We start from the raw sequence: 60,948 nt of genomic DNA, 5'->3' as shown, positions 1-60,948 counted from the left end.
ATAAGTACATACACATTTTAGTTTATCAAAAAATTATGTGTTTAGTTTCTGCATGATAACATGTAGATTGTACTATTCAAAAAGTCATCTGTATATACATTGCTCTCTTCAGTGTAGATCACAGGTGGCATTTATGAACTTCCCACCCCCCTCCTCCACCACTTGTTATTGATTTTAAGAAAATAATCCCACTGGTCTTTGGTCTTAGATTCTGAATTGTCAAAATCACTGGATTCATGCTTGCTTAAGTTTGTCCACGTACCATAACACTTATTTTAATATCTGAGAAATTTACCCACTGCTCTATCTTGTATTAGAAAGGGCCCTGTTTATAAATGTATAGGGAATTAAATTGCATTTTGTGTGCTTGAATAAGTGTACATCTAATCCTCAATCTACTACAACTACAAGAAAAAATAAATGCAGATCAACTCTGAGGAACTTCTCTTAACTATTATTTCCAGCAGAGGAGGAGGGGGGATGTCTATATCCCTAGATAAGGCTCAATGAATTACATGTCTAGCTTAGGTCTTTAGCCGGTGTTGTCAAAAGTGACTGTAACACATTGTCTTTAAAAGATACATGTGACTTACGACACCCAGCTTCATCACTTCCATCTGTGCAGTCATTTTCTCCATTGCACTGCAGTCTTTCAGCAACACACGATACACTAGAAGGGAAAAATATATAAAACATTAAAAAAAGTTGAACGTTGTTTTTTCAGAAACAATTGTAATTTCTGATGCTGTAGTACATGTAACTGATGTAAGGTACAAACAAGTTTACTTGATTTTTGAAAACGGTGTATGACATTACTATGAAATACACTAGCCTATCTCAAATTCTTATATTTTTGTCCTTTGGAGCTACATGTATTCTGGAAAGGGAAAAAAACAATTATTTTTTTCGGGGGCTCCATTTTCAATTTTTTGTAAAATTTCGGGGGCTCTATTTCTACCTTTCAGGGGCTACTTTTTGCATTTCGAGGGCTCTTTTAAAATGCAACATTTTTTTATTTTGAGGAATACCTGTTCACTTATTAATGAATTATTATTTATTGTTGAATATCATTGGCGGAGAAGCTAAAAATTCTAAGGGGGGTCCACACAATTTTTTGACAAGTAAAAAATAAAAGGTAATCAACCACAAATTTTAGGGGGACGCATGAATAAAAAATTGACAAGCAAAAAAAAAAGGGTCAACAACAAACATTCTTCATGCTTAGAATCTTGGATGGTTTGGGTGCGACTATGAGTTGAACTTGGCTACATGTATAAATGAATTCATCAATATCTAATTTCTACTCTATCTATTCCAGTACAATAACCTGAACTCCGCCATGTAATAAAGGCCCACATACCCTAACTTTTCCTTTAGTTCTTGAAAACGCAGATCTCCACGAAAATTGCATTTCTCTATGGGGGAGTGTAAATTTAGTGAGAATGAACTCATTAATAACTGAAATATACATGACAATGAAGAAATCATCAAACTTTATTGGCAGTTTTGAATAATATACCCGAAATGTAAACTCTGTCTGAAACAGGAAATCACCATCATTGAGGCCTTTACTGAGCGAATTGTCCACCAGAGCTCTGGCAGAAAGACAGAGCTCAGACTGGCTAGCTATGTGCGTGAGCCCCCGCCGGCCTTGTAAAATACATGGAGCTTTGTTTAATGATTTGTTGTCTGATATTTACCTCAACCCCTAAAAAATAAAACAAATGATTTTTAAGTTATAATTAGCCAATAAGATAAGTTAATTTGGATGTTACTAGGCCGTTTTGAAAAGCAAAGCCGAATGACAACTCACCAATGCGAGGTTACAAGACTCTGGGATTTATTCGAATTATTTATCACAGAATTGTAATATCTGTGAGGGAAAATGTGCATTAGAAATTGCACATGGTTGTAGTCATAATGGTTTCCCGACCGTGGCATTGATTTTTTTTTCATACCATGTGTCTGGAAAAACATGGTACAGAAAAAAAATGCAACTTCGGAATTTGAAACTTTGCTCCTCGCTATTTCCAAGGCTTGTTCATGATTTTGAGTGCGGATTTTTGATTATTTTTAAATTGTAAGCGGAGCTCAAGCATATGCGTGGGCCGTTGAGTTATCAACGCTCGGCAATAATTTCGGAGGCAACATTAACATTTTATGTCACCCCCGAAAATACGATTTTGGGTGATTTCAATGGCAACTTTAGGCATTTCCGGAGCGAATTCGCCCGCCGCCCCCGTGTATTTTTTTTCGCTGATTCTGCCATCAAATTGGTCTCATAGGATGCATGAGACCTGAAGGGATATGTCATGAAATATTGCAGTGAAAGCTTCATCAAAGATTCATCTCATAAAAATGTCAAGGAGAGCCATTTCAATGTAGACCAGCAGCCTCAGTCAAATCTAGTTTTGGTTGATATGGTGGAAGTTACCTAGCATACACGTATATCAAACTCTTATTTTAGTCTTAAATCAGAGCTGGTTTAGATTGATATGGGTGTGGTGCTGGGTTTACTGATGCATATGAGGCACTGACTAGAAACCTTTAAAAGTCCAAAGGTTGATGATTCTCAAGCAATGCATTTCATAGGCCCCAGAGCCTTTTATCTATGTTGCCTTTTTGTGTCTTTTGGATGGTGACAATAGGTAAATCCCAAACATCAATTATCATATCTCACATGTATGCTTTTCAAAAACATGAACATACATGTACCGTTACATGTATGTGGTTCTTGCCAAGCCATTGTAAACCACAAGAATAAAAACCTTACAAACACAATACAATGAGATTCATACCCCTTGTTCACCACAATAGAACTTTATAATTATGGAAGCATAACTTGAGTAAACATTTGTCATGCTAAACACCTGATACATGACATAACATATCTCATAGAGTAAAAGACATATATGAACATTTACAATCAACCTCCTTCCCAAACAAAAGGCATTTCCATACTTCCTCTTTGAGAAATAATCAACCATTCCTTTTCTATCAAAAAAATTATCTGTGTTATTATACCTCTTATGCTTTTTTATTGAAATTCTAATTGAAATTCTAATAAATAACAAAGACACAAATTTCTTTAAAGTATCATTCTAGCATTCAATTATGATCTGATGTAAAGATCAGATTTATAGAACACCCAAAATATAATCCTTAAAAAATGCTCTTTAAACTGTTACACATATTCCTGCAATTGTCCCGTTCCATGGTTGAGGAGCAGTTTCACTGAACAAATATAAAAAAGATCAAACTTTTTTCGTTTCAAAATGCTGAATGACTCAATCATGCATACACATACTGTATCTACAGGTTCCTGACAGAAGTTAATTTGATGTGTGGAAATCATTTGTCAGGCACAGGTCTGTATTGATTTTGGCAGAATTATAATCATATCTTATCAACACAATCATTTTTTCATGCTGGGAGGGTAATTGTTATGGTTGGAGATGTAATGACATTGGACTTTATTCACTAGCCATAATAGATGGTATTGTTATGGCACGCGAGTAGCCACTGCCTGGAGAGCGAGACACAATGCATGTCCTCCTGAGCCCATTAAAACATACTGATTTGTTCAACGGGAAGTCCAACCCCCCCCAAAAAAGTTGACGTGAATGAAAATCAGACAAGATTTACACTGACAATTTTATCAAATTGGAAGTAAAATAAGTGTTACGACATTTAAGATCTTAACCTGTTTACTAAAAACAAAGCAGTTATATACACTACAGAGTGGCATAACCATGAGAAAGTTGATGATGTCCCTCAATCACTATTTCTTTTGTATGTTATTGTATGAAATATACTATGTTTCAATTAGTGCACATTTGGCAAAATGAAACACTTCACAAAAATACAAGTGGCAAATTCACATGTTCAGTGAGAAATCATGAGAGTCTCCTATTAACTATAACAGATTATGCAGTTCCCCACCCACTCAACAAAAATTATACTTTCAACTGTTCAGGCATACGTCTATGTACACTGAAAACCCATCTAAGATAATCATTTGTTCCCAATGCAATTCATCACTTTAACGCTCAAGTTCAAAGGTCTCGAAATTAATAAGTATCCTTCTCTTATTACTTGATCTGTAGTCACAATAGATGATTTTGACTATACTTACATAGGTTCTCTTTTGGAAACAGACACACTTCTTATGCACATGCCTACCTTTAACACATGCATACCAGTGTTTGATCCACTACTATCCTTTGTAGATAACTTTAACCATATATATCATTTTAAATTATGAATAATTCTTAAACTAGACTTCTAACTTGGACTTGTAATTTCAAATACTTGTGTATTGCAAATTTTACGTGAATCTTGTACATCTGAGTCAAAACAACTGTTGTCATGTTATCACCATCTTTTTGTTTTGTTCTGTGTATGTACATTGTACATCGTATCTACATGTGTGTAAACCAGTGAAAAAGACTTTCCTTTATGGACAATAAATTTATTCAATTCAATTCATGTTTCATAATATGAGAAATTTAAGATATTTTACTATACTTTATTACATATACCAAAAGAAAATCAAATTAATGAATGAGTGACATCGCCATTTCGGTCACCTGCACAATATGGTGACCACATGTGCTTAGAACATTTTGGGAAATAAAGCAAAATTTTCTTTACTTAATATCCAATTATGATGAAACTTTCAGCATTGAGCTTGTTTGATGTTCCACTTTGTATTGAAATTTTGTTGGAGTGAATTTCCCCTTTACATTTCAGACACGTTTATTCAAATTCAATTAAACTCTGGATCTTATTCAAATTATATTTTACCTGCTTATGTTAAATAATTTGCAAAACAATATAAAAAGATAAATACCCATATTAAAACATTAAACTTTGACAGGTGACTGACTCAAATGAACCATTTCACACGTTAGAAAACCCTAATATACAAGCAAAAGTACATGGTGTTGTATGTATTGTACTACACTAGGTCCGCCATTATCAGTTTCGTCATGCATGAATGAATTTTCACACAGTGTGAAAATTCATTCATGCATGACTTTACACAGGGATGAGGGCAAACAAACTGCTTGTTTGTACACCAGTGGTATTCACACAATACAATAGCAGGCATATCGCTACTTACCCACAATGTGATTGTGGGTGTGAATTGGTTTTCTTTTGTTACCTTTAAAAGATAAATACCTCTAAATAATCTGTAAAAAATTAAATGGGACAATAGGACATGTGGCAAACAACCATTGTGAATCTTTGGCTTCTATTCGAAAGGGAGTAAACCAAAATTGGTTCAATAGAGGGTTTTGCCTTATGAAGCTTTGCACTGTATTATCCATGATCTTGATATGAATGGTGCACAAAAACCTAGTCTAGCTCTCCTATACATTTTAAGCAGCAATGCATAAAAACTGAAGTACACCTTAATCAATCTTAATATTTTCATGAGACTTTGTTGTCAGAGCCTCCATTCACTAAATGTATCTGGGAGATAATTCTTGTGGGAATTATTCTTTGATAGAGAGATCATTGGTAGTCAATGACTCAAAGATAGTCTTGTTATTCAGACCCACCTTCCTGATGTACACTCAAATTCAGATGCGGTACAAGTGACTGCAGGTTCAGGAGCTATTTGGAAAAAAAGAGAGGGGAAAAAAAAGATGTAACTTTTTACAATCAGTACGATATCTTTAAAAACAATTAAACTGAAAAGAAGCACTAGCCTTCAAAAAATTGTGCCTCAACACATACATGTCGTTTTACATAGCAAAACATTCTGCTGTCGACCATACAACCACATCTACATGTATGTTTTTCCAGAATGATATAAGATATGGTCATATCTATCAGAGGCAAAGCAAGCAAAATGTGGTAAGGACTAAACCATATTAATAGAGAAGAGGGTAGATCTACAAAAGGGGTCACAGCATACTGGTCGCCATCAGTACCCCTAAAAATACAAAAATGAATAAAAAGAATAAATGATTAATCAAATAAAGTATTACATAAAAACTGATAATACAATAAATTAACCCTATCTAGGCCGGGGTATTTTGGGAGTTCATATGGCCGAGGGGGCCTCCCAGGCCCCCCCTAAGATCTCGGCCGTCGACCGCGCAATCGCGCCGAAAATTGGCACGCGGGTTGCCTGGGACATAATCTACAAGATTGTATAGTAATTTATTTCATGCGAATCGCTATTAAGTGATTATGCTAATTTATGCGAAATTAGTATGTGAAATCATACTTTTTCCTCTAACTCCCTAAATAAAGCTCCAAATGTACTATTTTTTGGTATAGAAACTCATTGTGGTGTTCTTAGCAAGTGTACATGAAAAAAATTGCGATACCAAATCATTTTCTTATGTATTTTATTGTTTTTTGCAATTTCTTATGTATTTCTTTGCTTTTTGACCTTTTGTTTTTCATTGTTTTTTCAATGAAATTTGTTGGGAACTATTCTGTGATCATAAAAAGCATAAAATAAATACATTTAGACCAGCAAAACTAAAAATAATCATACATTTATGATTTTTGGTTGAAAACACAATTTACATTGACTTTGTACACAAAATCATGTTTTTGAGCAATTTTTGGTCTGACATGCACTTACATAATGTTGCGTAGTTTCGGAACCACGTACCCGGGTGATTCAAAGTTGGTCTCAAAAGTTGCGAAAGACTTGAAAGTAAAAAGTCAGCGATCGGCGCGGTCAAAAAATTTTGCGCAGCGAAAATATTGCGCGATTCGTTAAGGGGGGGGCCTCCGAGGCCCCCCCCCCCGGCCTAGATAGGGTTAATTCATTTATACAAATAAATAACTCAATGAATGAATAAATGAATCAATAAGTGGATATGTAACAATAAAATAAACAGGATAATTTGATTGGAAAACAAGATAAAGGAAATGGCATCATTTCAGAGATGAAGTGCATAAAAGAGAGAAGATTCAATGTCCCTGTAACACTCCCTGCCTCATCAGGTACATGTATAATGGATTATTCGGCAATGAAGATTTTTGTTTTAATTTGCACTAGTGGAAAAAATTGTCAAAATAATACCTTCCCTACACACCAGTACACGTACATAACTCTGCCTATTATCACTTTTTGTTTAACCCAAGGCCATCTCGTAGTGATAATCAAATATGTAGTACTATGTGTTTTACCCTACAGAATCACTATTAAAAAGTAAATAACTGTAGTATTCCAATGAAAGAATCTACAACAAATCTGCTACATTTCGCTGACTAAAAGATAAAGGTATATCATATTGTAGGGTAGCTCAGCAAACCAAGGGGGATTGAAACACAGCTTCTAAACTGACAGGAATGAAATGTATGCACCCCTTACACACTGGTGATACTTTTTTTTTAAGTTTTAATCTATACGTTTCCCTTATTTTGCAATAATATAAGGATGCACTTAAAGATATAAAATAATTACACTCTGCTTGTCCTTACGAAATACAGAAAATATTCATGTTCTGGTTCCATATTACGTGAACAAGCAGGGTGTCACTCACAGTATCCATTTACCGCCCTTTATGATACACATGAGTAGTCAAAGATTACAAAAGGAGAAACAGCAGGAATATGTAACCATTCAGTGCATTATTTAGCTTACATGTACATCAGATTCTGGCTTGAGTGCATTTGGTCTTTAACTTTTGCATACAACTGCTCTATTAGTAAAGGAAGTGTTCATTTTCACAATAGAATCTGGGTTGTAAATGTAAGTGAACTCAAATCTCAAACACACATTGAATCTCTAACCATTGACATATGTGCCTTTAACAGAATATTAACTATTATCAATGGTTCCATAAAGCAAGTGATAATATACTGTGAATTTTAGTAAAATAAAAAAAAAATCAGGAATGCTTGATTTCATCATTTAAACATTTTGCATCTTGGCAAATAATGAGGACCAGGTAAAGAGTAGCAGACAAATATTTAAAGAGAATGTTCCATCCTGAGTAAGAATCCAGGAGTGATATTAGTAGATAAGGTCTTATCCTGGTGCACTTCAGAACTGTTACATTCATGCAATTTTTTGTTGGTCATTATAGAAATATGTTTTGAAATGTTGTAAAAAATGTGGTTAAAGGTCAAATCCACCCAAGAAAAATGTTGATTTGAATCAAAAGAGAAAATCAAAAAGCATAACACTGAAAATTTCATGAAAATTTGATGTAAAATGAGTTAGTTATCACAGTTTTGAGTTTTGCTTATTTTTCACAAAACAAGAATGTGCACAAACAATAATGTCAGTGACATGCAAATGAGACAGTCAATGATATCCGTCACTCACCATTTCCTTGTTTTTTATTGTTTGAATTATAAAATATTTCAATATTTACAGCCCTGACAACTTGACTGAACCATCAAATGTTAATATAATGGTAATACTGTACTGCATCCGCATGTTCAGGGAGGAATAAAGCTTTTTCACATGACAATGAGGAGAAAATCAGAATATCATCTTTCATATGATAAACTACGAAAGAAATAGTGAGTGGATGATATCATCAGTCCCCTCATTTGCATACCGACCAGGATGTGCATATAACTACATGTATTGTGTAAAATTAAGCAAAACTTTAAAATGTCATAACTTTCTTATTTTACACCCTATTTTAAAGAAATTTTCAATGTTAAGCTTTTTGGATTTTTCTTTTTTATTGAAATCAACTTTTTATCGAGGTTGGACTTGTCCTTTTATAAATGTCCTGAACCATTTCCCCCCAAAAAATGGCTTAAAAGCAAAAAAAGATCTCAATCATGAGCTAGGATGAAATCGTGTTTTTGTTCCAGATTTGGATTTCTTAAACTTCAAGCTTAGCCATTCTCCCTGGGTTAAACTTCTCGGAAAGTTATCAGTGGCATGACTTAAAATTGGAGAAACAGTGTTGAAGAAATTAGCTCATTATGCTCTCATATTGCATGAATACACGTAAGTGACCCTCCACCACAAATTCACCAATAATAAGTAACCAAAAATGAATTTTGAGATTTTTAAAGTTAAAAAAATTAGATCCTAAGCTTTCAAATGACATAAAACTTCTTGACTGATCAACAATACACCTCACTAGAATAAATTCAGCATGGGTGTCAAAGCATAAAGAGACAACAAGGTTGAAATTCGGGTCCTCTCAAGCCAGAAATGTGCATTTCGTGCAATCTTGTTGCATGTCCCAGTAGAAGTTCTGAAAAAAATAGTGTCAAAGAAACTCTTGAATCTTGTCTTTCATCTAAACTCACAAAAAAAGACAATAGGAGAAAGAATTAGTCTTTCAGATAAGCCAAAGCGCTAAATTTACTAGTTGATAATCAAATTACTTCTTAGTAAATTAAGAGGCTTTTATAGGAGGAAATTATAATTTGTTTAACAAAGTTCATAGTGGCTTAGCCGTGAACCAGAATAGCCTGGTGGTTGAGTCACTGCCCGGAGAGCAGTAGATGGCAGGTTCGAATCCCACTGGTTCCAATTTTTCTGACTTATGATTTATGATTTTCATACAGATCGAGCATACTGATCTTATGATTTTCATTACAAATCGAACATACTGATCTTAAACAAATAGGAGTAATGCCGAAAATTTGTTAAACAAATTATAATTTCCTCCTATAAAAGCCTCTTAATTTTATTGTCCATGGCGGACGGCATTTGAATAGTAATGAGTCAAGAAAGAAGAGGATCGAGGGTATTTGAATTCCAGTTCATCGTGGCTTAGCCGTGAACCAGAATAGCCTGGTGGTTGAGTCGCTGCCCAGAAAGCAGTAGATGGCAGGTTCGAATCCCACTGGTTCCAATTTTTTTCTTTTCATACAGATCGAGCATACTGATCTTAAACAAATAGGAGTAATGCCGAAAATTTGTTAAACAAATTACTTCTTTGGCTATTTACAGTGAACCTCACATGGCAACTTGTTGGTTTGGAGTAAGAGGGTCCGTTATAGAATACAATGGAGTATTGTGGCCCAGTGGATTAGTCTCCAGACTTTGAAACAAAGGGTCTTGGATTCGAACCCCAGCCATTGTGTAGTTTCTTTCAGCAAGAAGTTTATCCACATTGTGCTGCATTCAACCCAAGTGAGGTGGATAGGTACCAGTTAGAAATCATTTGTTTTATCAATAGATAAGAATATGCATGTACAGTTGTTGTTAACATGTTCACTTCATGATTTTTCTGTAAATTGAATTGCTTTCGTGTTTGATTTTGAATAAAATCTTTCTATGAAAGAAAAAGAGAAAGAAAAAAAAATAATTTCCTTGAAATGTGTGTGCACTGCAAGTAATTACGATTGCCAAGCTACAGCTGAGGTAATAATATCCAGGTCCTTGGAAGCGCATAGAGGTGTTGTAATCATAATGTGATATGCATTATACAAGAACTGTTTAGTAAATTACAGGAGATAGTCACCTGGTGTAGGAGATGAAGGTGTTCCATAGACCTCTACCTCACAGAATGAAAGATAATCCTTACGAGGTGAACCAATATGAACATAGCGCCCCCTGATGGAGTTAGGACAATCAATCCTGATGCGCTTGTGAGGGTAGCTGTTAGCTTCGGCCGTCATGCCTCGTGTGATACGACCACACTGGGTGCGGCTTGATGGATCGGTAGCAGACGAACCAATGGAGACCATTGATCCACGTAGCCTCTCTCCTGTAAAGGGATGGTGGGAGTTGGAGCTCATCAAATCTTTCTTTTCAATTTTCTTTTATCACAAAACGAAACAGAATATTATACACTTGAATTCTTTATCTCGAAATAATAGTCATCATAATCGTTGCTGTCATTATCCTTCCCCTCCTCCTTTTCATGTTTTCTATCACATCATCATCATCATCACCACCACCACCACTATCAGTATCACCACTATTATTACCACCTTACCCACAACCATACAGTTGATGGTGATGATTCCAACCAATGGCTCTAAAAAGATAAAGCAGATCCAGTGTGATCTGAATCATGACATTATAAAACAAACTGGTCATGTTTTCAATAAATGATTTGCTTTCCTCACCTTGAGTATCTTTGTTGACTATGACCACAGTATTAACATCATAGGTTCCTTGTAGATCAACGTACCACCATGAATTCGCTCTGTGCTCTACAAAAGAACATTAAAGGCATCTAGTAACTTTGTATTCAAAATAATAATCATAACGTGACATATAGGGCACCAAATCCACTCTACACAATATTCAATGTGCATAAAGATCCAGGGATCAAGTAGAAATGTTTTGAGAAGATTTGAAAATCAAAATTCCTTTCCAGATACTGTGCTATACAGACTTTGCAATCATTCATATATCAAGGTATTTACAATAGAATGTACATGCCTCACTATCACACCACCATACCATGAAGAATTCTTCTTGAAGGTATAGCTCTCTCTGTGTGTCACAGGCTACTACAGATGTGCTCTGCATGCAAAGCACCCTCAGGAAAGCTGTAAGATGAACCTTCATTATTTGTCACAAGTAAATTACTATCATTTTGTCTAAAACTTGTATTACATAAATTTAGAAAATAAGCAACTATTATCAATATGGTTTTGTTACAATATCTTTGAAGATAGCACGACTGCACCGAGCAACAAAATATTAGGGGGCATCATAAACTGAGCTAGGTGGTCACTATACATCCAGGGAACATTTCCTTGAATTTGCTAGGCTGAGAAGTAATGTTACTACCATAACTGTTGGAAAAACCATACTTGTCGAGTCTGACAAGTCTACTCATTCTTCAATACTCACGAGTTCTGGAGCAGGATCCTTGATCAAAGGTTGGGTTTGCGTTGCCATCGACAGCTAGGCTCGCGTGGTACATTACACCACCTGAGGTAAAGGTTGAACTCTGGAAGGCAGGTTTCCCTCTTGATACAGGTACAGGACCTAGGTCAAAGGGTCAAAGGATCAAAGGTTGCGGGACTGGTTTGTTGTTATAATTGAATTTCAACATGAATATCTTTTGATACAGAAAAGATAAATTTCAATGGAGAAATCCCAGCTTCTAAAATCATTAAGTAATTGTCAAACATACATGTACATGTATACAGAGTAGCTGCCAAAAGTTTTCAGAAGTTTCCCTGACAGAATAGTCTCTTTACATCTAATTTCCATATACATGTATTATCACAATATAAAAGATAATGACAAAAAAAAATGATTTTCAATATCATTCTCTCACCCGATGGAGCTTGGGTTGGTACCGGCGGTTGAGGTGCTGGTCTTTCCGTTGGTGGCGCTGTGGTAGTTGAACAAACGGTTATGTTACAATACATCCATCCGGTTACAGTTGACGAGCCAGGGTCCTTGTAATAACACCATGGTCGACGGTCACTGTCCGGGTTGCGGCAGAAATTATGATTCCCAATTCCTGGACGGAAAAGATCAGTAATTCAATTTTTGCAGAGAACAAAAATAATTCAAATCAAAATAACAATACCAAGAAATATCACTGAAGGTAACTAAACCCCATCCTGATATGACTGCCTTGTGTGAGGAACTTTTATACAATCAGCAAAAAAAGTTCTTAGACACTTATAAAAGTTAAAATATTCCATATAGATATTTGATTAGAGGAATATTGTCTGGTCATGTTGACAAACAATAATTTGCCTTTAATCAAATATCTATATGGAATATTTTAACTTTTTTAAGCGTCCAAGAACTTTTTTTGCTGAGTGTATAAAGCAAAAAATAAATCTTTCCTGATGTATTGCCATCATATGTAGTTTTGATTCTTCCATTATTAAAAAAAATTACAGACTAAAAAACTATCTACAAAGATTAGAGATGTGATATCCCTTATTCCAGATGTACAAAAAATGGTGAATTTAAGGAAGACCTCAGGCATACCTCCATCAGGAAAGAGGGCAGGTGTTACTCCTACACGATCAAGAGCTGCTGCTTGCCAGTTAGTACATTGTCTTCCTTGCACTGTAGTGAAGCTAAATCCACGATAATTCTCTCCATTGCCTGAATAACAGTTCGGAGTGGCTGAGGAGAAAAGAATTATTAGAATAGTTTGTATGAATACATTAGATGAGAAATTCAAAGGAAGAGTTCAAAATATTTAATTTCAAACAAAACTAAATATAATTTCAATCCCTGAATGGAATGTGTTTGTTTTGGTATTCCTGTCTGATAAATCAAGAAAGTTTTTCGTTCCAATTAGCTATGCCTTTCTTTATTATTCATTCGCTCTCTTATGGAATCACATCATCTCATCACTCGGCTATTACCTAGTCATAAAATGAATGTACGTATATGTTTTCATGATGCACATTGTATCAAGGGAAGTATATTCATTTATTTCTAGGGACAGGGCGTAGAATCAACCCCCCCCCTTGAGATCTCAACCGCCGATCACGCAAACACCTTGAAAATGGCATGATAATAGTGTGGGATGTAATCTACAAGGCTGTTTGGTTTACTTTTCCGAAATCATCAGATTTTTTTATATGAATTTATTATGCTAATTCATGTGTAAATCAAACACTTTATGCTTGAATTCACTATTAAAAAGCTCTTAGAATGCTAATTAATTGTTTATGTAAATCTGCTTTGTACCATTGCTAACAGTTACAAATGAAAAAAATCCTGGCTTGAAAATTAATTTCTCATGCATTTTATTGTTTCGTCAATTTCTTATGTATTTCTTCAATTTTCGACCTTTTGTTTTTCTTTGTTTTTTTAAGCAAATTTATTGCATAGCCTTTTTGAAGCATAATTATGCTAAAATCAACGAATTTCAGCAAATGAAAGTAAAAATAATCATATCTTAAATGATGAATAAGATGAGAAAACCAAATTTACATTGACTTTGTACACAAAATCACGTTTTAGAGCAATTATGGGTCTGATATGCAATTACGTAATGTTGCGTAATTTTTTAACCGTACCCGGGCATCGTAAATTTGGTCTCAAAAGATGCGCAAGACTTCAAAGTAAAAAGTCAGAGAGCCAGCTGATCAAAAAATATCATACAGCAGAATGATCGCGGAAAATGTCGAAAATTATCACCATCATTATCATCATCATCACCACCAGCAAATTAGTCATCACCATCCTTACCATCAACATCACAATCACCACCAACACCACTACCATCATTATCACGATTGTCATTATAATAATCATCAACACCACCACCACCATCATCATCATAATTATCATCATCACCATCATCAACACCGTCATCATCATCATCAATATCATAATCATCATCATCACCATCATCATCACCATCATCATCATAATCATCCTCAAAGAATCTCACCTGGACCTCTCCTAGCAAAGAAGTCATAAGGATTCTCAGGGAAATCACTCCTAATGGCCACCTGACTTGGAGACTTATTACTCAGCCAACACCTATTGGCACGTCTGGCAAAGTCAAAGGAAGCACAAGGCCAAGAAGCAGTAAGACACTTCTCAGCACATTCCTCCAGAGATACTGCTGACAAAGATTCTATGTTGTTACCAGGCATTGCAGAATTAGGTGTCATGTCAAATAGGGAGATTGGACCTAAATAGGGAATTTAAAATTGGTGTTCATCATTATTTTCAGAATTAGTGAGCCGTTATTGATGATACATGTATATTAGCACGTTTGGTATAATTAATAAGTTAACTAATTAGGAAACTATCATCTTTCAAAGCATTCAAATTATTATTGTTTTCAACATTGTCATAACAATTATGCTTATGTACGTTCATTATAATCATCACAACCTTAATCATCATCACCACCATCATCATCACCACCACCACCAACATCATCATCAACATCAACATCATCATCATCATCAACATCATCATCAACATCATCATCATCAACATCATCAACATCATTATCATCATTATCACCACCAACATCATCATCAACATCAAAATCATCATCATCATGACATCATCATAACAACATCATCAATATCATCATCAACATCATCACCATCACCATCATCCAGCCAGTTTCTTACCAATATCCAACCTCTCAAAGAAGTTAATCTGAGATGTGGTTAGAAGTGTAAGATCTGCATCTCTTGAGTTACTGGAGCTAGTAAAGCACTCATTAGACTGCTCATTGTACTCAAACGACCTACATACAAAGGTCCTCTCCTGAATACATTTCTGGGCACAGAGTTCAGACGTAGCCACGGAAAAGGTCCCATCATTGTGACCAGCAAGAAATGCAGCAGGAATACGAGCAAACAGAGAGAGATGATCAGTTATTTCAGCATTGCCTGCATGGTTAAAACCCCAAATGAAATGAAATACAGAAAAAAAGTTAAAGGAAAGGAAAATAAGCTTGTCCAAGCATGAAATTTAGTTTGTTATCATAGAATTTATAATAATATTAAAATAAAAACACACAAAAAATAAATGAGAATAAATTTTTGAGTCTTATAAGACACGTTTCTAATTTCTTGTTTCTTATTTCATAATTTATGTTGATACAGAACTCCTTTCCTATAATGAATTGGAAAAATAACAACAATAGTGTATCAGTATATTAGGAGTGGGGTAGGGAAAAGGGTAATGTTTCTAAACACACATACCAGTAAAGGTTGTATGATTAAGGGGGTATCATTGCAAGCATAGCAGACACAAACAGGATGAATATCTGGATAGAAACAACCAATAAACCTGTACAATTGTCAAGATAATATAATGGGAGGGATGCATAAAGGGGGCAAAAACATGTCCAAACATGCTAGGATAAGTACAAAAGTGTGAGGTATATGGGTAACATTACAAGCTCTGCAAACACAAATAAGATGTACAGTACATCATATCACAATGCAGGGTTGGGCTGAGGTTTCAAGGAGTAGTACGTCCAATCATGCAAAGGATCTTGAGAAGAGGAAATCATTCAAAGCTTTGCAGGAAACAAAAAGATTATACATAAGGAGAGTGCTCATCTATACTTAGTTTGACAAGGTGTCAATTCTGATAACTTTCCTTGATTTTATTGGTTGAAAAGCACAGGTGTCCAACAGTTACTATCAGATAAAAAAACTGACAAGACCTTCATGAAACACTACCAATACCCATGTAGGATTGAGCCAACATTTTAGGAATGATATGGGGTAAGGGGTGATACTTCTAATCATGCAAAGGTTCTTGTGATTAAAGGAATAGCATTCCAAGCTTTGCAGACAGAGACAGATTTGGTAGCAGGATGATGTATCCAAGCAATGAAGGGATAACATTCCAAGATTTTGCAGACACGAACAGGTTAGGTAGCAGAGTTGTGTATCCAAGCAATGAAGGGATAACATTCCAAGAGGATAAAATCCCAAGATTTGCAGACACGAACAGGTTAGGTAGCAGGGTTGTTTATCCAAGCAATCAACAACCTTGGTCAGCCTGGGCTGCTGCGGTGCACGATGTCCTGGGGTTACCCACATCACAGTACTCCCTGATGATACGAGGATCGGTAGTATAGCACCAAGGCTGTGAGAATGTTCCTGGATTCCTACAATGGTTATGATTCCCTAGGATCCCTGTGTACTGGGCAGGGGTGTAGCTATGGATGTGGGGTGTCTGAACATTCCATTGTTGACAGGTGTACCCTGAGATGGTCTGGGAGACCACGCCCCTGTAATCCTGACCATTCGACATAGTGTAACACTCGGGGTCTCTTGCTCTGACGACTGAAAGCAGAGATAGAAAAACAAGAGGATTAATCAGATTATCAGTCATAGCAAGGCAGATGTGTCATACAGTATTTGCACTTACCATTATATTCTTTGTAAACATTTAACTCATAATTGGTGTAGGCCTATTCTAAGACACAACATAAAAATGTTTCTTCTGATATAACTTTCTGTTTAAGACATTATTTCTATTGCTACTGAATTGACTCACTTTGTTTTTTGTTTCATTTTTTCCAAAATATGAATAAGATATAATTATAGGCCATGACGATTATTTTTTTGTTGTTGAATAATCACATGTTTTTCAATCTAATCAAAAGCAGTTTAAATAAAGTACAGTTTCATTTACCTCACTTGTAATCATTAACAACAACAAAACATTTTAGCTTTGCATTATCTGATTACATACTTCAGTAATGCTACATATATTGGGGTTATACACTCCTTCAAAATCAGATATTTTTTAATGCACTTATCTCTTGTAACATAGGATACTGAAAATGGCAAGTACTTTAAAATTCCAAATGGTTCTAGATAAAATGAAGTTCTCAGAGTTATAGCTGAATATTTTCACTTAAATTTATACACTTAATTTCACTTCAATCCTAAATCCAAAACCCAGACCATAAAACTAGTTAACCTAAGGGCAATACCATAAAATATGTACGTCCGACCCCCTAAATACGGGACCTTCATGAAATTTTCTGTCTCTGATTTCTGGTTCTTATGAAGGTCTGTATTGTTTCAAAAGGACTATGACTTGGTAAATTTTATGTGAATTAAAGAGAAATGCCAGTAGTTGCAGTAAATGCTGATTTCATGACAAAGTCTGTAAACCAGGCTTAATTGTCAGTATATCATCGAGGATCTAGATCTGGTACAGTTACATAAACTGAATTTTGTGAAATCTTGAAATCTATGCTGAAAAATGTTCACACTGAAGATAACCAACACAGAGAGGCACACGTGGGACAGTGTATTATTATTGCTGGAATAAAGACCCGACGGAAGTGACCGAATCCGTGCTTATTTTGCTTATTTCTCAGCAATTACACAATTTCTTCCAAAATCCTTTGGCACTTATTTTTTATTCATACAAACAGACACTTGGGTGGTCATTATATAAGATTCTGTAAAAAGTCATTTTGAGATCGTTACCAATACTGGAATTTATCTTTAAAACTTGAGAAAAGTTGGGGTCGGACATAAAAAAAAGGTTGATCATCTTATGAAACTGCCACTCATACTAAATTACAAGTTTTTCATTCAAACTGTACATTTTAAAAAAGGTTATCATCAAACAAATAGTTATGAATATGAATCCATGTGACTGTTTCATGAAAGTTATCAGTATTGACCTTTGGCTGAATACAGTTTTACCATAAAACAGTCAGATGCCAGTGTTTCCAAGACAATCAAAACCAAGGATTTCACTGAGAATTCAGTCAGTGCTGACAACTGTCATAAATGCCCCCCAAATCTAAATCTAATACCACCCACCTTGAGTGCCTCCATCTGATCCAGTTGTCCCACTTGTCCCTGTTTCACCTGCCCCTCCACCTGTCCCAGAGCTTGGGGCATCTCCTTGGTTTGATGCTTCAGGTTTGGACCCAAGGATGCTTTGAAGCCAGGGTGGAATCTCATTTATATTGAACCGCAAAACAATCCCAGAAGAATCTGGACTGGCTGGTGCACCTTGAACCGACCTAATGGCTATTGAGAGGTCAATACTTCATGAAATTGGGACAGTCTCACAAGAAATTTCATCTCTGAATAACTAACAATGTATACATGTCATAAGACAGAAAAATTGATTTCATTACTAAGTATCCTATTATGGGCTGTGAAAACCTTTTATCTGACTGATCTTTTCAACTTGCAATCAGAAAAGAAATAACTCTAAAGAGTTATGCTTTCTGACAATATGAGGTTTCTACCAATGTTTTGATTATTAGAACTCTTTCTGAGCTGTTTGAGGTATATGGATTGGAACAGCTGACAATACTAAGATAACATATTTTCATTTATTTTAAAAGGTACAATAAAATACAATTATGATGACAGAAGCCAATCACAGACTATGCTAAATACACTCTAAAGGACCTGTCAAACATTATTATTATACACTTACTTTATTGACTTAACCTGTTGAAATATTGATATATGGCAAACTGTACTGTGTGATCAACAAACATGCTATGCATACATGCATATCAATGCAATCACAGTAAAGTAAACCTATTTCAGTTAATGGGATCCGTCTGACAATTTACAATAGATTCAAATCAAAGTCAAAGTACCATTGATAAAAAAAAATTCCTGTCTCTTTTAAACTATAATTAAAATAGAAAAAGATTCAGGGTTGTGTTTTAATCATTCATAACACATTAACAGGCCCAGAAATGAAAGATCAGCAAATATTTAACCTTGGTCTGTAACACAAATGTTATTGATTTATCGTACGCTTGATTTTTACAATTAATTGTGTAATGTAGTCAATGCAATCAGAAGTTCTAAAATGATTGCTAAGCTTTGTGTGTACAGGCCTCTGGATAAGATGATGATTCTACATCAGCCCCTCCAGTGAGCCATAAGGGCAAGACAATTTTCTTTTGAAAATAACCATGTGAGTGTCATGGTAGGATTCAAACAAAGCTGCCAACCTGAACATGTACATTTCAGTAATTTAAAAGCTGAAAATCAGTATTTTGGCAAGGAAATCACTATTTTCAAAGATATGCCATAGGACAAAACATAAAAATGAACTTTAGAAATCAGTATTTTGTATGAAACCATCAGTATTCTTCTCATTTTTCAGTACTAAATACTGAAAATCAGTACTACTTGGCAGCTTTGTTCAAACCCCGGACCCTTGTAGATCCATATCCGGACATTTATCCAGCATGGCACACCAAACAGCATTTACAAAAGAAAGATTTGTCTCTTGTGCCGTTAGACATGTGAATCCACAGATACCCTTTCTTTATTACCCATAATTGCACTGAGGTGGTTACCACTCTATAGTTCATTTGATGAAGGCCTTGAATAACGGTTCCTTCAGCTGAATGCAACAATTGATATTCATGTATCCATGCAGATAATGGTAGATTTATACGATCAAAAGCCTAAAGTTCCCAGTTCAAGTGAACCTTTCAGCAAAATCATCCCCTGTTACCTCTTTTCACTATGCCCTAATTCACAACGTGCAATATTTTTGTATCATGGTTAATAAATGGAGCTTCAATTACACCTGTCAATCAAATCCATGCCAGTGAGGTATAACTGTGAATAAAAAAAGTAGCTCCTCGCTACATGTACATCCATGAGCCTTACAGAAATCATATTTCTGAAAGACAATGAGGTGTATCTCTTGGATATCACCTAAAAGAGTGATCTAACATGATTTATGAGTTTGTGAATATCAAGTGAATATCGCATTAAATGATTTACAGGTGCTCTCGCTTCTGCAGCTGATTTCTTTTCAGGTGACATTCAATTAAACCATATACCAAACTTACACTTTACATATACTACACTATCACCAGAAGGACATCAGACAGACACCACACTGACACTTGACTGCCAGAAGACTACTAAGAGACTACAATTATTGCTATTGATATGATTAGAAAGAGAAAATATTATGAAAATGTTGATATCATATCCAGTAAACTAGTGGTCAGGATGAAATCTATTCAACTGAAGCTAATGATCCCACTCTCTAAGTTGGAAAATCAAGGAATGAACAAAGTTGATAAGGCAAATTGGAAACTATTTATTGGAGTCTGATTGTGCAACAGAGCTTTTCACTACTCTGTTTAGATATAGCATCTCCTTTGGGGAAACAATTTTACACTTTTTCCCTATAATGATTGCTAGCAACTATGATATGATTAGAAAGAGAAAATATTATGAAAATGTTGATATCATATCCAGTAAACTAGTGGTCAGGATGAAATCTATTCAACTGAAGCTAATGATCCCACTCTCTAAGTTGGAAAATCAAGGAATGAACAAAGTTGATAAGGCAAATTGGAAACTATTTATTGGAGTTTGGCAATTAACATTTTTAGTTCTTCATTGTTGCCAATTTGAGGATCAAATCTTGAATGCTACAGCTGGCTTTAATACAACCTGACATAAGACTACTCAAGACAAACACCATGCTGACAAGACACAAATCTAACTATGGTAAACCTAGGAACCGATAGGTTTGAAGTTTGATGGGGTGCCTTGATCATCTATTGCCCTGTTACATTACCTCTGTTGGGTGTCGCTCTCTCCACACATCTGACTCCTGCAGCTTCTACACTTTCACAGTTGTGTGATCCCCATCCTCGGTAAGAACATTTGATGAGTTCTGACTCCGTTCCAGAGCATACTACATCGTCCATAGCAAAACCATTACTATTACTCCCAAAGTCAATTGCTGCCAATTGAACTGCTGACTGGGCTCCACTGTCATGAAGAAAGAGAGAGAGGGAGAGAGGAAGGGTGAGAGAGAAAAAAGAGTGAAAGGGGGATTAAAGAGCGTAAATTTTCTTTTAGGATTACCTATACAGTACAGGTAAAATATAATTTACTCTTTTATTTAAGTTATATTAAAATGAGCTCCATATCTATCCTTCTATGTTAACGGCTTGTCTTTTATTATATACCATTGGTAGCCACTGATCTAATGAGTTTTCATTACTTCTTTCTCAATTAAAGCTCAGTGTTAACCCCCCCCCCTTCCTCCCCCTCTCTCTGTTCCTCATATTTCATTAATCTTTTTAATTGATTCCTGCTCTCCGTCTATTTTCTTCCTGCTCTATATCCTTGCTGCTGTTTCATCTTCAGGGGATATTTCATTAAAATTGTCAGCACTGAAAATTTCAGAGAATCATTATTAGTTAATTAGATGAGAAGCTTTTTTTTATGATTTGTGGGCAATTTTCTTGTCATCTTTAAGAGTGGCAGCGGTGGGATTGCTGAAATGGAAAAAATAACTGACGGCACAACAAATTCTTAATAACAATGAAGGGCATCTAGTCAATAGGTACACCGAAAGCTTCAGTCTCTGTTCGTTGCTTGTTCCATTGGACTACGTCTTGTGTAGGAGAAAATTTAAAAAGACAAAAATGAATTTAAAAGTCATCTAAAGTGATAGATTTGAGCTGTCTGGTCAAAAGGGTATTCATTCATTTTTTTTTTCATCCACTCCAATTGCCTCTGATTGCTCTGAATTAATTCAGGTTTTGATTATATCACACATTAAGGAAATGATTTATTTTCTTTGTTTGTGTATAGAACAGATAAATGAATAAAAAACCTACATGTATGAATGCATTTGTATTGGCAAATGAGGGCATGAGCAAAGAAATAAAGTACCGATATTGCAAAAAATTAGTCTTTTACACTTACTCATAACCCAGCTGGTTGCAGACGACGTTAGCTTCCTCGATACCCCAGCCATCATCACATACCATGTACCACTGGTTTTGGTATCTGATCTCCACCCTACCTTCATATTCTGATGATCCTCCCTGAAGCCTCACTTGATATTCTGTTGCAGAAAGATGATTAAATAAGGACCAAAGTCAGAGATACAAATTTCAACAGCACTTTGTTAGGAAGGCATAAAAATTATACAAACATTTCATCAATGAAATAATATACTTCATTTAAAACTTGTGTTCAGAGAATCTCATTGATGTCAGACCCAGTTTGAAATAAATTGCCTCGTATCTAATCTTCAGACATGAGGTACATATACCATTTCTATTATCATTTTTTTGTTATCACTCTCGGACTCTGATAAAAAAAAGAAAGACCACATATTTTTTTCATAAGTGAATGAAAGTCTTATAATTAAATTAGATCTAACACTAGATCTGTTATTCTGTTGCTCTTGAATAGATCTATGTCAATGACCATGGCATGATGACTGAGATTTTCATTTTGTTGTCGTCTTACATTTTTGGCCCATTTCATGCATTAACATTAATATTCTCCTCAGTAAAAGTACACTTGACTGCACTTGGGTGTTAACCAGAGGCACTGGATCACACAAAACAAACACATCCCCACACACACCCTCACACATAGGCCTATATACATGTATATGTTGTATGAGGAGACACACATCTCACCAACAAATTAAAGCAAGCACGAAGCGCAAGGTGTGAATCCAGTTGGAAAACACTGTCCATCGGAAAGGACACAAATGTTGGTCCTGTGGCGTGTATAGGAGTCACAACCACTCCTAGTACCAATGAGGTCCAAACATTAACATGTATGGACCTCATAGGCGACATTACCCAAAATTATGGGTTAGACAATTCAGTTCTGATTTCAAACCCAAGACTTTGGTAAATGTACGCCTTAATACAAATTGGAGTTATGCGATATGACTTTCATTTGGTGGGAAGCCTTTAAATACTTCCAAAAATGAGTTGAAATTAAAATGAATTACAATAAACTTACATTTCAGGCCCTTTTTGTTGATTTTCGGTGAGCGTTCCACACAGCTGCGACGAGTGATCAACTCCGAAGTGATACGCGAACTGGTCAGCTGATCGGTCAGGTGATCGGTAGATTATCTTTTTGTCAGACGTTCATAATTTATGTAAAGCGTATCAATCTTCAGTATCTTGATTCCAAAGTATCAGTATTGCAGATAAATGTCATTATTGATTGGAATCAGTGGCGGATCGGGGGGGGGGTGGGTGTGAGCATTTCTGCCCGATCCCCCTATTGAGATTTGTAGTAAATATTTTGGATTTAAATACGTTGTTCATGCTAGTTATGCGACCCCTAATTATGATGATCACAGCATTATTTGTAATGGGGATATTTAATTCGTTCATATTCTTGTCTCTTCTTTCTCTTTTTAGCCTTTTTTTTGCTTGTTAAAACCTTTTTTCCTTTTTTTTTGGGGGGGGGGCTCGCCAAATTTTACGTGGGTCAAAATTACCTTCATTTTTTTAGTGACAATCTTTTTTTCATTTGTCCAGTTCTACGCGAGACAAAATTACCTTCGATCATTATTATAGTTAAAAACTTTTTTTTTTTTTTTATTTATTTATTTTTTTGGGGGGGGGGGAGGTTGCCAAATATCACGCGAACGTTTTTCAGCTTTTACTGTTTTATTCGACTTATAATCAAATATTAAATGGGGCTTACCACAGTTTTTTTTTAAGTCAATTCATAAGAATATTCCTCCTCGGGATTTGAGCTTTCTTTCATGAAATATCAATTTTTTTCATGATTACCAAAAATACTTAAATTTTTTTATCGGTGTATGCCTATAAAGCTTTAGCTCATGGGTTGCGCCTGCCATATTTTAATGCTGATCAACTTTATGCTTTTAATGAATTCCTAAAAACAATAAATTCTCAGATCATCAATTTTGTCGCAATCGAATAATTCGATTGCGTCTCTCTATCAGTTTTGAATATTCATACAAAATATCAGCTCGTGCTTTTTGCTCATAATATTTTGATTAGTAAATTCTTCTCTTATATAATCGAGTCGGATAGATAGATAGATAGATAACTAGAGAGAGAGAGTTGGGGGGGGTCCCTCAGCTACTTGTCCTCGCTTATTTGTTATTATTTGTTATTATGCTCATGTTGTGAGAGCTTTGTGTTTTCACATTTTTTTCTTTTTCAACCTTTTTATTGTCTCGGAGCTTCCCTCTATTTCTTTACACTATATAATGTAGTCCTTTTTACCTCATTGTTTCAATCATTGGCGGCGGAAGCCCCAAATTTTAGGAGGGGACAACCTAAAAAATTTTGACAAGCAAAAAAATAAAAGGCTCTCAACCCAAACATTTTAGGGGGGGACGTAGGAAAATAAATTGACAAGCAAAAAAAAAAAAAAAAAGGTCAACAACAAATTTAGGGGGGAACGTCCCCGCTTCCGCCGCCTATGGTTTCAATTCTTTTTTTGTTCTCATTTCAATGAAAACATCATTATTAAACTGACGTAGAAGACTTTATTACGAAATTTTGACATTGTTTTGTTTCATTTGTTTGGCTTTCTTTTTGTCTTCTTCTCATCTTCTTTTTCTTCTTACTTTTTCCCTTTCCTTATTTTCTCTTCAGTATTTCATTTTATGAGGTATCCGCCAATTTATACAACACCAAGCATATAGAGGCGGATAATCAGTGAGGGAGCATGACGGTGTGCCGCTCTAAAAAAAAGGAGGAATATTGGAAGAAAAAAAAAGAAGGGATGGGGGAAAAATAAAGAAAAAAAAAGATGATGATGGCAATGATGATGATGAAAATTATCTTGGTGATGATGATGGTTGTGGTGACGGTTGTGGTGATGATGATGGTGATGCTAATGATAGTGGTGATGATGATGATGACGAGATGTAATTTTGTTATTTTGTCTTTGAAAAAATTAAGTAGTGCAAAGTTGAATTCATTTAAAGTTTATTATGAAAATAGCAGAAAAAAAATTGGTATGCGTTCGAGGAAAATCCATCCCCCACCAATCTTTTTCAAAGGTAAGATTTTTTTTTGCCCGGGGGGGGGGCCACTTCCATTCACGAGTGGATACCATGCGCGACCATGGGGTCTCGAAAAGCACCCTAAACACGTAATTTCCATATTCTGAAAATGCACCCCTTAACAAGTATTGGCGTGTGAAACCCTACCCTTAACAAGTATTGGAAACAAAACGATACTCTTGGCAAATATTCCCTGAAATGAACCCCTAAACAAGTACAAGAATGTTTTATTGTTACGGGTCCTTCGGTCGTCGGCTTTACCTTATTTGGTTTAGTACGACCCCACCTTCTACACCTCGCGCAAATCGGACTCTAAACACGAAGTGTTGGAGCAAAAAGGACATCCTTTATAAAACATTTTGATTTTGTTTTATCATCCCCGCAAATTAGACCCTAAACACGACGGTTTTCCTAGCGAATTAATAGATACCCTTTTTTCGTTATTTTTGTGTTTTTGACACCCTTATCACGTTACGTAGGTAACGTGCCCTATCGTGAAAAGGACATCCTTTTTCCTTTTTTTTTGGTCGCGCATGGTATCCACTCGTCAATGTAAGTGGCCCCCCCCGGGTTTTTTGTGACGGCGTAGGCCTTTGCAAGCAGCTATTATTATGGTAAAAAAGTAAATGAAATGTCAAGAAATACATGATAATGATTTTTATGGTACATTTAGTACATCAATTCATACTTGTTATCAAAAAGAAAAAAGTGGGTCGTTACAGACCATTAAAAATGGGAAATTTGGGCATTTTATATTTAGGATAGAGCAACTGCTCGTTATAGACGTCACAATAAATCAAGCATTCTAAATTCTATCAACTCCATTTTTTGTCAAATAACACCTTCATCGATATTTTGAAATGATTTTTCTCATATTTTCATCATCTTTTTATCAGGGTGAAATTCCCCTTTAATTTACAAAACAGATTCGCAAACAATATCAAGAGTAGTGGGAGGCAAGGGTGGAAATCTAAGGTAGGGGACCAGGGGCTGGAAAACAGGCAAAAAAAAAACAAAAACAAACAAAAAAAAACAAAAAGGAAGGTTTATCACCCCCAAAAGAAGGTCGTCTCGTCCAAAATACATGTTTTACTTCGATTTAAATGATGTAGGCCTATTTCTTTCCATCATATATAAAAGAACAAAAATAGTAGGGGGACATTTGATAATGTGCCCCTACTATTTTGGGTTAGGGGGAAGTGTCCCCCTGGGATTTGCGCCCATGTGGGTGGGGGGTGTTGCACCTCCTTTCGGAATCATTATGGAACAGTGTGAATAGTCGCTGTGATTTCGATCTCATACCTATAAAAAAAATAGAACAGAAGAACGCCTTGACCACAGGCCAAAATGCCTAACAATTTTTCCGCGGCATTAGCGACTCTCGTAAGGGGCGCTCCATTTATAAATAAAGTTGCACGTGTAGCTGTCTATGGCGACAGAATCTATCGCAGAATTGAAGCCAGAAGCGTGGGAATTTTCAAGAAAATTCAAGAAAAGAACCGGTGAGTACCGATTTAACAGTACATGTACTAATCTAATTAGTTACATGTATTGAATTATAAGAATATTCAATTTTTCGTGAAACAAAGCTTAGTTCTAAGCTAGGGCGGCCCAAATGCGCGTGAGTGGAGTCCCAGTTTCTTAACACGGGTAAGTATTGCGTTGTCGCCTAGAGTGGTCACAACCTATCCACGTTAAAACCAATAAATTTACACTATTTGTCAAAGAGTAGGGTGTTCACCTGGTGTATTGTACCTGCCGGGCCCTGGTACTACAATACTGCGAGAATCTTTGGGATTGAAGGAGGCAGTCAATGCAGCTTGAAGAAAACACTAATCACACTCACAGTCATAGTAATTTCCTAGGCCTAAATAGCCTAACTATAAATCTATGGCTTGCCTAGATTAACTCTTGAGTTGATAAATCATAAAGAGCAAGCAATGTCAACTGGAACTGGTGTAGGGGAATTCGCAAGAAACATGGGGCCCCCTTTATGCCGGCGAATAGATTTCATTCCAATTCCAGGGACAGGAAAGAGAGAACACGTCAACATTTCGCGGCCGAGGCCGCACCGGTGGGGGAAAAAATCCCTTCTACCGGTAACTCAACGAGCTCCGTCACCCCAGCTTCGGCGGCGGAGCTCCCTTCATTTACGGTCTGATTTGATTTTATATATCAGCAAAAAAAAAAAAACTACAATTACAAAAAAGGCGAACTTCACGAAGCTTTCGGCTTACCTTCATGAATCTAATAAAGTCTTAGTTCGAACAAATCTTCAAAAAACTTTTATTTTCTCTGGTTTTTGGCTTGTCAAACCGCCTTGCCCTCGCTTGCCCTTGATATTTCTCCGGTCCGCAAGCTTATTGTTTTGCCATTGACTAGTAGTACTAGCTACCGGTACACCATGAGGGGCCTGTTGAATGGTCTTTCGGAGAAATGCTATTTTTAAGAACTTCATGACCCCGGGAACTGACAATGCTGTTAAACTTAAAATTGCGAACAAAAAGAAATAGCACTATTAATAGATTCTCCATTTTAACGATACAATTATTAACTCTCTTGCAAAATTTGATGACTTTTTCATGTATTTTGACTGAGTAATATAGGCCTAAACCCATAATTGTAGTAATCTTGGGCGGTCTAAATGGCAAATTATTTTGAATGCACAATTCTTAAGAACATCAACAATTGGGTGAACTTTGAAGCTCTATATCAAAAATCAAACACATGGACCAATTTAATTTTTGCATATTTCGAATATTAAGATTCTAAAGTATCTATGTCCAAAGTTTGGTGAAAATGACATGGATTTCACTTTAACTGTGGAACGTCCTTATACTGTGTGTTTCACAAAGTTCAACGTTTATTGTACATGTACGTACAGCAGAAAATATTTAATCAATCATTAGATTTATGACATGTCTCTTATTTCCGTGTAAGCCAGGTGAAATACACTTATCCCATTAACAAAATCCCTTTAAGCAGTTTTACCAACCCTATCGACATCCTTTTTCATTTCCAACTTATTCCGGCACAGTTATATTTCATCTTCAATTCTTTAAAGAATTGACCATTTGTTTATAATTTCTGTTTCTTATTTTCTTATTTCATTCACGCAAGCGCATGAATAACTGACCCGTATTACTGACTATATCTCAATAGAATCATACTGCCCATGGTTACAACCGTTATCGCATGTATACAATTATTCTACTTTACTCCTTTTTTAAATTTCAACATATAACATTTATTTTATTCCTTTTACATGTCATTTTGTTATGGTCATTGATATTGAATAGATTTTGTATTTTACCTTGTACAAAATTTCGCAACTGATCAGCCTTTGGCTGCGATGAATTTCAATTATGTTTCATTTATGCTTCGGGTTTTTTTAAGGACATTTGTGAGTAATTTGAATTAACGCATAAACATAACCATTAATTGGCAGCGGAAGCCAACAAAATTTGGAGGGGTCCACCTGAAATTTTGTGATGGACACAGGTAAAAAAAAATGACAAGCCAAAAAAAAAAAGGTCATCAACCTAAATTTTATGGGGGACCAAACCCTTTTTAGGGGGGCATATGAACTTAGGGGGACGCAGGAAAACTAAACTAACTAAAATTTTAGGGGGGGTCGTCCCCCCCCCACCTCAAATTTATTTAGGGGGATCTGTCCCCCCCCCCCCCCATCCCCCCGATTCCGCCGCCTATGAACATAACTCATTTTGCATATCGACCGAGTAAATTCATCTTTCCAAAAGGAAACACAATGTACAGTGAAAGTGAATCACCTTGACTACCAGTATTTTTGCACAACTTCCTTAAAAAAACACAAGCATACAATCGCCGGCACAATCGATTTCATTGAACATCACATCTAATTTGGGTCTCATTGGAACGCTAATTAGTCATATAGAAATGCATGTTTTTATGACTATCATTTGGATAATCTATAAACAATCCTGAAATTCGAATTCCATTTTATTAACAGGCCTACCCACCGTACCGGCATTCATTACCATTAGGTTTTATTGTTATATTATTTGCATTTCTGATTTCTGTTGCCTGATAAAAAAATTTATTGATATAAAGAAATAAAATACACCAAATTAAAGATATTGGATCATATTTCTTGAAATTTTGTGTATTACTTTACGCAAACCTATACCCGCGCTGGACCCCACCTCCTCCCGCTCTCATTATCTATATCAACTTAACTTTTTTTTTCGATCATATCCATATCTCGATCTCTTCTCGATAAATGAAAATGTCAAACAAAACCAAAATTTCCGCTTTGAAAATTAAATAGGTAATTCCCTTAAAGTGCCGCCCCCCCCCCTGAAAATGTGTATATGTCTACTGTACTGAAGTCACTTACGGTTACTACTTGCTCTCGTATGCCCTGCCATGTATTGGGCGCTCTCATGTGTGGCTCGTATTTCGGCAAGGATTCTGTCCAACTCAGCAATCGCCGGATCGATGTCCTCCTCGTCGTCGTCATCATCATCATCGGTGTCACGTCGCCACCGGTGGTGTCCTTCGTCTACCTTTTGTACCAAATCGATCTTGCTCGCTAAAGCATCATTGGCATAGGAATCAGTAAATTCAGTAAAGTAAATCAGTAAAGTTATTCAAATTTGATTAATGCAGGTCAAAATAACAGGTGTCAGTGGCGACACTCACACGATTTCCTAAAGGAGTTAACAAAAAAAAAGGAAGAAAAAAGAGGAAAATATAAAACAGGATCTAAAAAAAAGTAGAAAGTTGATTGAACTATAAGAGAGAGAAAAAGAAGAGATCTCGGTCGCAGCAAAACTCAATTTAATTGAGAACAAATGAGGTGACCCCCCCCCCCCTTCTTAAAATATCCTGGCACCGCCCCTGCAATAATACTGATTGAGTTTCGTGCAATGGTGTGACTTATGGTTAAAGAAAATAAAGAATGGGGACTTTCAGGGACTTAAAATTTGTTACAAAATTATCATCAAGATTGAGTACTATGCACCCAGCTGTGTCAAAGCGAAATTATCATTAGCTCTATACCAATAAAGCTAGGATAGTTGAGTTGAGTTGAGTTTATTTATTTACTTAACAACAATATCAATAACGATAACAATGTGTTAACATCACAGCACAAACATAACTATTCTAGTATACAGATGTAATTGCTAACATTATAAAGGATAAAATGAGAATACAAACGATAAATCTGAATACATAAAATGTGACATGCATTTACAAACCTAAAACAAATGTTTTAACAATTTTTAAGATCCTAGTCACAGTTTCCAATATTGATGATTGAACAAAAAGATACGAATATGATATGATATGGGATACATTTTCTCAAACTAAAAAATGAAAATAAGAAGGCTTGGAAGTTGGAAATTATACAAGTACTGATTATTATCACCTTCTAAAAATTCACTTACCATAGCTTGGGGCGTGAATCTTTTTAGCCTTTTCTTTGGCATCGATGCATGACACCTAATGGAATTTAGAATGAGATAGGAAGAGGAATGATATGCAATTCACGATTTTTACTGTCATTACTTCAACAACAACAAAAAAAATCGTCAATAAGGACATTTCACTCGAGAAAAATAATAAATTCTAAAGTTATCGATACATAGATGAAAAGTCATGTATCGGATGAACACAATCCTAATCTATTTTATAGGCAGAAGAAGAGGGAATATATAAAAGAAGAAGATGAAGAAGGGAGATTATTTTACATTAAATATAAGGGGTGTTCCAGGCTGAATATGAAGAAAACAACAGACACACAATTGATGAAAATTTGATCAAAATTAGACAATTAATGAATAACAAAGTTATTCCATTTTAAACACATTATTTTGGTAAAACAGTGCATACGTTCATAAATATTCAATGAGCAAAATTATGATGTCAAATTTCCAGACACTGAAATAATCTTCATTCATATTTTGACCTCAAAGAATTATAAAATTGGACTGAAAAATGTTTAATGCATCAGATATCCATTGCTGCAACCTAATTAATCATAAAGGACACACAAAATAATAATGTATGAAAATATGAAATAATCATGATTTCATGTAATAACGTAAGTTAAAAAAAAGTGTTGACATGACATCTTGATGAATATTAATGACGATATGCATATACAGCAATTTTCACCAAAAAAATATTGCTAAACTTTGAAATTTAAGAACTTTATTATTTGTTATTGGAATTTGATGAAATTTTCTGAATTTTGCTCGGTGAATTTTCCGTAACACATCCAGTGTTTCCCATAACACCTCTCATAATGGAGGAAAATGACAAAGTAGTCCATTGTGCAGGGGGAGGGGGCTACGGAACTGCACCAGCCCTCCCTTGTTTTGCTGTAAATATGTACAAAACCGTGTAATTTAGCATATTATCTTCTCGCAGTCACTGTTGTGTACAATCGGTCAGGTGAATTAATGCACATAGAATGTTGTGGTTGTTCCGGAGTTTTCCGGAAATATATACTTATTTTCCTATAATGTTATCCCTTGATTATATAGGAAGTTCTGAAACTTCCGATAAAGAGTTTAGATCCATGTATGGGGGGATTCCAGAACAAATGAACAAGGTGATATGAAAAGAAAAACCTAAACACAAAATCAGATGAAAAAGATAAAGAGTTTATTAGTATTATTTCGAATAAACAGTCTGATGCATACCAGTGGATGCTCCAAAAATTATTTTCACTTCTTTCGTATTACATCATCATGAAATACTATTCCCTGATTTGGTTCTAGAAATCCCCCCCCCCCATTTCAAGTTTTCTACAGCTCTTTAAAAACATTTGTCACACATAACAATAAGCATTTCATTACAATAAAAAAAAATATTCGGTGTTCACTGTTATTGGCCCTATAATTTGAACAATGTTTAGGGTCGAAATCAAAAGCGCTTAGAGCCATGTTGATTGTTCGCTTATTAATATTGCTTTGAAGGCTAGGTCTTGACAGAACGATCACGATCCTTATTTTCGAAAAAAATGATTTTATTTTCTAATACAAAAATCCTATTTGTGATAACTTTTGACATAATATTTCAAAAATTATATCGTATTTCACCTTCTTTCTTTTTCTTGGTAGCGATTTTTTATTTATTATTTTTTTTAGAGGGAGGGATGCCATTGGCCTATATATATATAGTGAGGCGAATTTCACATTTTGTTTTTATTACTGAAGGTAACTTATATTTAGGGGAGATCTATCAATTTATAGAATTTTTCGAATGAATCAAAAATAATTATGTTGTTAGCCAATGGACAATATTTGCACCACTGAGAGGCCATTCATGGCTTCACGGGTCTCAGTTCTTTCTTTATTGTTTCTTTGTATTTTTTCGATCAGGCTGTGGAGTATGAAATAAAAATCGCTACAATCATTATAAGTACGACATGCCCATATTATCCAAATAAAATTGCACGATCTGCAAATTTTATGTATCAACCTTCAAACAAATTGCTTAAGGGATAAAACAGTGACCATATAATTGGTCTTGTTGAACTCATTTTGCGTTCACGCGGGTCATCTGTATGCCAATGTTGGCAATAAACGTCAGTTGCCATGGAAATATTGGCAACTCTCCTCATTGAGTCACGAAATCGCTGACATAAACTTTGAAATTACACATACAGGGTTATAGTTGTCATATTGATTTTAGATCAAATCGATCTGGATAATTGATAGTGTTTATTGAAATGTGTTCATGACGTACTGCACTTCTTTTACAGCATATGAATAGAAATTCCTTTAGAAGCAACAAACTATGATGGAAAATGAAAGTGCGCACATCATAGCACTTTAAATTACATGGATCTTCCTCATGTTGAAATTATGTTGGTCAAAATGTACCGTATGTTTGTATACTTTCTTTACAGCCCTATGTATCAAATGTGACGATTTTGCATCAAATTCTCGTTTGAAATACGATTTTGATTTCATTTAGTTTCATACTTAAAGAATAGCACCGCCATGAATAAACTGCTCTTGTTTTATTTTCTGAAAAATATTTTTTTTGTTTTCATCCATTGTGGCAGGTATAGTGTTAAGGCCACCGCGCACCTTACGAATGGTCTGCGACCTGATTTTGGAATAAAATGTAGTAGAATTTGATGCTAATATCACTGGAGCATTCATGATTTTACCATTTCCATGCTACATATATCTTACTGTGTAATTTTCTAAATCATCGTACAACTACCTATATTCAAATCTGTGAGTATGCTGTATGTGACCATCTCAACAAATTGACCGGAAATCTCTGAACAAATCGAATTATCGATAATAATCGTTGCGTGTGAACCGGTTATACAAGATGCCAGTGGGATGCATGTCATATCATAGGCAGATCGATAGAAGGTTTTCACCTGTTTACGTCAAATAAAATTATAAGAGAGGAGTTAGCATTGAAGTATTTATTCATGGATGGACGAAATTTTTTTTTTTGCTCATCGTATGCCACCCCCAGGCCCCACTGGCAAATTGAGCAAAAAAGGTTGAAGGGGCTATATATGGCTCGTCGCGAAAATGTATTTATTTTTAAAAAGATTCGAGCGAGCGAACTGATCAAGCAAAAATTTCGACCTCTTTTTACAAAAATCCAATTCAATGATAGATTTAGATGTAATATTCAGAAAATAATTATATTTCAACATTCTCTGTTTCCTTTTCTTTCCTTCTCTCTTTTTTTCTTCGTGATTTTTTTTTGCGCAAGAACTCCTCAAGCCTGCCCCATCTATACATGCCACCCCCTCCCACCAAAGCCAATCTCTGCTTTAAGTTAAAGTTGAACCTATAGTCGATTTGACATTTTCCAAACCTAGAAATGTTCTTTCCGATGAAGTTTTTTTCTTGATTCGTGTTCCTATGGGGTCCTAGAACAAATTCAGCTTGGTTGCCAAAAGTTGCCGTTTGGGCAATTTTGCTAATTTGCATAAATCCAAAATGGCCGCCAGATGCCATCTTGAAAACCTAACTTTTGAACCCCTGTCCACAAAATGATGAGTAATGACTCGTTTTAGGGGTTTAGAGATGTGTAGAACTGATTTCTGTAATCATTTTTGCAATTTAAGGTCATCTTTAGGTCAAATCCAAGATGGCCGCCATATGCAATCTTGAAAAATTGACTTGTGTTCCCCTTGCCCCAGAATGACGAGTAATACCTCTATTTAGGGGTTTGGGGGTGTGCAGAATCCATTTCTGCTATCTATTTTGCAATGTAATGTCATCTTCAGGTCAAATCCAAGATGGCCGCCATATGACGCCATCTTGAAATATCAATTGTTGAACCCTTTGCCCCAGAATCATGAATAATAACTCTATTAATGAGTCATTAGGCATGTTGATTCAATTCATGTAGTTATTTTGCACAAAAGATAATCTTCAGATCAAATCCAAGATGGCCGCCAACCGCCATCTTGAAAAATTACTGTCTGAGGCTTATACGTGTTAGAACTAATGTAAAGGGATTTCAGTAAGAATACTCATTTCTTTTATTAATTCTCAAGTTCATTTCAACATTAATTGCTCAACTTAAAATGAATCCTCTTTAGGTTTGGGCTATCCATTTCGAGTGTATTTTTTAAGGTCCATTCATACCTTTGTACTGAAGAGGCTTTTAGGGTCTTATTTCAATTTGAAAGTGTTTTATCAATATTATTTTTCTAAATCAATGTGTCCAATGATTGGTAGGCATCAGTTCGCCTTAAAAGACGATGGTGTAGCGCTAGGCCTTACATTTTCGAGAGTGACTATAGAGCTCCACTATAGAGTGGCAGTCTCTAGAGCAAATTTTTACAGATGAAGGAGGATGGCGCTGAGACACGTTTATATAGAGATGCTGCCCTAGCCTTCCTCCTAGGCCTTTGGTCTGCCAATTTAGCATTCCGATTATTTTCTGACGTCTTGACCCCTGTACTTAGTAGCTCTCCATAGAATGGATGGCGACTATCATCTTCACCTTCATAAGTGTTAGTGTCTATGCCGGCAAGTTTTATGTCATATTTGCATGTGTCTTTAAAACGGAGGTGTGATCTATCCATGGGGTGAGACCAATCACACAGCTTACCTTACCTTGGCGAATCCAAGAAGGGATTCGCCAAGGTTTCATGGGGCAAACATGCCCCAACCACCTGAGGTGCCTTTGACTAAGGAGCGAGAATAAGCTTTTGATGCCAGCACGTACGCTGAAGGGCCTCTGTATTTTTCACTTTGTCCTGCAATTTAACGTGCATGATACGTCCGAGGCAGCTGACATGGAAGGTGTTTAGCCACTTTTCTTGGTCGGCGTACGTTTTCCAGGACTTACTTCCGTGCAGGAGCTTGGCCATGACTGTGACAGATTTTACAATCCTGATGCTTATATGTTTGTCCTGTGAAAGGGGACAAGAGACATATAGTCGGTCCAAGGTAGGTGAGGAGTCCACCATAACCAGACGAGTGTGTGCTGTTGATATACATATCTGGAGGACAGTCGGTGTCTTGAGTCTATCAGGATTTCTGACTGTCTCAAAGTCTGATGGATGGTCCAAACCCCTTACATGCACAAGACAGGCAGCTGTTATGTATGACTAGGTCTTGTCCCACTTCTTGAGAGGCAGGGGCGACATCGTTTCCGTAAAACATTTCACGAATGAGAACAATCCTGACCGTGGAACAGTCTTGGGGAGCCTATCTTCTGCAGGAGGCTAAAGAGTGCACTCCTGCTGACCAAGTCAATGGCTCTTGTCAGGAGGAAAAGTCCAATAATAATTATAAAGGAAATTAATAATTAAATCAATTTTTTGAAAAAAATACGGAGAAATCACTTTTTAATTCAAATAATACTTCAAAGTCATTTCACTGGAAAAGTATGGTTGCACAGAAATAAAAAAGGGATCAAAACTCCCGAAATCATAGCCCAAACTTTGAATGGTTTAATTCTAAAGTAAGCGGTTAATGACGAAATCTATCAACCATCTCACCATCTTAGACATGACTTGACCTCGAACTAAAAATGGAGTGATTAAAAGAAATGAATCATTATCACTGATATCCCCTTACATGAGCTCCAATACATAACATCAACCTTATTAGGGACAGCACTTCTTCAAGGTTCAATAGTCTCGGAAGTAGATTTTTTTTTTCTTAATATGGCGTTTAGTGGTCATGTTGGATTATTTTGACCTGGAGATGATCCTACATTGCAAAATTATGAACAGAAATTGAATAAACATACCAAATAACTCACGAAAAGAGGGATATTATTCATGATTTTGGGACAAAAACTTGAGAATTAATAAAAGAAATGAGTATCTTACTAAAAACCCTTTACATTAGTTCTAACACGTATAAGCCTCAGACAGTAATTTTTCAAGATGGCGGTTGGCGGCCATCTTGGATTTTATCTGAAGATTATCCTTTGTGCAAAATAACTACATGAATTGAACATGTTGAATCAACATACCTAATGACTCATGAATAGAGTTATTATGCATGATTCTGGGGCAAAGGGTTCAAAAATTGATATTTCAAGATGGTGTCATATGGCGGCCATCTTGGATTTGACCTGAAGATGACATTATATTGCAAAATAGAAAGCAGAAATGGATTCTGCACACCCCAAAACCCCTAAATAGAGGTATTACTCGTCATTCTTGGGCAAGGGGAACACAAGTCAATTTTTCAAGATTGCATATGGCGGCCATCTTGGATTTGACCTAAAGATGACCTTATATTGCAAAAATGATTACAGAAATCAGTTCTACACATCTCTAAACCCCTAAAACGAGTCATTACTCATCATTTTGTGGACAGGGGTTCAAAAGTTAGGTTTTCAAGATGGCATCTGGCGGCCATTTTGGATTTATGCAAATTAGCAAAATTGCCCAAACGGCAACTTTTGGCAACCAAGCTGAATTTGTTCTAGGACCCCTTAGGAACACGAATCAAGAAAAAAACTTCATCGGAAAGAACATTCCTAGGTTGGTGTATTGAGCCTATGAGACTGTCAAATCGACTACTAAGAGTTAAGAGTTTAGTGGCCAAAATAATCTTGGTTAAACTTTTGGCTAAATGAGACACCGTGTGTGAAAAATAATTCTGATTATATATGCATGTTATATTTATCAAAATGACAGTGTTACCCAACCAGAGGATTGTTGGTTTCAAGTTCAACTACATATATCTGACCCCTTGACCTAAATAATCGCCGGCAATCTTTCACCGCATGACTTGTTCCAAGTCAGCAGGCGATGTTTTTATCACGACAGACCGGACACATCTTCGCGGGTCGATGAGGGAGTATTACGCTGATTGATAGCGCAAGGCATGCTGTATGGGTACGACTCGTTACTTGAAAATTTCGTTATCCTGGATTCGTTTATCACAAATCTAAAATTGTTACAAACAATCGTCATAAAAAAAGAATGTGTCAGTTCCTATTCCGAAGATTTAATTCTTCACTTATTTGAACTATTTTCATTTCTGACATGCGAACCTGTATTATGCATCCGCGCCACTTCAAAATAGTGGAACACTTGTCATCGAAGGCTGGGTTTCTAATTAACAAATTGGGTCGAGGGGGGGGGGTACATGAGGTACCTGGATCAATGCATGCGATGTCAGGACGGATAAACCGTTATATGTCCGCCAAAATTTTAAGTTTTTGGCATAAGAAATTTCTTCATGCAGACAAATAGCCTTCGATCGTTGACGCCTTTCCAAGACTTAAAATTACCATTTACAGGTGCGGCGCTACAGGGAGAGCAAGGGGGGGGGGGTGGTCACCCAAAATGATTTGTCAAGTAGTAAGAAAAAAGGGGGACCAAGACCCGGGAGCCTAGGAAGAGAATGGAAGAAAGAAGAAAGAGTATCAAATGATTAAAATGACGATAACAGAAGTTTTGAATCGCCGATTTATAATTCATTAATCGTTACTATGCTTTAACTTATTGATCCAATTCTCGATAAGATATCATGACACCAAATAATTGTCGAATTGTTATTGTAGATTATCTTTAAAAGGAACCTGAATAATTATTTTTGATTTTTTATTTTCACTGTTATGAATTCTTTAACTTTTTTCACACATAGATTTCACAATCAAAAGAAAGAACAAAATATATGTTCTATAACATAACGATTTAAGAAGGTTGCAGGGGTGGCAACACCAGAAAACAATGACAGATTATGTTCAGAAGTAATATCTTTACGTAAGGAATGCTGGTTCAAAATGGGGGGGGGTCTGAATAGGGAGCAATTAGCTTAATTAGCATTATCAACAAAAATGAAATATGTTTTATTGCAATATCTATGTTTATTTGAGATGTAATGATTTTCTAAATTCAATTCAATTTTATTTATTTCACTTCCATCAAACAAAAACAAATTGTATACCATATATAAACATAAGTATTTGTATCCGTTGCAAAGAAACAAAATCAATAATACATATGTTGTGAAAAACACTTACACAATTTGGGCAACACAGTTTTAAATAAGTATACTATTTTTCAATAGAAATTAAATTAAGATGGAAATCTACCACCATATACTGATTGACATGTATTTATATTAAATCGGAAAGCCAACAACTTTGTAAACGGTCACAATTCTGTTTTAGTCATTGTCAAATGAGACAATAATATAAAGGGAAAGGGTAATACAATTAACCTGTTTGAAGTACATGACCTAGGCCTATATGTTTCAATGTTTTGCTTTTATGCATTTCTGTTTTCTTAATGAGATCATGTTGGGTTTCGGTTCTCGTCACTTCATGAGATAAAAGAAAATAAAATGCGTGTATTGAATGCATAGAAAAAGAAAGAACCACTTTTTGAAATCATTATCACTCTTGACTACCCCCACTCTCCTCCCCATTTATGCATTTAATGTTCCATACCCCCCCCCCTTCATGCACCTACACCCTATACGACGCTAACCCCTCACTCTCCGACTAAATTCGAACATTTGATATTTAATATTTTGTTTAGCTCATTTCCTCGTGCATGTTTTTCATAACCACTCGCAGCTATAGTTCATCAAAATTTGAATAGGAATTTGTCATTTTGGCTTATCTAAGGATTAAAAAAAAAACTAAAAAGAGAAATGTAAGTTTGTTATAATTTTACATATATACACGGTTAGTACACACAGTATATGAATAAATTATCTGGCCTCTCTATCAAAAAGTACAAACCGAACGTTTCCATAGAGTACCACATTTATACAATTCTGTTTAAACAGATCATTATAGGATTGAAAACAAAAACGTGTATTTTATCTTTATAGATTTAAGTTTACATGCATAATAAGCTAAAGAATCCCAAAACAAAACAAACACAATGATAACCATTTGTTTTTATTTGAACGAACTCGGCTCAAATATTCACATTTAGCGTGTTAACCATCGCCATATAGAGTTCTTAATTATTGTAATCATGCATGTTATACCGAAATGTTTAATAGATGATAAATTTACATTTCAACGAAAACTTGACTATTATAATATAAGAAATACTTACCAACGAAAAGACACATAATGAAATTCCCAAGCCTAATAACAGACATTTTGCTGAATCCATTCTGAGAAGTTTCTTGGTATGTTATTCTGAAGGAATGTGAACTCCTGGTCCTATGCGACCTTCCTCTAGTCGAGAACTTATCAAAACATATCCATACCACAGCTCCAACAAAACAACAACGACTTAAATCCGACTATTCCTGTAAGCATATACTCCTTGGACAAATTTTTCGAAGTTTGTTTCTGATTTACATTTACCGAGTGGATGATTTATACATACACGTTTATCTTTATCACTAAAACTAAAGCTTGTATATGCCCCGACGATTAAAAAATGCTGAAGTTTGCCAAGATTTTGTAAATGACCGCTGCTGTGTTCTGTCAAGAGTTTAAATATAGGCGAGGGTTAGTCTGTGTGCGTTTATAGGGGCGGATTAAATTAAACGACTGTTTGGGTTACATTGTTCTTTGCTGATTTTATGAGTCGAAATCTCGTAGATAAATTAGGGTTGTATATCCGCACTTCAGCGCTAACGTACAGGTCAAACACGATTAGTGAATAATAATGATAAAACCAACGCTGCCTGCCTTAAAGGCGAACGCGAAAGGGGTGTTCTAAGATTGTGGCTGCCACTGAGTATCCATAACTTGCTATTATTATCATTTTTTTTTAATAAAACTGTTAATATTTTCATCTTGCATGTTTATGCCCATGACTAAGTTGAGTGACAGCGGTAGAGAAACAGAGGGGGGATAAGGAGGGGTTCAGGGGCACTGGAAGTGAGAAAAATATAAGGAAGGGTACTAAAGGAGACCTGGAATTGAGAATGGGCATGTGACAAGCGCGTATCCAGCATCAGAACCTACAAAGGATATCATGGGCACAATTATTTTTTGAGGACAATAGTGACTCTATTATATGTTTGTGCATGGGGCCATATACTCTTTGATGCCGAATACGCCATTGAGTGGCCAAATCTATCTCTCGCTCTCTGTATTTATCTTAAGCTCTTCCAACGAGCTTATTATTTGTTTACGCCTGTATTGTTGTTGTCCTTGCTGTTTGTTAATTGCTTGCGCGTTTTCCCCTCCTTTTGTGGGGGGGGGCTGTCCCTACCCTCATATATAAATGAAGACACATCGGGTGTATCATAACAGTGTTATATTGGACTGCTGTATATATGTTTTTTTATAAGCTTCACATGCATGACATGAATTACAGACTGTCAAACCTGTAACGCTATTGACATTTAATACGTCTATATCATTATCTTATTAAAACATTCCATAGCATACATATCTGTTTCATGCTATAACTTCTTTCACCTAGACTGTATACTCCCAGACGTACGTTGTCATCAAGCTGACTCACCGAGTTTCTGGAGAAATAACCTGAGAACAATTTAGGCAATTCCGAGGAACCTATGTTTCTTTTCTCGTTTCATTTTTTCCCCAACCGCCTGCTTCCTTCCTTCATGCCATGATGAATGACTTAGCCTGGGTTCCTCTTAAAGTTCGAAGTCCATCTTGGAATAAGTACTCAGTTTAACAATACATTTCAGGGGAAATGTAATGAATAGATAGAAACATGTTTGGAAAATCAATTATCTATGAACATTATAATAGCGCATACAATGTTTAATCGAACAAAATCAAAGGATTGAAAAAGTCTTAGCGGTCGGTCGGATGTTAATTTAACAAAGGTTTGATGGCCTCTAAAAAATCCCTGAAAGACCAAATGAATATCTTTAGTAGATAGTTTTTACTTGATTGTGAAGATGATCAGGTAAAGAGATCAAATTAATTGCAATTTAGTTGAATATACAATTCTGCGCCAACAAGTGGCGACACCATCGGGTACCATACTGCAGTGAACAGTTTGGTATAAAGTCTATCAACATAGGCTTACTTGACGGTATAAAGTATGCAAAGTGGAAAATATTCTAATCTGAAGAGTGAAAATTGCATCTTTGAGAAATGCATATATAATCCTTTACAGTATTTGTGTATGGCAGCATTTACTTGTATAGCCATTATGTTATGATTTTTCTTCTTCAAAGCTGCATGCCGGTTGGAGGCAACTGGAGGTATTTGCCCCGTGCCCCAATGCGGCAACGATTATATTGTTTAAACTTACTCAATTTTGTGGCAAAATACACAACTGCTTTGACTTAACTTTCTGTATTCGACAATTTAATATCTAAAATAATATCTTCCAGAGGTATTGAAGGTATGAGAAGCTCCTTTTAAATCGGTTTGCTTAACTTGCCATATAGACGGCCATAAACAAAGTCACTTGATTATTTTACGAAAACTTTTCATTTCATATTCCATTTTAAAATGGAGAACGAGGGAGTCCTTTTGAAGGCACCTGTTGCACGACATAATAAAACAAACTATTTTCCCAAGTTAACATTATAATGCCTTGCTATCAAGCACCTGTTCAAAAGATACTCTCTGACAACCACGAGAACCAAAAATTACGTTTAGAATAGGCATTTTTATATTGGAATGCGGTCATGGTTCAAATACATTTTTCTTCATGGTCAAAAATTAAGACTGAAATCTGGGTATATTCGAGCAAAAATGATTATGTAAAATAATAAGGAGATTATTTTTACATTGCAAACAATAAGTCATCCGAGGCTACAGAGCGAGGGGAGAGGGAATTTACTTGTTGCCATTTTAGTGTAATGAATGAATAAATCATAATCATTATGATTTATTAATTCATTAGTTTAATTATTAATGCATGCAATAATCGATCCATTCATTCATTCAAGATTCACGATTTATCAAAAACATGTGATCGCAGCTTAAAAGCTGAATTGACAGATGTTTTACAATTGAAAAACAGTGAAATTGATAAAGAATATACACTCTAATATAAATTCAAAATATTACGGAATACAAGGTAATAGTGGCAATGTAAGATGATATTTGAAAAGCTATAAGAAGATGCATTTTACTAAAGATTTGAAAGACCGTCTGAGATGGTTGAGCAGAATTTCAATGATAAATTATAATGATGCCATATGTATTCTAAAAACCATTAAATAAAAGAAAAGTTGTTTAACCTGTCTATTAGACAATTGAATATTGGCGATTGAAAAGGTAAATTCATTCATTCATGCATGCATGTTTCCCTCCATCCATTCATTCATTCATTATAAAATTAGATCTATTGAGTTTCCTCTTTGATCATAAATTCCGAATCTATCCTGAGACCCAAACCAGAGTTAATGGCATACAAGGAACCACTCCTTAACCCCCTTCTATCTTTATCACTATACCCCCTTCTCTCATCAATGTTATTCTTTGATATATTGATATTGATCCTAATTACCAAGACCCTCGGATAGGAATCAAATCACCCTTTCGCCATGTTACCATGGCACTGGAAAACGGGAGAAGATGACCCGTTGGAGAGGAATTGTTGTTGTTTATTTTCTCCTAAAATATCGCTGGACCAAAATGACCTTTATCTTTTTAGTGAAACGCTGTTATTGTTTTGCTAGTCGAATTTCTTTGGACCAACATAACTTTTATTTTGTAATGAAAACCTTTTTCTTTTGTTGTCAATTTACATCAGCACCTCCAATAAAAATCAATGGTTCCCAGGACCCTGCATGTTACTTCATTACTGCCATTCTGTCACACTCATTGACACTATTTTCTAGAAGTCCTATTTTGTGCCCTCAATTTGAAATTTGGATGATACTTAAGTTTCTTTATCATTCAAAATGAAGCTCTTCAGGATTAGTCAAAGAAATTATACGTCATCCTTTTTTATAATTTCAATAAATCACAGAATTTTCAGCTGGTTGAGCGGTATTTTCCTTGTAATGAAATTCAATAATCTATTAAATTAGAGCCGATGCATGGGTACAGAGATATCTGCATTATTTTGATGAAACGTCCGCCCTTTGAAATCTCGAGTTTCGAATTGCTCTGCGCGGGGATGAATATCTTCCTCCCGGCATATACCCTTCTCCTCTGTTTTACGAGTTAAAGATATGCACTGTGGCTAAATTATTTGTAATCAAATCTGATCTTTCCAAGGAAAGCATTCAATATGACTTAGAGAATACCCTTTTCTTTGCAAAAAAAAATGATAAAACGCTTAAGCTCCCGCGCTTTGCGCGGAGTAATTAATACAATTTCCACCATTTTATCCCTTTTTTGCGTTCACAATCACTTTTTAAAACAAGGTTCAAATTCACAATATAGTCAACTGAGTTGGAGCTGATATAGGTACTAGAGACAAGAGAGACGGCTCCTTTTCGCTTTAATTCATGAAACATCGAAAGCTTCGCGCGCTCTTTAAGTGATGGCACGCTTTGCGTGCATTTACCAGCCCCTCCAAAATGAAATCCTGGCTACGCGGTTGGTTTAGACACAGGGTTCCATACACTGATAAATGTGAAGGGATTTGATCTGGATTCAAATATAACTCATCATCTTCACGCAACCCGAGGGGTTTCCCCGGCTCAGTGTTGTTTGTCTTCATGGAGTAGGATCCATGCTATAAACCCTCCCAAAATTCCCGTGTTTTTCTGCTTTTTATCACTCAAACATTGTTCCATTTTCTAACCTTTCCACAGAAAATGAGATGGTGGTCGTCCTCCTGCACTCAACAATCATTTTGTAGTGACGTCATAGGGATCGCTAAATGCGGAGTGCATAGAACGAATATTTCACACATATTTTCAATTGTCAAAATTGTTAAATTCGCTCAACAACATGTAGTTGTGGATTTTTCATTCGAATCCTATTAGATTGAATAACGACGAGGAGCAAAACCGGCAAATTTGTCAACTGAACATGTTTCTATTATTGCACCCTTTGTTAATATCAATGTCATCTAGGCATAGCTGTTGTGTAAACGCATTCGTCTGTCAAAGTTAAACTCAAATAGATTCAAGCCAAGGACCTGTTTCCTCTATAAATAATACCATTGATAGAACCTGTCGAGCATTGGCGCATAACCTGTTCTATTATCAATATTTTTCCCACTTTTCATTCAACCATATAGAGTCACTAGTGCTGTTGAAAGAAAATAATGTTTGATAAATCAGATCGCAATTTATTGAACGCTTTGTTGTTCACCAAACTAACCTCAAGTGATTCAATCATTCTGGGGCGCGTATTACAAAGACTTGCGATTGATCCGATCAATCGTAACTATGGAAATCCAGCATACATGTATCTAAAATGCAAGTTTGCTCATTTTTTCTAGATATTAATGTATATCCATAAATTCATTGATTTCTTGCCTGTTTTTGTGTTCTTTTTTGTTTACAAAGGACATTTTGCAATTTTCCTGCAGAAAAAATTCTGACACTGATGGATGTCCATATAGAGTTACGATTGATTGGAACAATCATAACTCTATGGAAGACGGTGCCCTGGTTTGACTGAGATGGATCTAATAATATACAAACTGAAGGAATATAGTTATACAGAGGAATCAATCTGACCAATTTTCACAACTTTTTAAACGATTTGATACCAGCACCGAAACTTTAGTCAATCTAACTCATATTTACATTTCAATTATACCTGGAGCCGTTTCATAAAGCTGTTTATAAGTTAAGAATAACTCTAAGAACGACTGGAAATCCTTTCGTACGCGCTAAATGATCACCAATGAACATTTAATGATGAATATCATGTCCCCCCAAAAGGATCACTAGTCGTTCATGAAATCCCCCCCCCCCCGAGTGTATATTTCCTCGCATTTTTCATGTTTTTAGAAGCTTTAAGCTTCGCTACATGGGGGAGGGGTAATTTCACACCTTTCCTAGCCTCTTGTCGAGGCCCTGGCGGCTGCTTTCCTAATTCGCGAAGCGAGTTTGGCTTGAAAAATATTATTTTGAAGAAAAAAAAACACTCGAGTAAAAATGGCATTTGTTTAAGCCTATATCCCTCGCTTCGCTCGGAAAGCACCTGACAGGGCCTCGACAAGAGGCTACACATTTCCTTGATCGGCATAATAAGGGTTAATGGGGAGGACCGGGGGTGGGGGAGGGGTACAGAACCAACCCTTAATTCTCTTTAAATGAGCTCAATCATGCCTGGGTATAAAATGGGAAGGGTAAGCACTCTCTTCTTTTGGTTTTTGTCCCTCTTTTCTTCTTTTGCGTCCTTTTTCTATTTTTTTTTCTTTATTTAGCTTTGAACAGTCGTTAGCTTTTGGGAGCCTTTTGCAAACAATAAGTTATTTCGTTTCAATTCTTTTCATTTATTGATTTATTCAAGTCCATTAAATTACATTAAGTATTTAAAACAATAACATAAGCACAACAAGAAGAGGAAAAAAATACAATAAACAAAGATACATGGCGAGATGCAAGTAAGATAAAAAGCTAAGATTGAACAAAGGCTATTTACAGTACATGCATTGGAATGAATATAAAGATTTTGTCGATGCAGTCCCTATATACAGTAAAATATAAAATTCAAGACTTGTAATGATAAAATAAACATATAATAATAAGGAAATAAGATGGGATTAATTAAATTAAGATGGTGAATGGTTGAAAAGAAAGTTTTTAAGCTTAGATTTAAATGAATTTAGATATGATATTTGTTTGATGCTACGGGAACAGAATTCCAAACACAAAGATCTTTGAATTTAAAAGAAAAGGAAGATGCTGTATTTTTACATTCTTCAACATAATAATTTTCAGGATTTCTAGTATTATAACTGTGCATCAATATTTTACTTTTGATCATTGAGGCAAGATTATATGGCACTTTATTCTGTTTATGTTTAAAAACCATTAATGCGACACAATATTGATTCAACTGATATATTTTAGTAAATTAAGTTTTTCAAAGTGCATGAGGGCGCATTATAAAATCAGACATGCAACATATTCTAACAATCGTCTTTTGTAATTTAACAATCCAATGACCCTGGTAGGATATGTGCTCGTCCAGAGAGTGTTAAAATACATTGAATAAGGCAACATTATCGAGTCATAAAGGAAAATCAAAATAAACTGCGGCAAGAAATGGCGCAGTTTGCTGATGACACCAATATTCCTTGATATATCATTCCATGTTAAATGTTGGTCAATAACAACCCCTAGGATTGCACACGTTTTAAGGCGACATTATTCATTTTGATTAAATCATTTGATAATAATTCATCATTAATTAGATTTTGCTTATATAACTAAAGTAGATAAATCTGGTCTTGGATGTGTGATACTTTATTACAATAAACCATTGTGAGACATAATGTAATTCATTGTTTATAGATTTCCTAAAGTGGTTAAAAATTCACATCACTAAAAAAAATATTGGTGTCATCAACTAAAAAAAAAATATATAGTTTATTAGAACAACTAATCAAATCATTTTTAAGACGGTGTCGCTCAAGTTCAATTTGATTTTTTTTTACAAGTGCACACGTAATTACCAATAATGCATATAGCATTTCCATTTTATTTGAAAGCAAGATAAAAGAGCATTGTTAATGCCTTGCTCACGGGCATAGCTAGGTGCCGCGGCCGGGAATCGAACCCCGGAATTTCCATGTATAGCCAGGCGCCTTAGACCACTTGGCCAACGCATGCGATCATTGTGAAACCAGGGCTCGTAATATCGAACCACTGAGAAAACAAAAAAGTAAATCGTCAGAATAGAATTTGTTATTAAATACCAAATGAATTGATTAAGCGAAGCCAACAAGCGGGATGAGTGCGTTTGATTGTTTGTAATGAAGGAAACAGCGCGTAGGTCGTTCTATCCTGTCAGTTAGATCATGGACCTCCATGGTGAGCTGATGAGTGGGTTAATTACCGAACAAACGGAAAGATAGAATGATTGAGCATAAGTTTTAGGAAGGATAACGGGGAAATGATGAGGGTTATATCAAAACCAAAGTACTTTTTCTTCACCTGTCCATTTCCGTGATGCGTAACACCAGGCGTAGCCTTGATTATTAACTGACCCAATGGATAGCAATCCATTCTAATCATATCAACTACAAACATGGATAGATCCGATATTTCACCTTTCAGGGGAGCATCATTTTTTTACCTTTAAAAGAAATATAATAAACGGAAAACCAAAATAGTTTCCCAAAAGAGGGCCAGAGCGGTCTTTGGGTCCTTCCTCCGGAACCGTGCATGACTACCATTATAAGCCGAAGTATTTTTTTTTCCATGTGAAACTATTATATTACAAATGTATTCCTAAGATGTTGATATCACTCTTGTCATTGAATATATTTTAAAGCATCTCCCTGTCCTTAAAAAAACCTCGACTCCCCCAAAAAGATAAACAAACACACAATACCAATGTCTCTTCTTATAAAAAAAATCGCCCCAGCATTGCATAACTTCAAACTTCCATGTTTGTAGCATTTTTAATTTTTTTTTACAAAATTCCCCCAAACGTGCACTAGAGCGTTACAACAAAAATAAGCGAGTGGATTAGCTTATTCACTTTCTCGCTGGGTCCGAGGGAAAAACAAATTTGCGGGGGGGGGGGCAATATAATTAATATTAAAGCATAACTTGGTTCCCTCCCTCCCTGGATCTGTCATGTCCCCTTTTTTGCTATTTATCTGAAAGGTACATTCTGGAAATTATTTTCTTTATTTTGGATAACCTCTTTTTTCGGGAACGATGACATCATTTTTCTTATCAAAGAGAAATTGTCTCAATTTCTGCCCCAGTGGATCCAAGTTATTAAGTCCTTGATACGCCCCTGAGCCTATAAGATGATGGGGTATAATGTCTGTATGTTCCCTTAATAATAAGTCAAATATTTCGTGAGGAATTTCCGGGCAAACACCATAACAATTAAACTTTCTATAGCCTAGACCTGACAGGATAAAGTAACGTTCACAGGGCGAGGTCATTATCAAAGTTTTCTACTGATAATCGATTCTGTTTTGTTTTTATTGTAGTTTCTATTCAAAGGCCAATAACACCAAGTTGATTTGAATAAACACAGCTTTCAAACTAACTAAAATAAAACAAAAATTGCACAAAATCGGGCGATATGCAAATGAGTGGGCTGATGTTTTCACACATTCGCTGCTTTTCAGACATTTTTAATTTTATGTTTAGGTATTTTGACTTAATAAAAAAAGATAAGTCAGGCAATACGTTCGATGTATTGATTTTTTTAAGGTTAGACAATATATCCTTACAGCAAAAACTATGATAATGACTGGTGTAGACGGGTTGACCACTTTTACTGTCCCTACGTGGATCCGTCACTGCCACTGAATGACAGTGACATTGAATGTGTATGACTCTAACAAATTATCGGTTGCTTCATTGATGCAAAAGTTTTTTACCAAACGTCTCCCTCCATATCTAACTCAAATGTTTTGTTTAAATGTGAATGTTCATTCTTATTCTACCCGGCAGTCAACCAACTTTCACCTCTGGAAAACAGAAACCAATAATCTCTCAAAGTCAGTCCGTCATCTCGGCCCTATTATTTGGAATTCCTTGCCTCTTGAAATTCAACGCACACAATTCAATTCACTTTTTAAAAAACGATTGAAAAAATTCTTCCTCTCCAACCTGAATAACCGTTAAACAATTTTCCACTCGGCATTTTAAAGGGCCGGAGTGTGGCGTCGCAACAGTATTTTGTTCTTTATCCATCTCAGGCTGGTTGCTTGCATTTATCAAATGCAGCCCTATTTTCTTGTTTGTGTTTTTTTTCATGGTTCACTTAGCGACCGGCTGGCATGTCGTCAGTGTTTTGGTTTGAAAGAAAGTACTGACGACGTGCCCGCCGATCATCGCAATCAAGCTATACTGTTGGGGCGACACATTCCGGTGTTCTATTTGTTAGCTATTTTCTATAATCATTCTTATGTTTTATTCTTGGTTTCCCTTTTTTCAAGCCTTTGAGGCTTTTAAGGATACCCTTTTCTTTCATTATTTTTTTTTATCTCAATGTTTCATGATTATATTTGTATATTTATGTTCAAAATAATGTATGATATTTGTATGTTTTTACTTGTATATAATATTGAAAGAAATAAATGAGTATTTCTGCTCTCCCACAATCAATCACAGAGTTACTATCTTGAGACAGAAAAGGAAAATAAGTAATTTCGACTGTATCGTACTTGCATCATGGACATGCTTGCATATAGAGCTGAAAATATATTCGGTCAATCGAGATCTATAGATGGCGCTCTTCCTTTGATATGAACCTGAGCATTGAATGGGGATGGCAAGATTTGACGTGCTGTTTGTTTCTGACAGAAATTATTTGCAGTGAGGAAACGAACTTTTTATTGAGACAAATTGGGCCCTTATTCGCCAAGTGTCACTTCACTATTTACATTACTTTTAAGGTTATCACCATTTGATTTGGAAATCCTGCATGAAATCATTATCTCCTGTTTATAGGCGTTAGTAATTTCGCGGGCGATTTCATTAGCTTATTGGTAACCAACATCTTTTATGCATGTAGGCTTGTTTACCAAGGAGATAATAACATTTCAGAGGTAAACTCCTTTGTGTAGTCTTTGGGTTTACAAAATTGAAAATTCCAGGAGGAAGCATCCCAACTACCCTTCTCCGTATTGTTCATCAGCAGCAGCAGCATCATCATCCGCAGCATCATCATCACCAACAACATCATCATTCCCATAAGCATCATTACCATCAGAATCATCAGCATCATCATCATCATCATCACCAACATCATCATCATCATCATCATTACCATCAGCATCATTACCATCAGCATCATCACCATCATCATCATCATCATCACCATCATCATCATCATCATCATCATTACCATCAGCATCATTACCATCATCACCATCATCATCATCATCACCATCATCATCATCATCATCACCAACATCATCATCATCACCATCATCATCCTCATCATCATCATCACCATCATCATCATCCTCCTCCTCATCATCATCATCATCGCCATCATCATCATCATCACCACCATTATCATCATCACCACCATCATCATCATCATCACCACCATTATCATCATCACCACCATCATCACCATTATCATCATCATCATCATTATCATCATTATCATCACCATCATCATCATCATCATCATCATCATCACCATTATCATCATCACCACCATTATCATCATCACCATCAGCATCATCATCATCATCATCATCAGCATCATCATCATCATCATTATCATCATCACCACCACCATCATCATTATCGCCACCATTATCACATACCATCATCATCATCACCACCATCATCATCATCACCATTATCATCATTATCATCATCATCATCATCGTCGTCGTCATCATCATCATCATCATCTTTATCATAATCATCATCATCATCTCCACCACCAACACCAATACCATTTATAATTGGATTATTATTAAAGGCCATATAACCAGGTTTAATATGATAGTCATCATTTATAGTGATTGTCAATATCCTACTAACTTCCTCCCTGATAACAAAATAATTTCTGAACATTTTCTGCCTTTTAACTATGAAGTATGTAGTTTACTCCTCATTATTGCTAAACTTTGAAATAACCGCACTTTGAACAGTGCCACCTCAAGAAATTAAATGGGAGCTGACAAAAAGTTGATTGTAAAAACATCATAAAACATATTGGTGAAGGTTTGCGGAAAATCCATCAAAGTATATTCGTGACGTCATATGTGAGCAGCTTTACCATATTTAGTAAAATAAAAGTCAATGATAGGCCCCGTGCTTAGATATATTAAATGAATTTCATTACCTTGGAGAAAAAAAAGTAAATGTACCATCAAGTAGGGGAGAGTGTGGCGAGTTCGGTCCATATTTTCCCCGCTCATCTATAGAGCCGTCATTTCTTTTGCAGGAAAATTATGCTTTATCATAAATAAGGGCATAGGTAATATCAACCTAATCTCATATTTTAACCGAGGACATGCACCCGGTTTTACCAAAACGGACCCTTAAGAAATTTGCGTCCGTTAGGCCGGGCGAGTTAGCCCAAAGGGGAAAAACAGTGATATAGAAAACGAATGATGGGTTCAAAGGCACAAAACATTCTCTTTATGTTTATATAATAAATACTACTATTTTTAATGATCTATGAAAAGTCATATCATTTAGCAGCAATATCCCGACATAATCAAGCATGTCATGTATACAAGAACCTTCACTTGCCCAAGAAAGATACATGGTGTACCGTGAAACCTACTGCACTATACAAGGACCTTTTTATAGGCCTATAGACCTGTTGTAAATAAAATTAGGGCGGGCCTGCCCGACCCAAAAGGAGCGAGCTTGCCCCACTGGCAGCTATATTCTTTTCTCGTTCTTCGCAAAATGTACAACCTATGTTGAATTATCAACGGTATATTTCAGGAAGCAAATGTCACACCTATAACAACAAAGCTAATTATAACTGCATTCTTGAGTATCAATAAAAAATACAAGAAATTTTTAGCAATGATGACCTCTCGCCCAGGTATGCTGTCACCTATGTTGTCATTACATCATCAACACAACTTACATCCAATCACATCAAAGGTGAGGATCACGTGATGGGTAGACTCGTCCCGCTCTCCCCTATACAAACAGACAAACCATTTCACACCCGCGTGTGAATTTATAAAAAGTAAATCATCATGACCCCCTCCCCCATATTAAACCCAACATACGCGGCAGCTGCTCATGTAATCATGACGTCACAAATCAGAAACTAAAGATTCTGATAACTTTCTTAATCTCTAATAGCTCTATGCTCTGATGTATTTTCCCTCAAATCTACGCCAATATTTTTATTGGTTTTCTGGTATTTTTGCAGCAAGTTTTTTGTTGTTGTCAGTGTTAACTTATGGATCTTTATCATGGAAACATGAGTTCGAATAATATTTACATGCTCCATCTTATCTTATCAACATCCTGGATTGTCCATAATTGTTTCTTAACTACAAATCCTGATATATCTCCGATTGTTATCAAGCCTATATTCCCATGCCCCATGTCATCCTATTCATGTTTGCATTAAGAAAAGTGGGATCGTAATCAAGTTAATTGCCACATTCATGACAATATATTTTCAGGCACTGCATATTTAATCTCTTCATCATTCTGTTCCGACATGTCCGAACACCATCATCACTCATTTACCAGTGTTTACGAATTTATATACACATCGATTAGAGAAAGTTCATATCTTAATTAATTTTATTTTAGTAAATTAAGTCATCATATTTACACTTAATATAACGTTAAAGTTATTGGACAATGTACATATCATATTACCATGCAAAAACATTATGCAAAATTTGTGTACAAGGCGTTCACAAAACGAATCAACATCACACAGATTTCTACTATCAGTGGAGAAAACAAGAAAGCACCCTTTCATGTCAGTGCCTTACTTTAAACCATGCTGTTGATTCAAAATGCTGGTGAATATATTTCTTTTCATCTGCTGGGCGATTCCATACGAGTCGTACGCGATATTTCGACAACAATATCTAGTCTCTTGAGCAATAACAATTTTTTTTTTCAAACAGGTATATTGTGTCTGCTACTTTTCAATATTACAAGTGTAACATGATTTGTATGTCTTAAGTGAATTAAGTTCAAACTTGGATCCTGTGTTTGATGAGGACATATACCAAATGAAGTTTTTACCAAACAAGATGAAACTGAGGAGAAAGGTGAAACATCTTTCCACACCGCGGCTCAGGCTTCTTCATCAGGCATCAGGCACATCTTGTTCAATACGCAACAACAGTCCCCACTTCAATGATGCAGTATTTCCAAAGCACAGGTTGTCATGATGACAACATGATTGTAGATCCATTTTATTACAGCTTGTTCCACACTCTGTCGAAGTTACCTACCTCAATGGAGGCTGATGTCAAATTTTAATTTACCAGCTCCATCGCTATGACTTTGTTCTTCTGAACATTTAACATAATATTAGCTATAGGAATTAAAGATTCCGTGTCATTCAAATCCAGGTCGATTCCTATTTATGTGCAAAACAATTCATATATTACAATTTAAGAATCCAAACATGTTTCGTATATTGACAAAAAAAATTAAGGAGATATTTTCTAACTTTCTATGCTCCTTCGCAAGAAAGAGAGCTGAGATGTTATTCCCTTTGTGATGTCAGTCAATATTCAGGCGATTGTTCGGTATCAAACGGACAGTGTTATGTAGTTTGCCATAGCTACATGGGCGGAAATCTGTCCCCAAAGGTAGGGGGACCAGGGCCTGGAAAATTTGAGAAGCAACAAAAGAAAGAAAAAAAGTTTCCAGCCAAAATGTAAGGTTATTTAGTCCAACACACATGTAATATTTCGATTGTGAAGTGATATATTTTTGTCCATTATAAGATACCCAAAATAGTAAGGGGCATTTGATATTGTGTCCCCCTACTACTTTTGGTAGGGGGACGCGTCCCCCTGTCATTTCCGCCCATGCATAGCTAACAACCTGTTAACTGTTTCAACCTAAATGATGCAATGTTAGTCATGCATCATTACCGGCAAGTGAAAGGCAGTGCATATAATGTTTACATCTGAATGACTTGATATAAAATCTATATGATGTATATCACTTGCGGTATTGCGGTATATCTATAACTTCAATGGCTGAGATATATATATATATATATATATATATATATATATATATATATATATATATATATATATATATAGGCTACTTTGCTTTGGGTTTTTATGGGTACATAGGACGGTTTTTGCCTGCCGGATGGCATCCGAGCTCGGCATTTTGTGCCGTGCCGTGGGGCAGTGGAAACGTGAAAACGGCACGCCATGCCGTATCTCGTGACGGATTGCCGTACCGCATGATCATACACTATTTCGTAAGTTTTAAGTAAAATTCTTTTAAACATGACATTTGATGGAGACAGTTATTTGGTTCATAACCAGTAAACGTAGGATAGATTTAATTTGTGGAATCAGAATAATCTTAGTAACATATTACAGAGATTACAAATGGTCAGATTTAATTGAGCGATGGACACATAAATACGCAGCGAAACAAGAGATGGATGGAAAAAGGTATCGACGAAAATTTTCTGATCACCTCCAAGATCCCACAATTATGACAATATTTACTACATCGGATATGAATTTCAATTTACATAACAAAGCATAAACTATATCGATTATAAATAACATGATTAGTATTAGAGTCAAGGTTGAAATGGGGATTATAAAAAAACATTGTTCTTATTAATATTGGCTCATATTCTCTGAAATATGGGTGCATATGTTTTTATCCAAATACGTGCGTGTGTTTACCCAGTCCCTACCTGTTTTAGTTACGTAACAATGCATGTATAGTCGATGAGTGAATAATATTCAAAGAAAGCATTCCTCTGGTAAAATTCAGAAGTTGGAACTGCTTTTTGAAAACACTGTTATTCTTTAGAGAATCATTCATTCAATACAAAAAATTGTGGGCAGTTTTAGAAATTGTCATATGGTGACCATTGCTAATGGTTTCACATTGACGTTATTATTTGAAGAGCCCTTTGCTCTGACCACTCTTCGATGACGAAAAAGTACCTTCACAAAGTTGCGCTTGAAGTTGTCATTGAGGAACGCGTATACGATGGGATTGTTACAGCTATTGCTTAGACCCACCAACTGAACAGCGGCGAACAGAAGTCGGTTCCTTTCACCGTCCGCCATAAAGGAGAACTCCCGCATGAGAAGGACGACGTGATACGGAAGCCAACAGACAGTGAAGAGACCGACTACCATGAGAATCATCTTGATAGCTCGTTTCTTGTACCGGAGAGATGTAGCTGTGTTGATTCCTGGATTCTGCGTCACCACCGAATCAGCAGGGGCGATGGGTTTCCGGATCCAGAGTTTGTGGACAACCTGCATGTACAGAACTACCATGATGAACAATGGAGTGATGTAAAGGAGAAGGACTAGTAGCAGGGTGTAGTTCTTCTGCTGCTGGGGATTGTACCAGTGTTCTACGCAGAATCGGTACCGTGTCGCGGTCATGGGGTCGATCTTGATCTCGAGTTGAAGCACGAAGAGGAATGGAGAGACAAAGGTCATAGACATGATCCATAGGAAGGTAAGAAGAAAGACAGCACGACGAGGTGTCTGGATCACCCTGGAGCGCAGAGGATGGCAGATCGCTTGGTGGCGCTCTACAGCAATGGACATCATGGCAAGGATACTTGAGACAACCCCAACAGATGTGACATAGTTGAGAGCCTTGCACATGAATGGCCCTAACACCCAATCCACGGTGATGGCTTCAATTAGCGTGAAAGGGACGCAGAAGACAGCGATAAGAAGATCAGATATGGCTAGCGAAGCAAAGAAGATATTGATGGCTGTCTGCATGTACTTCTTGCGCGCCACCACGAAGATCACCAGAAGATTCCCGCCCAAAGCAAGCACGAATATAAGGGTGTAGCAGGTGATTAAGATGATATCAGCTGTGGGTGATAGATCATGTGCGATGGAGTGGAAATCATAGTCATAGAAATCCAAGAAATCTTTTGTATCAGTCCGGTTAAGAAGGGCAAGAAGGTAGTCAAGACTCTTGTTTTTTAATTCTCCATGGAACGAATACATCAGTGGATCGATCCCTTCCATCCTGCGATGGATAGCCTTCTAATCAAAATGGAAGAAACCAAATGAAAGTGTCAAGTAGAATATGTAGACGATGCGATGCTTGCGCATTGAAAATAACCGACGATTCGTGAACGCTTTTCAAAAAGCTTTTAAGGTTGCACTCAAAAAGTAGCAATAGACCATAAATTGTAATCGAGTTCTTGTTTCGTGCTTCTCCTCCACTTTAAATAACCCGGTAACGACCCTCTATTTCATCAAGAAGTGCAGACGTCGATGAGAGTCCAAGCGATGAGAAACCCGATACATTGTGCTTTTCCAAAGTGTTTTCGACGTTTATGGACGACAATATTTTTAGCTTCTCGAGTATCCGAAGTATAAAACTAAACAAATCTTGAAATGAAGGGACATTTATAATGAAAGCTATTGCAATGTTCCATCAGTATGCTGCCATAATCAATGAAACAGTCGCTCACTTATTATGGGAATGGATCCAACCTGAAAGGCATTCTGTCTGACAGCTACTGGCATCTCCCTCCATCGACAATTATATTTTTTCCTCAAGTGAAATCGAATTGTGACAGTTGAAATCCAGCAAGTTTGATGGATGCATCTTCAAGCTCAACTTAAATTCATCAAAATTCACAGTCAGGTAGAAGGAGATGATTTCCTTTCGCTTTTGAGATAAAAGGATTGGATTTGTTTTCTCGCTGTCTTTCCTTTCTTAAGAGCGGGACGTTTTCTCACTCGCATCAATTTGATCCCTTAAACGATACTGCGTCTACTTTAGACGTACAGTCGAGAGATACGAAGGTCCTATCGATTTAAGTTGATCCTCATTTACATAAACGGTCGCTGGTTTGTGATTGGTTGCTTCACCAACCTAATCATCTTAAGCCACACCTCTAACAGTCTAATGAGATGCACGTTGATTACTGCACGTGTTGCAGTTAATACTGCAAACGTCGCTATTTCAAATGAGGAGGATATAAATAAAAAAAGAAAACCCATATTTTATTTATAATGTTTATAATGGTGCACGTCTTGTTAACCTCGTTGGTTGACTGATTCATATGATTTTTTTTTATCGTTCTCATCTTGAACCAATTTTTGTATTAGCAAATGAAGAAGAAATTTATGAGTCTGTCGATATATTCCCTGATTTGATAGTAATTTATAAAGGAATGCAAATAATGCAATGTAAAAAAAAGCAAACAAAATAAACCCCACAACATACATACCAATTATACCCGTTTCATCACTTATTCATCAGAAGATCTTAACCGCTACACAATAAGACAACGCCGTACTTATCCTGACTTAAGCAGAGCAGCTGTCGCACTCTTCTGTGAATCAAGGAATTAATTCCTGTTAGGTTCCCACTTATGAAACAGTACATACATGGCACAAAACAGTGTAACAGGACAAATGTGAATTATGAAGGTAGAAGAGGCCATCTCTTCATAAAAGAGAGAAAACAAGAGAAAATACGTTTAAAAATATGGATTAATAATGGATTCAAGGTAATTTTTTTACACCATGTGCAAACGAAAACAATACACAAAAATGAAAGGAAAGGTATGAACCTATATATGTAAAAAAAATGCTCATGTAAAATCTATTTGGCTCAACGTAAAATCAGACCAATTAACCTCATCTTAATGAGAAGATGCCTCGGGGAAAATTGCAGACATTGAGTGAATTGAAAGAAAGAGGTGAAAGAGGCAGACAGATAGAGTGACAGAATCACAGGGAAGGAGAGAGAGAGAAAAAAAGACTAAAAGAGATAATAATGTTAATAATAGTAAATGCTAGTTTTTATATAGCGCTTTCCCCACAATGTAACCCTAGTCATTGGTTTCACTTTAATCCACCATGAATAGTACACAATTTCCACTCGGGGGGGGGGGGGGGCATTCCTTGCATTCATCGCAGTCTCATAATGGCGCTGTCAAATCATAACATACAATGACTTTCGCATCCTCTAGAATGGCAGAGTGTGAATTAAAGCCTTGCCAAAGGACGCTAGACCGCGGATGGATTCGAACACACGACCCTCTGTTTACAAGGCGAGAGTCATAACCACTACACCACGGCTCTATAGTTAAAGAATTAAGGAAAGGATAAAAGAGCGGCGGGGGGGGGGTGATATCATTATAGCGAGATGGATGGAGAGGGAGCGGTAGACATACTGAGTGTGTACAACTCGATAATGTTAAACGTTCCAGAAATGCCGCAATGGAAGCAATTGGGTGAATTCCCCACGAATTACGAGATTAATTGCTCAAAAGACACACTTTATTGGAATCAACTAGGCAATTGATTCAGGTTGAAGAAATCACTAAAATGTCAGCCTAGCTGCGCCAGACAACATAATGAGTTCATTTCAATGTTTGAAATTGTAAAATATAATAGCAGCGCGTTGATATCGTCAGGCAAAAGCGCTTTATAAATCCAGCTTTTTGTTATTTTCATTATCAAAAGAAAATGGTGTGCAATTTATATTTTTTATTGCCACGATCCTATATTTATTTTTAGAAACCTAAGTGAAATCATGAAACTGCATCCGCTGAAGATAGGTTGGGCCAGAGCGTTTAAATCAATTAAAACATAGAACTTGAAGGGTTTTTTCGGGGGGGGGGTGGGCGATGGGAAGAAATGGTAAGTTGGTTTAAAGGAACCCCTATTTATCGGAATTTGAAATGTGTATTCGTTTGTAAATATCAGTCTTTCCGTCTAAATGACCTTTGATTTATCGTCATCACACCGTTTGTATCATTCATCAGGACCCCTTAGCGATTAATATTGCTAAATGAAATGAGTTATCACAATCAGCGTGGCGTGTGCATTTTGTTCAGTAGTCTGAAGATGAACCAATTAAAATCGCTCTTTCAAATTGCAATTAATCGTTAACCTTTGTGTTACGACGCTCTGGATTTGCTATTTGCTATATCTAACAAAGATGTGAAACTACCTCAACGTAGCTAGACAAAACAGTGCGGCTTCGAATGTTTTCCATGTGGACTAGAGAAAACGCATTACATTGCCACAATATTCGGTTCTTCCCATGAGACAAAGGATTACGTCTGTTTACATCAAGAATCTTGTATAAAAACCTTTCTTTCGGTTTCAAAACATTCCCCCAAGCTTTACTTCTACGAGGTTAAACGACTACGGTGTTTTCTAAAGTGTATACTTGAAATTACATTTAAGAGAAGGCTAAGCGACTTACAATTTTTTTTTGACTGAAGTGCCTGAAACATGGCCTCATGGACACTCCCCTAATTTTCCGGATATTACAGTTTAGTTGACCGAAACCGATATCAATCTTCACTTTCCGTTGTTTGTACAACGTCTACTAACCTTACAGTCTGTCGAATATTGTCTTGCTACAGAGGTTTGAAATGTCATCAAACTTGCATTGTGCAGCAAAAGACCGAGGAAACACAGAAACAATTATGTACGCATCAAATGATCTGTCAAGTTTTTTCTTTCTCAAATTACGATGGTCGTGTTGTTTTGCCTAAAACAATGCTTATATTCATGTCACATCTAGAGTTGCAAGGTATACATCGATCAAAAGCTTCGTTCGCCATTTCTTTGACAGTCACCCACTTTGCACACTTAGTTCGTATGGCGAAATGAGCAAAAATGGGGGTATGGAAAAACATTGCGTATATGGGGTAAAGATTCTAAAATGTCGCGAGCGAACAATGGATTCTTTAAACCGAAACTCTAATTTTTAGGATATATTTTGATATATATTACTTAGAAAAATATATTTCTTCTTTTCTCCTTCCCCTTTTTCTACTTTTTAATATGTTTTTTTGAATGTGTGTTGTGGAGCATGGGGGGGTTTAAGTTCCTCCAAGTCCTTATCGAAACGCCAGCGCACTGAGTGTGTATGACACTGTCTTATCAAAACGTTTGTTAGGACATTGTAATATCCCTTAATTCTTGGGAGACATCAATGAGCCTTCGTGAGTTAGATTAAGGAGCTGAATCCTGGTGATTATGGTAAAAGTTAAGAGAAAATAAGGTGGAATGCCTCCTCTTAATCATACCTAAAGAACAATAGACAATGATTACCAATATGTTATATTTTTATGCTTATTTCAATCATGTCAATGACATTAGATTTGGAGGAAAAAATAACAACATGCGGACACGACTATGGTAGACCTTGAAAGGGACATACTTTGTTTGAATGTTTTGATAAACGGTCACTGCAAAAATATTTGGTAAAATTTTTACCACCACGAGTCCACGAAGGTAATTATGTGTCCAACCAATTTGGTGCAGTATTTTACCCAATGCAGGAAGCATAATGTCCAGTAAGGTTAAGCAATGTTGGTTGGACCTCATAACTACCCTCGTGGAGCACTTTTACCCAATATTTTTTTTGAGTGTATGTATTTCTAATCCATCAGAGTTTCCTTCTAACCAATTTCTCTTTCATTATATTTTGCATCACCGGGACCCCATCCAATCTGTTATATTAATTACTTACATATTACCGGGACTCACAAGTTCTCATGGTTATGCTTATCTCTGTATAATCTTGGAGTTATGTCACGTAATATTATTTTGTTTTTAATGACTGCGTGATTGCATCTGGAAATGATGATGTTTCAATGAACAAATTGCA

At 36.0% G+C, this 60,948-nt stretch overlaps 2 protein-coding genes across 4 annotated transcripts; both read right to left on the bottom strand.

Annotated features, from left to right (window-relative positions):
• Positions 1-504: 504 nt before the first annotated feature.
• LOC121431817 (plasminogen-like) lies at positions 505-40,131 on the bottom strand. Of its 3 annotated transcripts, XM_041629560.1 has the most exons (16): positions 39,702-40,131; positions 30,607-30,661; positions 29,553-29,747; positions 22,075-22,216; positions 20,933-21,129; positions 18,172-18,384; positions 16,372-16,668; positions 14,992-15,255; positions 14,292-14,537; positions 12,869-13,009; positions 12,198-12,386; positions 11,765-11,902; positions 11,029-11,115; positions 10,419-10,664; positions 5,568-5,622; positions 505-670 (listed from the first exon to the last, which is right to left on the bottom strand). In XM_041629560.1, the coding sequence occupies exons 1-16, from the start codon at positions 39,759-39,761 to the stop codon at positions 520-522; spliced, it is 2,676 nt and encodes an 891-aa protein (XP_041485494.1). In that variant the 5' UTR covers positions 39,762-40,131; the 3' UTR covers positions 505-519. The 3 variants fall into 3 exon arrangements, with proteins under 3 accessions (XP_041485494.1, XP_041485496.1, XP_041485495.1); XM_041629562.1 differs by lacking the exons at positions 16,372-16,668; positions 18,172-18,384 and having other exon boundaries at positions 39,702-40,126; XM_041629561.1 differs by lacking the exons at positions 29,553-29,747; positions 30,607-30,661; positions 39,702-40,131 and adding an exon at positions 27,412-27,532.
• A 14,244-nt stretch (positions 40,132-54,375) lies between these two features.
• Positions 54,376-57,069, bottom strand: LOC121432061 (QRFP-like peptide receptor). The gene has a single exon (XM_041629890.1). The coding sequence runs from the start codon at positions 56,322-56,324 to the stop codon at positions 55,176-55,178; it is 1,149 nt and encodes a 382-aa protein (XP_041485824.1). The 5' UTR covers positions 56,325-57,069; the 3' UTR covers positions 54,376-55,175.
• Positions 57,070-60,948: the final 3,879 nt, after the last annotated feature.

The sequence above is a fragment of the Lytechinus variegatus genome, chromosome 18 (assembly GCF_018143015.1).
Source record: "Lytechinus variegatus isolate NC3 chromosome 18, Lvar_3.0, whole genome shotgun sequence".
Lineage (NCBI taxonomy): Eukaryota > Metazoa > Echinodermata > Echinoidea > Temnopleuroida > Toxopneustidae > Lytechinus > Lytechinus variegatus.
Note: the sequence above shows the minus strand (reverse complement) of the source record. Positions and strands in the feature narration are given on the sequence as shown.

Bases quoted from the DNA above. Each gene is read 5' to 3' on its own strand.
- LOC121432061 (XM_041629890.1), bottom strand. From the start codon at position 56,324: ATGGAAGGGATCGATCCACTGATGTATTCGTTCCATGGAGAATTAAAA.
- LOC121431817 (XM_041629560.1), bottom strand. From the start codon at position 39,761: ATGGATTCAGCAAAATGTCTGTTATTAGGCTTGGGAATTTCATTATGT. The intron at 29,748-30,606 runs GTAAGTGAATTT...ATGATGCTTTAG, and splicing joins GATTCACGCCCCAAGCTATG to CGAGCAAGATCGATTTGGTA. The intron at 21,130-22,074 runs GTAAGTGTAAAA...TCTTCATGACAG, and splicing joins TGCAACCAGCTGGGTTATGA to TGGAGCCCAGTCAGCAGTTC.